The 59792-nt window shown below is 40.8% G+C and overlaps 2 protein-coding genes across 2 annotated transcripts; both read left to right on the top strand.

The window, feature by feature from the left end:
• The first annotated feature begins 1077 nt into the window (after positions 1 to 1077).
• Positions 1078 to 45918, top strand: LOC116373857 (zinc finger protein 721-like). The gene is made up of 10 exons (XM_031822150.1): positions 1078 to 1414; positions 1582 to 1759; positions 6715 to 7690; positions 15423 to 15447; positions 17007 to 17051; positions 17182 to 17359; positions 20094 to 20800; positions 31776 to 32588; positions 38925 to 38967; positions 44418 to 45918. Exons 1-10 carry the CDS (start codon positions 1256 to 1258, stop codon positions 45446 to 45448), a joined length of 4155 nt encoding a protein of 1384 aa, XP_031678010.1. The 5' UTR covers positions 1078 to 1255; the 3' UTR covers positions 45449 to 45918.
• Positions 45919 to 53415: 7497 nt separating this feature from the next.
• Positions 53416 to 58383, top strand: LOC116373866 (zinc finger protein 239-like). Its single transcript, XM_031822161.1, has 3 exons — positions 53416 to 53507; positions 53643 to 53820; positions 55767 to 58383. The coding sequence occupies exons 1-3, from the start codon at positions 53505 to 53507 to the stop codon at positions 56480 to 56482; spliced, it is 897 nt and encodes a 298-aa protein (XP_031678021.1). The 5' UTR covers positions 53416 to 53504; the 3' UTR covers positions 56483 to 58383.
• The last annotated feature ends 1409 nt before the right edge of the window (positions 58384 to 59792 follow it).

The raw sequence follows: 59792 nt of genomic DNA, 5'->3' as shown, positions 1-59792 counted from the left end.
ATTTGCATGTGATGCATTTGTTCTGTTGTTTACAGGATGATTTGTATCTTATAGAGCGTGGCTTTAAGGGAATAGTATGGTCACATGTAGATAAAAAAGAATGTGAAAAATTAACAGAGAAAATGTTTATCAACACACTACCTATTCATATAAGTATTTATTAATCATCTACATATTCATATTGAGCTTCTACGTCTGTGTACAGGAACGTATTATTTGTAAGACGTAAGAGAAAATATATCAGCTCATTGTTAAGTTATTATGACGTTCTTTCCAATAAGTATACTAACTGTTTCCAAATTGCGTTACCCACTCCAGCCAGCAGATGGCGATGAGCGTCTTTCAGGTGATGATTCTTCCGTGACGTATAATGGACTGGACGGACGCTTCTTCAGGAACAACAACGCGGCTACTCTTTCAACCACGTCGGTAGCTTGCTAGCCAACATAAAAGTGAAAGATTGACGCTTTAGACCATCTTAATGTACATAATCTAATCTCAGTGTTTTACACAGAGTTCTTTTCACGTATTAACTAGTTCATATTTGCAAACTTGTTAAAGATTGATGCTGAGCCTAGCACTAGGCTAGTCGCTAATGCTAGCTAACTATCTAGCTAACATCCCTGACCATGAGTTCATTAAACTACTCATCCCTGCTATAGAAGAGGAGGTCTGCTGTTTGCAGAAAGAAGCTCTGGCGCTGAACATTGAAGAAGAGGATGAGGTTACAGTGAAAGAAGAGAAAGAACCTTTTAGAATGAAAAAGGAGGAAGATGAGACTGTTATAGTGAAGGAAGAAGATGCTGTTATAGTGAAAGAACATTTCAGAATGAAAAAGGAGGAAGAGGAGGCTGTTATAGTGATAGAAGAGAAAGAACCGTTTAGAGAGGAAGAGGATGCTATCTCAATAAAGGTGAAGGAGGAGGAGACAGAATATCAGATTACCACCAGTGAGTACTGTCTTCAACAGGGACACAAACTATGCCGTTGTTGAACTAATGTGCGGTTTTAAAGTGTTATTCTACTGAAGTTCTACACTTGAATATGTTGTTCAGTACTGTAGGAATTGTTAAAGGGTCGATCTGCCATTGGTTCATATATTTTAGGGACTTTTAAATTCGATGTATTGAATTCTCCATGTGGTCTACATAAAAGTTCCCCTCATCTAGTATAACAGGCTTTTAAAATTCAATATTGAAGCATAATCTCTACTTAAAATATCAAAGGGACATATTCATGCCTCTTGTAAGACCCTATGATTTTATTAGACGGTTATAAGTTTACTACTCATTTTGATGTTCTCATTAACACAGGAGAGAGACATGACTATGGTGGATCCTCTGGGAAGAAGCATCAACAACATCCTGATGCTGACGAGGAAGAGAAGAGTCTCTCCAGATCAGAACACAAGATGGTACAGCTTGGTCTGGTCTAGCATGCAGCTTGGTCTGGTCTTGCTCTCTCTGGGTCTGGTCTAGCTCTCTCTGGGTCTGGGCTGGGTTTCTGTAAAGCACTTTATGACAACAGTGACATCAGCATCCATAATGATATGTGTCTGTGTCCCATCTTTATGGTTACCAGGACAACGCTAGCCCTTCCTCCCTCCTGGAGTCCCTGTGTCGTGCCTCTCCCGGTAGCGCCTTACTGCTGGGTATGAAGAGGTTGTCTGTGCTGCTGGTGGACTGCAGGAAAACAACAGGGCTGAGTGGAACTGTGAGAGGAGGAGAAGAGAAGAAAGGATCAGATTTGAAACATCAAAGTAAGTGCTGTAATTTAGTTTGAACAAATTAAATAGATCTGGTATCTGTTACCAGGACAACCAGCAGAGTTCTGTTAGTTGACATGAAGATGGACTGGTATCTGTTACCAGGACAACCAGCAGAGTTCTGTTAGTTGACAGGAAGATGGACTGGTATCTGTTATCAGGACAACCAGCAGAGTTCTGTTAGTTGACAGGAAGATAGACTGGTGTATATGGATGTTATGAATATCATAACACTGAAAAAGGATTCTGCCAATGAAAAGAGAGAAACCAATAGACCATATAAAACCTTGATGAAAGTTAGCTTTGGAGAGAAAGTTTCAAGATGATCCAATGTAAGGTGCTTTTTTTACAAAAACTATTCCTTAAAACATTATGGATGTTACAGTCAACCCCCCTATCTTTACAAGACTGTAGAACAGGCAAACTAAACTCAAGACTTTGGTAATTAATTAACTGGTACTGAAGAAAAGCTGTGATCAGGCTGCCCACTCAAACGAAAGCTTCAAACTGTAACCAGTGCTGGCGACCTGGTTCAGGTTATCTATCAACTTACCAGGGTAGTGACAAACAGTAGAGGAATGAAATCATCAACATGGTTTGATCATATCTTTACTAATGCTGCAGAAATGGGTTTTAAAGCAGTATCCAGATCCATCAGATGTAGTGATCACAATATAGGAGCCATGTCTAGGAAAACGACCGTTCCAACGGCTGGGACTAATATTGTGTATAAGAGGTCATACAATTTTATGTAGTGATTCCTATGTTATTGATGTAAATAATATTTGTTGGTCTGTGGTGTGTAATGATGAGCAACCAGACACTGCCCTTGACACATTTCAAACTGCTTATCCCAGTTACTAATAAGCAGCACCCATTAAGAAAATGACTGTAAAAACTGTTAAATCCACGTGGATTGATGAGGAATTACAAAATGGTATGATGAAGAGGTAGGCAAAAGAGATGGCATATAGGTCTGACTGAATAACTGATTGCAAATTGAGAAATCATTTGACTAAACTGAATAAAAAGAAGAAACTACACAATGAACCAAAGATAAATGACATGAAGAATGAAACTTATTGTAACGCTCAATGAGTGAATGGGTGTGGAGTCAGGCGCAGAGAGCAGAGGATATGGGGAAAAACACGCTTTAATGTCCAACCAAACAAGGTACAAATGGTAACACCAAACATAGGCGTAAATAAACTCCATTTAAGTCTTAACTCTGGTAAAATATCTGGACAGCGAAATAAAAACAACAGACACGAACACCTCTCACAAAACAGGAGACAAGCAAACAGAAGACAAGCCCACACAAACAGAAGACAAGCCCACACAAACAGAAGACAGGCCCACACAAACAGAAGACAAGCCCACACAAACAGAAGACAAGCCCACACAAACAGAAGACAGGCCCACACAAACAGAAGACAAGCCCACACAAACAGAAGACAAGCCCACACGAACAGAAGACAAGCCCACACAAACAGAAGACAAGCCCACACGAACAGAAGACAGCTCCACACAAACAGAAGTGTGCGAAGCGAACTTACCACCCTAACAACCAAACAATGAACAGGTGAAAACAATTAGACAAAACCAAACGAAAAAGGATCGGTGGCAGCTAGTAGACCGGCGACGACGACCGCCGAGCGCCACCCGAACGGGGAGGGGAGCCACCTTCGGTAATATTCGTGACACCTATTGCAAATTGAGATATGTGACTAAACTCAATATAAAGAAGAAACTACACTATGAAACAAAGATAAATGACATGAAGAATGATAGTAAAAATCTTTGGAGCATCTTCAATGAAATTTTGCGCAAATAAATAAATAAAATCAACAATGACAAGTCACTGGTGTCTGACAACGTGGATGGAAAATTGAGGACAATAGTGGCCGATATGGCCATTCCTATTGGCCTTTTCTTTAATTGAAGCCTACTAGAAAGTGTGTGCCCTCAGGCCTAGAGGGAAGCTAAAGTCATTCCACTACCCAAGAATAGTAAAGCTCCCTTTACTGGCTTAAATAGCTGACCAATCAGACTGTTACCAACCCTTACAATTTTTGAAAAAAAAATATTTGACCTGATACAATGCTATTTTACAGTAAACAAATATAGACTTTCAGCTTATAGGGAAGTTCATTCAACTAGCACAGCACTTACAAATGACTGATTGGCTGAGAGACATTGATGATAAAAATGGCTTTACACCCCCTGCTATATTGTGGATAAAGAGTTTTTCTTTTAAAATGTAACCTTTATTTAACTAGGCAAGTCAGTTATAAACAAATTATTTTTTTCAATGATGGCCTAGGACTGCCTTGTTCAGGGGCAGAACGACAGAGTTTTTTACCTTGTCAGCTCAGGGTTTCGATCCAGCAATCTTTCGGTTACTGGCCTACCGCTCTAACCACTAGGCTACCTGCCGCCCCAGAGCTACCTGTCTAACAGAACACAGAGAGTGTTCTTTAATGGAAGCCTGTACAACAAAATCAAGTTTGAATCAGGAATTCCCCAGGGCAGCTGTTTGGCACCTACTTTTTTCAATCTTTACCAACAACATACCAATGACATTTGAGTAAAGCCAGTGAGTCTATGTATGCGTTGACTCAACACTGTACATGTCAGCTACTACATCGACTGAAATGACTGCAACACTTAACATAGAGCTGCAGTTAGTTTCAGAATGGGTGTCAAGGAATAAGTTAGTCCTAAATATTTCTGATTACCTTAAAACCTCTTGGTGTTAGGGGGCAGTCTACATTTTTTGAGAAAAAAAACGTCCCCGTTTTAAACGGGATATTTTGTCAGGAAAAGATACTAGAATATGCATATAATTGACAGCTTTGGATAGAAAACACTCTAACGTTTCCAAAACTGTAAAGATATTGTCTGTGAGTATAACAGAACTGATGTTGCAGGCGAAAGCCTGAGAAAAATCCAATCCGGAAGTGCCCCAGGTTTTGAAAGCGCTGCGTTCCAATGACTCCCTATATGGCTTTGAATGTACCATCAACGAGCTTATGCTTTCTACGTATTCCCCAAGGTGTCTACAGCATTGTGACGTAGTTTTACGCATTTCTATTGAAGAATAGCCGTATGGGGGCACATTGCGTAAGTGGTCACATGGTGGCTCCGAGAGAGATTCTCGCGTAAAGTGCAGAGGTAGCCATTACTCCAATCGGTCCTTGAGAAAAAGGAATTGTCCCGACGGATATATTATCAAATAGATATTAGAAAAACACCTTGAGGATTGATTCTAAACAACGTTTGCTATGTTTTTGTCGATATTATGGAGCTAATTTGGAATATTTTTCGGTGTTGTGACCGCAATTTCCGGGCGATTTCTCAGCCAAACATGAAGAACAAACGGAGCTATTTCGCCTACAAAAATAATATTTTGGGAAAAAATGAACTTTGGCTGTCTACCTGGGAGTCTCGTGAGTGAAAACATCCGAAGTTCATCAAAGGTAAACGATTTAATTTGATTGCTTTTCTGATTTCCGTGACAAGTTTGCCTGCTGCTAGCAAGGCATAATGCTATGCTAGGCTATGATAAACTTACACAGATGCTTGTCTAGCGTTGGCTGTAAAGCATATTTTGAAAATCTGAGATGACAGGGTGATTAACAAAAGGCTAAGCTGTGTTCCAATATATTTCACTTGTGATTTTCATGAATAGGAATATTTTTTAGGAAGATTTATGTCTGTTGCGTTATGCTAATTAGTGTCAGATGATGATAACGGCCCCGTTCACGGGCTGGGTGTCACTACAGGTTAAGTTACATGGCCTACTATGCTAATTCTGTAGCGGTATTGTTAGAGAGGGCTAAAGAAATATTTTGTTGGTGCGCAAGGCAGGTATTAACCCTAGTTATTAAAGTTAGTTATTACCTATTATAACATTATTATTTTAAAATATTATTAAAACCGAAAGGATGAGAGTAGAATAGATAGAGTAGCGCTTCCAGACACATTCTAAACATGATGGAGTATTAAAGGAGGACTGTAGCAACTAATGATGAAACATTATGGAGTCTTAAAGGAGGACTGTAGCATCTCATTTTGAAACATTATGGAGTCTTAAAGGAGGACTGTAACATCTAATAATGAAACATTATGGAGTCTTAAAGGAGGACTGTAGCATCTAATGATGAAACATTATGGAGTCTTAAAGGAGGACTGTAGTATCTAATGATGAAACATTATGGAGCCTTAAGCTTTAATTTGTGGTATTGCACTTGTGAATGCATGAAAGTTAAATATTTCTAAAAATATATATATATTTTGCACTCTGCAATTTCACCGGACTTTTTTTTCAGCTCATGAAACATCCAACACTTTACATGTTGCGTTTATATTTTAGTTTTTTGTTGTTACTATCAGTTTTAGGAACATTTACCCAAAATATGACATCAGCGATAATCAAAATGTTGAAAATCTGTGAATGTCTAAATAAGAAATTGGTCCATTTAAACAGCAATATGTCGAACCCTTTCAACAACGGGGAGATGTTACTGATGTGCTTTGTATCTTCGACGTAAAAACAAGTTTTGGACTTCCACACAAAATGACTTCTTTAGTTATTTTATGTTTAAGGAAGTGTGTAGGTCACATTCTGTATCATACAGCTATGAAAGTTATATATTTAGAACCACCTGTTCAATTGGAATCCAGCGACGTCTGTGTCTTCAGTGTCTTCAGTGTCCTAGAACTGTCTATTTTTTTGTGTTCTGACTTGTAAAACAGGATGAATAAGTAATGTAAACATAGCAGTAATTACCAGGAAGCTCTACATTTGTTTTAAAATCACACTAAGATTGTTAAAACTGGCCTCGGGTTATTGAGAGATCTGATTTAGGATTTACCCTCGTAGCAAGGTTTTTTTATCATGTGGTTTCATTTGAGTCTCTATTTAAAAATAACACTATCTTTGGCAGGAGAAAGACCAGACTCAGAGGAACCAGAGCCAGGGACGTCCAAACCAGCAAGACGACACCAGTGCTCCCAGTGTGAAAAGAGTTTTAAACAGAAAGCACAACTGAAAAAACATAAGAGAATACACACAGGGGAGAAGCCTTACCACTGTTCCCAGTGTGGAAAGGGTTTCAACCAGTCAGGGACGCTGAAACAACATGAGAGAATACACACAGGAGAGAAGCCTTACCACTGCTCCCAATGTGGAAAGTGTTTCGGCCGTTCGGGGGAGCTGAAACTACACGAGAGAATACACACAGGAGAGAAGCCTTACCATTGCTCCCAGTGTGGACAGTGTTTCAACCAGAAAGCACACCTGAAACAACATGAGAGGATACACAAAGGGGAGAAGCCTTACCACTGTTCCCAGTGTGGAAAGGGTTTCAACCAGTCAGGGACGCTGAAACAACATGAGAGAATACACACAGGAGAGAAGCCTTACCACTGCTCCCAATGTGGGAAGTGTTTCGGCCGTTCGGGGGTGCTGAAACTACACGAGAGAATACACGCAGGAGAGAAGCCTTACCACTGCTCCCATTGTGGAAAGTGTTTCGTCCGTTTGGGGGAGCTGAAACAACACGAGAGAATACACGCAGGAGAGAAGCCTTACCACTGCTCCCATTGTGGAAAGTGTTTCGTCCGTTTGGGGGAGCTGAAACAACACGAGAGAATACACACAGGAGAGAAGCCTTACCACTGCTTCCAATGTGTAAGGTCTTTCAACCAGTTGGGGGCGCTGAAACAACATGAGAGAATACACACAGGAGAGAAGCCTTACCACTGCTCCCAATGTGGGAAGTGTTTCAACCATTCGGGGATGCTGAAACAACATGAGAGAATACACACAGGAGAGAAGCCTTACCACTGCTCCCAGTGTGGAAAGTGTTTCAACCGGAGAGGAAACCTGAAACAACATGAGAGAATACACACAGGAGAGAAGCCTTAACACTGCTCCCAGGGTGCAAACCATTTGCCCATCACAGTGCTCCCTTTGTCTTTTATTGTTGACTGACAATGTGTTTACCTGTCTTTACCATATGCAATTAAATGGTACAGGGTCTACTCAAACATATATTTGTTTGTTTTTATTAGAAAACATGAAGTGAATATGGAGTCTGTCAGTTTGAATATAAAGAAGATCAGGTTCCTTCTTTTAAACTGTCCTTTTTTTAAACTCTTTGTGTGTTTATCTGGGTGTGTCATTCCTCCAGCACTACAGATAATCAAGTGATATTTGGATGTGATGCATTAGTTCCATTGTTGACATTTGCATTGTTGGCCCACTGATGATTTAATGAAATGAAAATGTTCAGACTCTGTAATGGAAAATGTTAATTGTTTGTGTGTCCACATAACTGAGTATGTGACTAACCTTGTGAAACTGTCCTATTATATAAGCTCCTGTTCTTGGGAGTATCATCCTGTGTTGCAAACCAATTTGCACCTGTGTCCTTGTATGAATAAAGTCCCGCCCAGGAAAGGGAAACTATAAAGATATTTGCTCATCACCCAATGCTTCACGAATTCAGACTGTCTACACTGTGCTGTGTAACTCTGTTATTCTCTCTGAGCTCAGAAATAAAGAATCTTGGTTTGACTTGGACTCCAGCAGATCCTTATTTTATAATATCCACCACAACTCTCCCAAGGATTGCTGTTTATCATTGTCTCAAAGAAGAGTTCCTTGTTCCACTTTCCTGGGGGAATTTACAGGCCTCCCACTGATTGAATAAACATTGTATCCACAGGTAACATTTTGTGTTTCACCCAACCAGCAACCGATATCCAATGACTGGTAACATTTTGTGTTTCACCCAACCAGCAACCGAATTCCAATGACTGGTAACATTTTGTGTTTCACCCAACTTGCAACCTAAATCCAATGACAGGTGACATTTTGTGTAGATTTCATGTTAAATTCACGTTCAGGCATATCCTGTTTCCATCAGCCCGGTCATTACTTTTGAAATGGTTGGATCAATATCCACCTTCATGATGTGGATGAAGCCTGATTTGGAATGTCTGAGTAGTTCTATATGATGTCATAATACACCCCTCTGATAATCAAGTGATATTTGGAATGTCTGACTAGTTCTATCTGATGTCATAATACACCCCTTTGATAGTGATACATTTGCTACATTGTTTCCATGTCAGTTGGTTTCCCACTCTGATGATTTATATCTGACAGAGGGGCTTTAAATGAATAGTATGGTGACATCTTAGTGTGTCTTGAAGTAAATAGGATTATTAATCATAAACTCCTATAGCAACAATACACTGCAGCTTTGACATCAAGAAGAGAATGGGCTGATGGGTGGTGGTGCTACTCTATAGGTAAGGCTGTTCAATATGAATGTTCAATACACACAATAGGTTGATCAGTAGCCAGTTAGCTAGCTGTACAGTCCTATATGAATTTTCAATACACACAATACGTTGACTGGGGAGGTGATGTACCACAGTCAAAGTCCTGCAATAAGAGCTAAGAGACTAATATTTGTGTGAACTATACATAGTTGTGTTCTGTGGTTGTCACTGAGTTGGCTGATATCCCATTTTATGGGGTCACTCCACAGTTAAGGCTGTACAGTGCCTATACAAAGTCTACACTTTGCTCCTTTTATATTTCTTTTGATCCCGATAAACTCCCCAGTCCCTGCCAGTGACAAGCATACCCATAACATGATGCTGCCACCACAATACTTATTGTGTGGTTAATGTGTGGTCTATCTCCAGGTCATCAGACTGTTAAATAGTCACCTCTAGCCGCCTGCCCTGAACTTAGTCACTGTTACTAGCCGTCTACCACCCAGTACTCCACCCTGTATTCTAGCCAAGGCTCATCCTATATAACTACTACTGTACACACCTTTTATATTCATATACGGTCCATAATGTCTAGACACACCTTCATATACATTGTAAACCAACTGAATATATTTATATTCCAGACTCTGACATTCCTCGTTCTACCATTTCTATATTTGTAAATCCTTAAAAGAAATTGTAGGGAAAATCAGTAGGTCACACAAATGACTATTTCTAAACAAAGATAATAGACAAGTAGAATGGGGAGGTTTCTTAAACTATCTTTACTTACTCGGTGAAGAGACTCCAGGGACGGTGATGAAGGCTGTAGGAATGAAGATCAGACAGTGAAGAGACTCCAGGGACAATGATGAAGGCTGTAGGAATGAAGATCAGACAGTGAAGAGACTCCAGGGGCGGTGATGAAGATTAGACAGCAATACTGGTCCTGTGGTCAGGTGGGGGAGTGGTCGATCCAGACAATGATTGTGAGGAAGCATGCGGGGAACAGGCTCCTTTCTACTACCATTCTGGGGTCTGGATACATGTCAACAAAGACTACAACTGCTTCAAACAATGGGAGAGGCTACCATTGACCACCACACTTTCTTTCATAACCAGGAAGCCCATGTTGAGTCAGCAGTGTTCCCACTATGGAAGAGGGAGCATTCAGCATTCATCCAGTCTCTCAGAAAACCATGTTGAGCCATCAGTGTTCTCAACATGGAAGAGGGAGCAGGAAGCCGTCATCCAGGGACAAGGACAAAGGTGCAGCACTGGTGTTGGTAGCTGATGACAGAAGTGACAGCCTGGACACACAGCAAAGTTTGACGCGATCAGATTGATTCACAGTCAGTGTTGTTTAGCAGAGAATCAACCAGAGAATCAACCAGATTGATTCACAGTCAGTGTTGTTGAGCAGAGAATCAACCAGATTGTTGAAGTTATTCAGGTGAATAATACATTTGATTTGTTTAATTCTGTTTTATTCAATTAGAATAATTTACTCTGAATGAGAACAATCACATCTGTGAGCTTTATGCCGTCATCCAGTCTCTCACGCGATCAGTGTTGTTGAGCAGAGAATCAACCAGAGAATCAACCAGATTGATTCACAGTCAGTGTTGTTAAGCAGAGAATCAACCAGATTGATTCACAGTCAGTGTTGTTGAGCAAAGAATCAACCAGAGAATCAACCAGATTGATTCACTGTCAGTGTTGTTGAGCAAAGAATCAACCAGGTTGATTCACAGTCAGTGTTGTTGAGCAAAGAATCAACCAGAGAATCAACCAGATTGATTCACTGTCAGTGTTGTTGAGCAAAGAATCAACCAGATTGATTCACAGTCAGTGTTGTTGAGCAGAGAATCAACCAGAGAATCAACCAGATTGATTCACAGTCAGTGTTGTTGAGCAGAGAATCAACCAGAGAATCAACCAGATTGATTCACAGTCAGTGTTGTTGAGCAAAGAATCAACCAGATTGATTCACAGTCAGTGTTGTTGAGCAAAGAATCAACCAGAGAATCAACCAGATTGATTCACTGTCAGTGTTGTTGAGCAAAGAATCAACCAGATTGATTCACAGTCAGTGTTGTTGAGCAAAGAATCAACCAGAGAATCAACCAGATTGATTCACTGTCAGTGTTGTTGAGCAAAGAATCAACCAGATTGATTCACAGTCAGTGTTGTTGAGCAAAGAATCAACCAGAGAATCAACCAGATTGATTCACTGTCAGTGTTGTTGAGCAAAGAATCAACCAGATTGATTCACAGTCAATGTTGTTGAGCAGAGAATCAACCAGAGAATCAACCAGATTGATTCACAGTCAGTGTTGTTGAGCAGAGAATCAACCAGAGAATCAACCAGATTGATTCACAGTCAGTGTTGTTGAGCAGAGAATCAACCAGAGAATCAACCAGATTGATTCACAGTCAGTGTTGTTGAGCAGAGAATCAACCAGAGAATCAACCAGGTTGTTGAAGTTATTCAGGTGCATAATACATTTGATTTGTTTAATTCTGTTTTATTCAATTAGAATAATTTACTCTGAATGAGAACAATCACATCTGTGAGCTTTATGCATTATAACATCGATTGATGACGTTGACAGATTTGTAGTAAAACCAGGGTTGGAGTCAAATCCATTTAATTTCCAGTCAATTCAGAAAGTAAACCAAATTCCACATTTTCCTAATTGAAAACCATAGAAGGGAATTGGAATTTTCAGATTACTTCCTGAATTTACTGGAATATTCTAAAATTGATTAAATTGGGAGGTTTTCCTCATGAATCTGCACAACAACACCCTAAAATGACGAAGCAAAAACAGGATTAGAAATGTTTGCATATGCATTTTAAAATTAAAACTGAAATATCACATTTAAATAAGTATTCAGAACCTTAACTCAGTGCTTTGTTGAAGCACCTTTGGCAGTGATTATAGCCTCAAGCCACCTTGGGTATGACACTACAATCTTGGCACACCTGTATTTGTGGAGTTTCTCCCATTCTTCTCTGCAGATCCTCTCAAGATCTGTCAGGTTGGATGGAGAGCGTCGCTGTGCAGCTATTTTCAGGATTTCTTCAGAGTTGTTCAGTCGGGTTCAAATCCGGGCTCTGGCTGGGCCACACAAGAACAATCAGACTTGTCCCAAAGCCACTTCTATGTTGTCTTCGCTGTGTGCTTAGGGTCGTTGTCCTGTTGGAAGGTGAACCTTTGCCCCAGTCTGAGGTCCTGAGTGCTCTTGAGCAGATTTTCATCAATTATCTCTCTGTACTTTGCTCCGTTCATCTTTCCCTCGATCCTGACTAGTCTCCCAGTCCCTGCCGTTGAAACACATCCCCACACCATGATGCTGCCACCACCACACTTCACCGTAGGGATGGTGCCAGGTTTCCTCCAGACCTGACGCTTGGCATTCAGGCCAAAGAGTTTAATCTTGGTTTCATCAGATCAGAGACTCACGTCTGTAGCCATCAATTGCTTTGAAAGGCTGGTCATGGCTCACACCCCACCATTATCCAAGAAACCCTGGACCCACTCTAATTTGCATACCGCCCCAACAGATCCACAAATGATGCAATCTCTATTGCACTCAACACTGCCCTTTCACATCTGGACAAAAGGAATACCTATGTACAGTCGTGGCCAAACTTTTTGAGAATGATACAAATATTAACTTTCACAAAGTCTGCTGCCTCCGTTTGTATGACGGCAATTTGAAGATACTCCAGAATCTTATGAAGAGAGATCAGATGAATTGCAATTAATTGCAAAGTCCCTCTTTGCCATTCAAATGAACTGAATCCCCCAAAAACTTTTCCACTGCATTTCAGCCCTGCCACAAAAGGACCAGCTGACATCATGTCAGTGATTCTCTCGTTAACACAGGTGTGAGTGTTGACGAGGACAAAGCTGGAGATCACTCTGTCATGCTGATTGAGTTCGAATTTAGTATTTTGTATTTTATTTTTTACCTTTATTTAACTAGTTAAGAACAAATTCTTCCAGAATAACAGACTGGAAGCTTCAAAGGGAGGGTGGTGCTTGGAATCATTGTTCTTCCTCTGTCAACGATGGTTACCTGCAAGGAAACACGTGCCGTCATCATTGCTTTGCAGGCAAGGATATTGCGGCCAGTAAGATTTGACCTAAATCAACCATTTATCGGATCATCAAGAACTTCAAGGAGAGCGGTTCAATTGTTGTGAAGAATGCTTCAGGGTGCCCAAGAAAGTCCAGCAAGCTCCAGGACCGGCTCCTAAAGTTGATTCAGCTGCGGGATCGGGGCACTATCAGTACAGAGCTTGCTCAGGAATGGCAGCAGGCAGGTGTGAGGGCAGCAGGCAAGTGTGAGTGCATCTGCACGCACAGTGAGGCGAAGACTTTTGGAGGAAGGCCTGTTGTCAAGAAGGGCAGCAAAGAAGCCACTTCTCTCCAGGAAAAATATCAGGGACAGACTGATATTTTGCAAAAGGTACAGGGATTGGACTGCTGAGGACTGGGGTAAAGTCATTTTCTCTCATGAATCCCGTTTCCGATTGTTTGGGGCATCCGGAAAAAAGCTTGTCCGGAGAAGACAAGGTGAGCGCTACCATCAGTCCTGTGTCATGCCAACAGTAAAGCATCCTGAGACCATTCAAGTGTGGGGTTGCTTCTCAGCCAAGGGAGTGGGCCACTCACAATTTTTACTCAGAACACAGCCATGAATAAAGAATGGTACCAACACATCCTCCGAGAGCAACTTCTCTCAACTATCCAGGAACAGTTTGGTGATGAACAATGGCTTTTCCAGCATGATGGAGCACCTTGCCATAAGGCAAAAGTGATATCTAAGTAGCTCGGGGAACAAAACATCGATATTTTGGGTCCATCGTCAGGAATCTCCCCAGACCGTAATTGAGCATTGGTGTTCAATCCTCAAGAGGCGGGTGGACAAACGAAAACCCACAAATTCTGACAAACTCCAAGCATTGATTATGCAAGAATGGGCTGCCATCAGTCAGGATGTGGCCCATAAGTTAATTGACAGCATGCCAGGGTGGATTGCAGAGGTCTTGAAAAAGAAGGGTCAACACTGCAAATATTGACTCTTTGCATCAACTTCATGTAATTGTCAATCAAAAAAATAACTTAACTATTTTTTTACTTAACAAGTATTTTTCTTAACTGCATTGTTGGTGAAGGGCTTGTAAGTAAGCATTTCACTAAGGTCTACACCGGTTGTATTCGGCACGTGAATAATAATATTTAATTTGATTTTTATACTTTTCTAATAAAACACTTTTCAACCCATATGATCTATTACATAATAAAAGTCGTAATACAAATATCATGTCATAGTGAATTCATGACATGTGAACGAACAAGCCTTTTCATACTTTATAATATGGCTATACAGTGGGGAGAACAAGTATTTGACACACTGCCAATTTTGCAGGTTTTCCTACTTACAAAGCATGTAGAGGTCTGTAATTTTTATCATAGATACACTTCAACCGCGAGAGACAGAATCTAAAACAAAAATCCAGAAAATCACATTTAATGATTTTTAAGTAATTCGTTAGCATTTTATTGAGACCCAGAGTTACTTCTGCTGCAGAGGATACGTTCATTAGAGTTACCAGCCTCAGAAATTGCTGCCCAAATAAATGTTTCACAGAGTTGAACTAACAGACACATCTCAATATCAACTGTTCAGAGGAGACTGTGTTAATCAGGCCTTCATGGTCGAATTGCTGCAAAGAAACCACTACTCAAGGACAGCAAAAAGAAGAAGAGACTTGCTTGGGCCAAGAAACACGAGCAAACCTTCACATTGACCCTGTACTGGTACCTCCTATATATAGCCTCCACATTGACTCTGTACTGGTACCCCCTGTATATAGCCTTCACATTGACTCTGTACTGGTACCTCCTGTATACAGCCTCCACATTGACTCTCTGCCGGTACCTCCTGTATATAGCCTCCACATTGACACTCTACTGGTACCTCCTGTATATAGCCTCCACTATGACTCTCTGCCGGTACCTCCTGTATATAGCCTCCACATTGACACTCTACTGGTACCCCCTGTATATAGCCTCCACATTGACTCTGTACTGGTACGCCCTGTATATAGCCTCCACATTGACTCTGTACTGGTACCCCCTGTATATAGCCTCCACATTGACTCTGTACTGGTACGCCCTGTATATAGCCTCCACATTGACTCTGTACCGGTACTTCCTGTATATAACCTCCACATTGACTCTGTACTGGTACCCCCTGTATATAACCTCCACATTGACTCTGTACTGGTACCTCCTGTATATAGCCTCCACATTGACTCTGTACTGGTACCCCCTGTATACAGCCTCCACATTGACTCTGTAAACACGGTATAGTTTTTTATTGTGTAACTTTTTTTCTTACCTCTTATTTTTCTTAACTACATTGTTGGTTAAGGGCTTGTCAGTAAGAATTTCACGGTAATGTCTACACCTGTTGTAGCTTTGTAGCGTAGCTTTAAGGGAATAGTATGGTCACATCTAGATAAAAAATTAACAGAGTAAATGTGTATAAACACACTTCCTATTCATGGAAGTATTTATTCATCATCTACATATTCATATTACGCTTCTATGTCTGTGTACAGGAAAGTATTAGTTGTAAGACGTAAGAGAAAATATATCAGCTTATTGTTAAATAATTATGACGTTCTTTCCAATACAAAAAGTGTTGTAACTATTGTTTCCAAACTGCGTTACCCACTCCAGCCAGCAGATGGCGATGAGCGTCTTTCAGGTGATGCTTCTTGTGTGACGTATAATGGACTGGACGGGACGCTTCTTCAGGAACAACAACACGGATACTATTTCAACCACCTGGGTAGCTTGCTAGACAATGTTAAACTGAAATATTGACGTTTTAGGCCATGTTAATGTACATTAGCTAATCCCAGTGTATAAAACACATTTCAGTTGACGTTAACTTGAACCTAATTTGCTTGTTCAAGATTGTTAAAGATTGATACTGCGCCTAGCACTAGGCTATTCGCTAATGCTAGCTAGCTAGCTAACATCCCTGACCATGAGCTCATTAAACTACTCCTCCCCTGCTGAAGAAGAGGATGTCCGCTGTCCGGAGAAAGAAGCTCTGGCGCTGAACATTGTCGTGAAAGATGAAGAGGAGGATATTACAGTGAAAGGAGAGAAAGATGCTCTGCCGCTGAACATTGTCGTGAAAGACGAAGAGGAGGAGGATATTACAGTGAAAGGAGAGAAAGAACCTTTCAGAATGAAAAAGGAGGAAGAGGAGGCTGTTATAGGGAAAGAGGAGGCATACTCTTCCTCTCTAAAAGGTTCTATCTCAGTAACGGTGAAGGAGGAAGAGGATTTGGTAGTGAAAGAGGAGGAAACAGAATATCAGATTAACACCAGTGAGTACTGTCCTAAAAACAGGGGCACAAACTATGCAGTTGTTGAACTAATGTGTGGTTTTAAAGTGGCATTCTACTGAAGTTCTACACTTGAATATGTTGTTCAGTACTGTAGGAATTGTTAAAGGGTCAATCTGCCAATTAATGTGTGGTTTTTAAGGGGCATTCTACTGAAGTTAAGTTCACTTCAATGTGATGTTCAGTACTTATATAAATTGTTAAAGGGTCAATCTGCCATTGCTACATATATTTTTGGGACTTTTAAATTAGATTTAATTATATATAACAGGCTTTTAAAATGTAATAATGGAGCATAATTTATACTTAAAATATCAAAGGGACACAAAAGGCATCCAATTAATTTAGAGATATTAATGCCTCTGATAAGACCCTATGACTGTAATAGACAGTAATAATTGATAATGGTAATAAGTTCACCATCTGTTTGATGTTCTCGTTAACACAGGAGAGAGACATGACTATCGTGGATCCTCTGGGGAGCCTCAACAACATCCTGATGCTGACGAGACAGAGAAGAGTCTCTCCAGATCAGAACACCAGATGGTACAGCTTGGTCTGGTCTAGCATACAGCTTTCTCTATCGGGGGCTGGGTTTCTATAAGGCACTTTATGACAACAGTGACATCAGCATCCATAATGATATGTGTCTGTGTCCCCTCTTTATGGTTACCAGGACAGTGCTAGCCCTTCCCCCCTCCCAGAGTCCCTGTGTCGTGCCTCTCCCGGTAGCACCTTACTACTGGGTATGAAGAGGTTGTCTGTGCTGCTGGTGGACTGCAGGAAAACAACAGGGCTGAGTGGAACTGTGAGAGGAGGAGAAGAGAAGAAAGGATCAGATTTGACACATCAAAGTAAGTGCTGTAGTTTGAACAAATAAAATAGATCTGCCCATTGGTATCTGTTCCCAATAGGGCTGTCCCCGACTAAAACAAAAACAACTTTGCACACTCTTGGTATTCTCTCAACCAGCTTAACCTGGAATGCTTTTCCAATAGTCTTGAAGGAGTTCCCACATGCTGGGCACATGTTGGCTACTTTTCCGTCACTCTGCGGTTCCAACTCATCTCAATTCATCTCAATTTGGGTTGAGGTCGGGTGATTGTGAAGGCCAGGTCATCTGATGTAGCACTCCATCACTCTCCTTCTTGGTCAAATAGCACTTACACAGCCTGGTTGTGGTTGGGTCATTGTCCTGTTGAATGCTGATGCTGGTTAAGTGTGACTTGAATTCTAAATAAATCACAGTGTCACCAGCAAAGCACCATCACTCATGAATGCTCATCAATGCTTCCCGGTGGGAAACACACATGTGGAGATCATCCATTCACCTACTCTGCTTCTCACAGACATGTCGGTTGGAACCGGAAATCTCAAATTTGGACTCATCAGACCAAAGGACAGATTTCCACCGGTCCATTGCTCATGCTTCTTGATTCACACAGACTCCTCTGAACAGTTCATGTTGAGATGTGTCTCTTAATTGAACTCTGTAAATTCATTTATTTGGGCTGCATTTTCTGAGGGTCTGTTTTTTGCGACTGTACTTAAAGAAAGTTTCAATGTTCTTGAAATATTCGTTATTGACTGACCATGTCTTCAAGTAATGATGGGCTGTTGTTTCTCTTTGCTTATTTGAGCCATTTGGACTTGGTCTTTTACCAAATAGGGCTGTCTTCTGTATACCCCTTTAACTTGTCACAACGCAACTGATTGGCTCAAACGCACTAAGAAGGAAAAACACAAATTAATATTTAAACAATGCACACCTGTTAATTGAAATGCTTTCCAGATGACTACCTCATGAAGCTGGTTGAGAGAATGCCAAGAGTGTGCAAAGCTGTCAAGACAAAGGGTGGCTACTTTGAAGAATCTCAAATATAAAAAACTTTTTGATTTGTTTAACACTTTTTTAGTTTACTACATGATTCCATTTGTGTTATTTCATAGTTTTGATGTCTTCACTATTATTCTACAATGTAGAAAATAGTTTTGAAAAATAAAGAAAAACCCTTGAATGAGTCGGTGTGTCCAAACTTTTGACTGGTTCTCTTTACACAGTGGGTAGAACAAGTATTTGATACACTGCCGATTTTGCAGGTTTTCCTACTTACAAAGCATGTAGAGGTCTGTCATTTTTTATCATAGGTACACTTCAACTGTGAGAGACGGAATCTAAAACAAAAATTAAGGAAATCACATTGTATGATTTTTAAGTAATTAATTTGCATTTTATTGCATGACATAAGTATTTGATACATCAGAAAAGCAGAACTTAATATTTGGTACAGAAACCTTTGTTTGCAATTACAGAGATCATATGTTTTCTGTAGTTCTTGACCAGGTTTGCACACACTGCTGCAGGGATTTTGGCCCACTCCTCCATACAGACCTTCTCCAGATCCTTCAGGTTTTGGGGCTGTCGCTGGGCAATACCGACTTTCAGCTCCCTCCAAAGATTTTCTATTGGGTCCAGGTCTGGAGACTGGCTAGGCCACTCCAGGACCTTGAGATACTTCTTACGGAGCCACTCCTTAGTTCTGGGCGGATCCCTCACCTTCCTCGTGATCATTGATGCCTCACGAGGTGAGATCTTTCATGGAGCCCCAGACAGAGGGTGATTGACCGTCATCTTGAACTTCTTCCATTTTCTAATAATTGCGCCAACAGTTGTTGCCTTCTCACCAAGCCGCTTGCCTATTGTCCTGTAGCCCATCCCAGCCTTGTGTAGGTCTACAATTTTATCCCTGATGTCCTTACACAGCTATCTGGTCTTGGCCATTGTGGAGAGGTTGGAGTCTGTTTGATTGAGTGTGTGGACAGGTGTCTTTTATACAGGTAACAAGTTCAAACAGGTGCAGTTAATACAGGTAATGAGTGGAGAACAGGAGGGCTTCTTAAAGAAAAACTAACAGGTCTGTGAGAGCTGGAATTCTTACTGGTTGGTAGGTGATCAAATACGTATGTCATGCAATAAAATGCAAATTAATTACTTAAAAATCATACGATGTGATTTTCTGGATTTTTGTTTTAGATTCTATCTCTCACAGTTGAAGTGTACCTATGATAAGTGCGTAAGCCCACCCACTTGGGAGCCAGGCCCAGCGAATCAGAATTAGTTTTCCCCACAAAAGGGCTTTGTTACAGAGATAAACACTCCTCAGTTTCATCAGATGTCCGGGTGGCTGATCTCAGACGATGTGGAGGTCCTTGATCTGCGGTTGTGAGGCCTGTTGGACGGACTTCCAAATTCTCTAAAAAGACATTGGAGGCGGCTGATGGTAGAGAATGCAACATTCAATTCTCTGGTAGCAGCTCCAGTGGATATTCCTGCAGTCCCCAATCCATTTGCACACTCCCGCAAAACTTGAGACATCTGTGGCATTGTGTTGTGTGACAACTGTATATTTTAGAGTGGCTTTTTATTGTCCCCAGCACAAGGTACACCTGTACTGCTGTTTAATCAGCTTCTTGATATGCTGTCACGTGGATGGATTATCTTGGCAAAGCAATGTAAACAAATTTACACAAATTGGAGAGTGGAGATTTCATTCTGGTCTCTTTTTATATAAACACTGTCTTTGGCAGGAGGAAAACCAAACTTGGAGGAACCAAAGACCTCCACAACATCAAGACGACACCTCTGCTCCCAGATCAAGTTAGGAAGCCTGAAAAGACCTGAGAGGACACACACAGGAGAGAAGCCATACCATTGTGGCCAGTGTGGAAAGAGTTTTAGCCTGTTAGGAAGCCTGAAAGCTCATGAGCGAATACACTCAGGAGAGAAGCCATACAATTGCGGCCAGTGTGGAAATAGTTTTAGTCAGTTAGGAAACATGAAAAGACATGAGCGAATTCACACAGGGGAGATGCCATACCACTGCTCCCATTGCGGAAAGAGTTTTAACCATTTACTTAACATGAAAAGACATGAGAGGATACACACAGGAGTGAAGCCTCACCATTGCTCCCAGTGTGGAAAGAGTTTTATGCAGTTAGGTATCCTCGAAGATCATTTGCGAATACACACAGGGGAGAAGCCTTACTACTGCTCCCATTGTGGAAAGAGTTTTAACCATTTACTTAACATGAAAAGACATGAGAGGATACACACAGGAGTGAAGCCTCACCATTGCTCCCAGTGTGGAAAGAGTTTTATGCAGTTAGGTATCCTCAAAGATCATTTGCGAATACACACAGGGGAGAAGCCTTTCCTTTGCACTCAGTGTGGAAAGAGTTTTAGCCAGTCAGGAAACCTGAAAGTGCATGAGCGAATTCACACAAGGAAGAAATCTTACCACTGATCCCAGCGTGCAATGCGTTTTTACCCAATTAGGACACCTGAAAGAAGACATGAGACCGCACACGGGGGAGAAGCCTTACAAATGTTCAGACTGGGGGGAAGGCATTTTACTCATCAGTAGCGTAAAAAAAATGTGAGAATCCACACAGGAGAGAATGTTTACTTGTTTATATATAACTATTTCTGGATTTTTGTCTTCTCATTTTGTCTGTCATAGTTGTAGTGTACCTATGATGAAAATTACAGGCCTCTCTCATCTTTTTAAGTGGGAGAACTTGCACAATTGGTGGCTGACTAAATACTTTTTTGCCCCACTAAGTGTATGTAAACTTCCAACTTCAACTGTATATATTATTTGAAATGCTAATCCTTTGCACACGAATGCTCACTCATTCAGGATTAATTGCAGTCAATATATATTTACGCCGTTGTGATCTGTTGGAATCCGGTCCGTCTGCTGGAGAGTTCATCTGAGTCTCTCTCCTTCTGTTTCCCTGAAGTTCAAAGTCTTTCTTGGTTAGAATGGATACCTCAGATTACCATTCAGAAATGTTCTCATAGAATAGATGTTTCGGCGGTTGTCGTCATCCCAGGTTTACATCATTTCTAGCTGCCCCCACAGACCCACCAATGCTCTTACTCTGTTGGGATTGATAGTCTCAGAGTTGAACCATTTCCAGCCGTGTAGCCAATGCTCCACGTGGGATGGTTTTCTAGTCTTGGTCCTCAAATGTGCCACCTCAGCTTACACCAAGGTATGCGTTGTCTAAACTATTCGCAATCACAGCTCACGCTGTGATTGGTTTGCTCAGTCTGAAGAGGATTTTTTTTTAGGGGGGCTTTTATTCGAAACAATAGGATAGGCGGTTCCATGGCGCCAGATCATGTCTGTGCCCTCGGGGACGGACCAATGACTTAGTTACACTTTTAAAGGAATACAATTCTCTCACATTAAAGGTTTAACATCACATTACATCATTTCATATATAGTTGCATCTTTACTCATTCATTTTATACAAGAATTAGATGCAAACCCCATAATTGAGAAATGTACACATTGAGACATAGTTATGTGTGCTTCCTGTCCTCTCCGAGGTCACCAAATGAAACACACTCAACATAACTGTCACTTAAGTGTCCACAGACCCTTCCCACACTCTCAAAGGTGGACAAATAGTTTAATTTTGCCATTTTGGGGATTTAGGAGTTCGGCCACGTGAATTCCTTTGTTCACTCTGTGGTCTCTCTCTGTATGAAAAGGGGGAGAGAGTCTACGCCAGGTATTTACGACCTGAGATAACAGAACCTGGGTGTAGGAGAGGGGGAAGCCACAATCTATACCCAGAAAAGGCCACATCATGACAATATGGAGTATTTCAGTTTGAATATAATGTACATCAGTTTCCTTGTGTTCAAATGTAGGATAGATCAGATTCCATGTGTTTAAATGGTCCTTTTTTAAACTCTCTGTGTGTTTATCTGGGTGTGTCATTCCTCCAGCACTACAGATAATCAAGTGATATTTGGATGTGATGCATTAGTTCCATTGTTGACATTTGCATTGTAGCCCACTGATGATTTAATGAAATGAAAATGTTCAGACTCTGTAATGGAAAATGTTAATTGTTTGTGTGTCCACATAACTGAGTATGTGACTAACCTTGTGAAACTGTCCTATTATAAGCTCCTGTTCTTGGGAGTATCATCCTGTGTTGCAAACCAATTTACACCTGTGTCCTTGTATGAATAAAGTCCCGCCCAGGAACAGGAAACTATAAAGATATTTGCTAGTCACTCAATACTTCAGGAAATCAGACTGTCTACACTGCGCTGTGTAACTCTGTTATTCTCTCTGAGCTCAGAAATAAAGAATCTTGGTTTGACTTGGACTCCAGCAGATCCTTATTTTATAATATCCACCACAACTCTCCCAAGGATTGCTGTTTATCATTGTCTCAAAGAAGAGTTCCTCGTTCCACTTTCCTGAATTTACAGGCCTCCCACTGATTGAATAAACATTGTTTCCACAGGTAAAATTTTGTGTTTCACCCAACCAGCAACCGAAATCCAATGACTGGTAACATTTTGTGTTTCACCCAACTTGCAACCTAAATCCAATGACAGGTAACATTTTGTGTTTCACCCAACTTGCAACCTAAATCCAATGACTGGTGACATTTTGTGTTGATTTCATGTTAAATTAACTTTAGTTGACAAATCAAAGAAATGTAAATAGAAACTAGATTGCTACCTCATGATGGGTATAGGGACAATTAGAGTATCATGTAGTAGCCTAAACCTATTGCTGTTACATTGAACAGGGTGAGTGAAATATGAATGACAGTCGTCCAATATGCTGTAATAGAATTAAGGCCATGCTCATGAAAAAACAAATCGTCCTGCCTCATCTTAAACGGCACTAACCACCACTGTTTGGGTGGTGGACCACTCTTGGTACACATGGGAAACTGTTGAGCTGAAAAACCCAGCAGCGTTGCAGTTCTTGACACAAACCGGTGTGCCTGGCACCTACTACCATACCCCGTGCAAAGTAACTTAAATATTTTGTCTTCCCCATTAACTCTCTAAATGGCACACATGCACAATCCATGTCTCATGTCTCAAGGCTTAAAAATCCTTATTTAACCGGCCTCCTCCCTTCATCTACACAGATTGAAGTGGATTTAACTAGTGACATCAGTAAGGGATCATAGCTTTAGCCTGGATTCACCTAGTCTTTCTAAGTCATGGAAGTAGCAGCTGTTCTTAATGTTTTGTCTACCCAGTGTATAGCACTACAGATAACCAAGTGCTATTTGCATGTGATGCATTTGTTCTGTTGTTTACAGGATGATTTGTATCTTATAGAGCGTGGCTTTAAGGGAATAGTGTGGTCACATGTAGATAAAAAAGAATGTGAAAAATTGTAAAAAAATGTATATCAACACACTACCTATTCATATAATTATTTATTAATCATCTGCATTTTCATATTGAGCTTCTACGTCTGTGTACAGGAACGTATTATTTGGAAGAGAAAATATATCAACTTATTGTTAAATAATTATGATGTTCTTTCCAATACAAAAAGTGTAGTAACTATTGTTTCCAAACTGCGTTACCCACTCCAGTCAGCAGATGGCGATGAGCATCTTTCAGTTGACTCTTCTTGTGTGACGTATAAAGGACTGGACGGACGCTTCTTCAGGAACAACAAGGCGCCAACTCTTTCAACCACGTCGGTAGCTTGCTAGCCAACATACAACTGAAAGATTGACGTTTTAGACCGTGTTAATGTACATTATCTAATCTCAGGGTTTTAAACAAGTTTCGGTTGACGTATCAACTGGTTCAATTTGCAAACGTGTTAAAGATTGATACTGAGCCTAGCACTAGGCTAGACGCTAATGCTAGCTAGCTAGCTAACATCCCTGGCCATGAGCTCACTAAACTACTCCTCCCTTGCTAATGAAGAGGGGGTCGGCTGTATGGAGAAAGAATCATTCAGAATGAAAAGGGAGGAAGAGGAGGCTGTTATGGTGAAAGAAGAGAAAGAACCGTTTAGAGAGGAAGAGGATGCTATCTCAATAAAGGTGAAGGAGGAAGACGTTTTTGGAGTGAAAGAGGAAGAGACAGAATATCAGATTAACACCAGTGAGTACTGTCTTCAACAGGGACACAAACTATGCCGTTGTTGAACTAATGTGTGGTTTTAAAGTGGCATTCTACTGAAGTTCTACACTTGAATATGTTGTTCAGTACTGTAGGAATTGTTAAAGGGTCAATCTGCCATTGGTTCATATATTTGAGGGACTTTTCAATTCGATGTATTGAATTCTCCATGTGGCCTATATTAAAGTTCCCCTCATCTAATATAACAGGCTTTTAAAATTCTATATTGGTGCATATTTTCTACTTAAAATAACAAAGGCCACCCATTTTGTGGAACGACCCTTTTACATTTGCATCACAAACAATATTTTAGGAAATCATGATGAAAGTGGCCATTTTAGACATATGCATGCCTCTTGTAAGACTCTATGATTGCAATAGATGGTCATAAGTTTACCATCTTTTGATGCTCTCATTCACACAGGAGAGACACATGACTATCGTGGATCCTCTGGGAAGCCTCAACAACATCCTGATGCTGACGAGGAAGAGAAGAGTCTCTCCAGATCAGAACACCAGATGGTACAGCTTGGTCTGGTCTAGCATACAGCTTGGTCTGGTCTAGCATACAGCTTTCTCTATTGGGGTCTGGGCTGGGTTTCTGTAGAGCACTTCATGACAACAGTGACATCAGCATCCATAATGATGTGCGTCTGTGTCCCCTCTTTATGGTTACCAGGACAACGCTAGCCCTTCCACCCTCCCGGAGTCCCCGTGTCATGCCTCTCCTGTTAGCACCTTACTGCTGGGTATGAAGAGGTTGTCTGTGCTGCTGGTGGACTGCAGGAAAACAATGGGGCTGAGTGGAACTGTGGGAGGAGGAGAAGAGCAGAAAGGATCAGATTTGACTCAAAGTAAGTGCTGTAGTTCAGTTTGAACAAATAAATAGATCTATTCATTGGTATCTGTTACCAGGACAACCAGCACTGTTCTGTTCGTTGTCAGGAAGATAGACTGGTGGATATGGATGTTATGAATATCATAACACTGAAAAGGGATTCTGCCAATGAAAAGAGAGAAACCAATAGACCATATAAAACCTTGATGAAAGTTAGATTTAGAGGGAAAGTTTCAAGATGATCTGATGTAAGGTGCTTGTTTTACAAAAACGTTTCCATAAAACATGATGGATGTTACATTGCCTGTCCCAGTCAACCCCCCTCTCTTTACAAGACTGTAGAACAGGCAAACTAAACTCAAGACACTGTTAATTAATTAATACTGGAGGAAAGCTGTGATCAGGCTGCCTACTCAAGAGAAAGCTTCGAACTGTAACCAGTGCCTGCAACCTTGTTCAGGTTATCAATCAACCTACCAGGGTAATTACAAACAGTACAGAAATTGAATCAACATATTTTGATCATATCTTTACTATTGCTGCAGAAATTTGTTTGAAAGCAGTATCCAAATTCATCTGCTGTTGTGAACACAATATAGTAGTCATATCTAGGAAAACCAAAGTTCCAAAAGGCCGGGCCTAATGTTCTTTATAAGAGATCATACAATTGTTTGTGGTGATTCCTATGTTGTTGATGTTATTAGGTTCTTTTTTTCACAGTAAATAACTCACAAACTCTAGAGAAGCTTTATCCAAGTTGAATTACTCCCAAATGCTCTGTACATCTGTAATTCAGACAACCCAACATTTGTTCCATCCAGATATATATCCCACTTAAGACACTCCTCCTTCTCGCCAATCCTTACATCTTATGGTTCCACAGGAAGAGAGTAAAGAGGGTAACAGGATACCAGACCTTTATCTCCCTGATGAGAATCTGTCCTGACCTCAACCTCTCCTTCATCTAATCCACAGATGTTCGTCTGCCTCCCCTGTTTCACACTTTGCTCTCCTCTCGTCCACCCAACACATTCCAAAGCCACCTGTCTTTCTTCAGAGAACCATTAACTTCTGACATAACAGGCCGTCTCTTTCACTTCCTATCACTTCTTTAATGTCTCCATGTTCCAAGTTTTGCCGATTCCAACAATGGAAACAATATTTGTTGGTCCGTGGTGTGTAATGACGAGCAACCAGACGCTGCCCTTGACACGTTTATGAAATTGCTTATCCCAGTTACTAATAAGCATGCACCCATTAAGAAAATGACTATAAAAACTGTTAAATCCACATGGATTGATGAGGAATTTAAAAATGGTATGATGAAGAGGGAGGCAAAAGAGATGGCATATAGGTCTGGCTGAATAACTGATTGGCAAACCTATTGCAAATTGAGAAATCATGTGACTAAACTGAATAAAAATAAGAAACTACACTATGAAACAAAGATAAATGACATGAAGAATGATTGTAAAAAGCTTTGGAACACCTTCAATTAAATTTTGGGTAAAAAATCAACAATGTCATGGTGTCTGACTACGTGGATGGAAAATGATTGAGGATAATAGCGGCCGATATTGCCAGTTCTATTCGCATTATCTTCAATTTAAGCCCACTAGAAAGTGTGTTCCCTAGTGAGACAGCATAGGATAACACAGCATTATCGGCATAATTCATCGCTCAGCTTTGTCTCCTAAAACATGTTCTTTTCTCAAACTCAGAACCATAAACCAATCCTCCAGGCATATATCAAATCCATCCTATCTTGACAAGATCACAGAGACACACTGACTGGCACACAGACATTGTGGAGCCAAGAGATACACGCTTGACCTCTCCCCTCTCTCCGGCCCAAACAACTTAGTCTTGACATAGAACAGATACTGCAACCCCGCCACAGTATTATACAAAAATAACATTCTGATGAGAAGTAACTTACAAACATATGATGAATATAAAACATCTTACCTATGTTACCAACCAATTCTGATTATTCCCCAACACCTGTCTAACAGAACACAGTGTTCTTTAATGGAAGCCTGTACAACAAAATCAAGGTAGAATCAGGAATTCCCCAGGGCAGCTGTTTGGCACCTTCTTTTTTCAATCTTTACCAACAACATGCCAGTGACATTTAAGTAAAGCCAGTGTGTCTATGTATGCGGATGACTCAACACTGTACACGTCAGCTACTACAGCGACTGAAATGACTGCAACATTTAACACAGAGCTGCAGTTAGTTTGAGAATGGGTGGCAAGGAATAAGTTAGTCCTAAATATTTCTGATCACCTTAAGTTACATGGCCTACTACGCTAATTCTGTAGCGGTGGGGGGTAAATATGAAGATTTTGTTGGTGCGCCAGGCAGGTATTAACCCTAGTTATTAAAGTTAGTTATTACCTATTATAACATTGTTATTATTATTATTAAATATTATTAAATCCGAAAGGATGAGAGTAGAATAGATAGAGTAATGCTTCCAGACACATTCTAAACATGGTGGAGACTTCGAGGACTGTAGCATCTAATGATGAAGCATTATGGAGTCTTAAAGGAGGACTGTAGCATCTAATGATGAACCATTATGGAGTCTTAAAGGAGGACTGTAGCATCATGAGGTAGTCACCGGGAATTCATTTCAATTAACATGTGTGCCTTTTTTAGAAGTTAAGTTGTGGAATTTCTTTCCTTATAACCTGTTTGGGATAGGGGCAGTATTTTCACGTCCGGATGAAAAGCGTTCCCAAAGTAAACTACCTGCTACCTGCCCAGAAGCTAGGATATGCATATAATTGGTAGGTTTGGATAGAAAACACTCTAAAGTTTCTAAAACTGTTAAAATAATGTCTGTGTGTATATCATAACTTATTTGGCAGGTGAAACCCCGAGGACAAACCATCCAGGAGGAATTTTTTGTTGTTGAGGTGACTCTGTTTTCAAATGGTTTTGTGTGGCACTTGGTTGCAGTTCCTATTGCTTCCACTAGATGTCAACAGTCTTTAGAAATTGGTTGATGTTTTTCTTTAGAGAAATGAAGAAGTTCGGCTATTCAGAACGAGGGTCCAGCCTAGTGCTCTCTAATGTTTTGATGCGCGCTCCAGGTCACGCGCTTCACGTTGTTTTTATCCGGTATTAAACACAGTTTATCCCATCTTATATTTTCTCGATTATTTACGTTTTAAAATACCTAAAGTTGGATTAGGAAAGTTGTTTCAAATGTTTGGACAGCATTTCCAGGTATCGTATTAGATATTTTGTAGTCATGCTGGGCGAGTTGGAACCAGTGTTTTTTTTTTTTTATCAAACGCGCCAAATAAATTGACATTTTGGAGATATAACGACGGAATTAATCGAACAAAAGGACCATTTGTGATGTTTATGGGACATATTGGAGTGCCAAAAGAAGAAGCTCTTCAAAGGTAAGGCACGAATTATATCATTATTTCTGAGGTTTGTGTCGCGCCTGGCGGGTTGAAATATTATTGTCATGTGTTTGTTTGATGGGGTGCTGTCCTCAGATAATCGCATAGTTTGCTTTTGCCCTAAAAAATACTTTGCACTCTGCAATTTCACCGGATGTTGTCAACGTTCCGCTAGCAGGTTTTATTGTGTTTTAACCTTTTGGAACTACTCCTCCCGGATCCGGGAGAATTGTCATCAACTACACTAATTAGCATAACGCAACGGACAAAAAATCTTACTAGAAAATATTCATATTCATGAAATCACAAGTGAAATATAGTGAAACACAGCTTAGCCTTTTGTTAATCACCCTGTCATCTCAGATTTTGAAATTATGCTTTACAGCCAAAGCAAGACAAGCATTTGTGTAAGTTTATCGATAGCCTAGCATAGTATTATGTCCAGCTAGCAGCAGGGAGCTCTGTCATGAAAATCAGAAAAGCAATCAAATTAAATCGTTTACCTTTGATGAGCTTCGGATGTTTTCACCCACGAGACTCCCAGTGAGACAGCAAATGTTAATCTTGTTCCATAAAGATGATTTTTCACAGCCAAAATCCACCGGAAAATCCACCGGAAGTTGCGGTCACGACAACGCCGAAAAAATCTCCAAATTAGATCCATAATATCGACAGAAACATGGCAAACCTTTTTTATAATCAATCCTCGAGGTGTTTTTCAAATCTATTTGATAATATATCAACCGGGACAATTGGCTTTTCACTAGGAGCGAGAGGCACAATGGCCGCCTTTGTCTATTACGCACAAATCACTTTGAGAGCCACCACCTGACCACTGACGCAATATTGTCGTTCACGCTCATTTTTCTAAATAAAAGCCTGAAACCATGTCTAGTGACTGTAGACACATTAGGGAAGCTATAGAAAAAGGAATCTTATTGATATCCCTTTCAATGGTCAATAGGGATGCATAGGAACGCAGAGGTTTCAAAATGAGAGTCACTTCCTGATTGGATTTTTCTCAGGCTTTCGCCTCCAATATCAGTTCTGTTATATTCACATACAATATTTTTACAGTGTTGGAAACGTTTGTGTTTTCTATCCTAAGCTGTCAATTATATGCATATTCTAGCACCTGGTCCTGAGAAATAGCCCGTTTGAATGTTATTCTTCCAAAAATGAAAATAGTGCCCCCTAGTTTCAAGAGTTAATGTGCCATAACAAGTTTTAATGTGTTTGAACCAATCAGTTGTGTTGTGACAAGGTATGGGGGTATACAGAAGATAGCCCTATTGGTTTAAAGACGAAGTCCATATTATGTCAAGAACAGCTCAAATAAGCAAAGAGAAGCAACAGTCCATCATTACTTTAAGGACCACCACAAGAATGGAAGACCCAGAGTTACTTCTGATGCATAAGTTCATTAGAGTTACCAGCCTTAGAAATTGCAGCCCAAATAAATGCTTCACAAGTTCAAGCAACAGACGCATCTCAACATCCTCGGTTCAGAGGAGACTGCGTGAATCAGGCCTTCATGGTCGAATTGCTGCAAGGAAACCACTACTAAAGGACACCAATAAGAAGAAGAGACTTGCTTGGGCCAAGAAACATGAGCAATGGACATTAGACCGGTGGATATCTGTCCTCTGATGAGTCCAAATTTGAGTATTTGGTTCCGAGCGTCATGTCTTTGTGAGACGAGGAGTAGATGAACAGATTATCTCCGCATGTGTGGTTCCCACCGTGAAGCATGGAGGAGGAGATGTGATGGTGTGCGGGTGCTTTGCTATTGACAATGTCAGTGATTTATTTATTCAAGTCACACTTAACCAGCATGACTACCACAGCATTCTGCAGCGATATGCCATCCCATCTGGTTTGGGCTTAGTCCCATTGTCATTTGTTTTTCAACAGGACAATGACCCAACACACCTCCAGGCTGTGTAAGAGCTATTTGACCAAGATGGAGTGCTGCATCAGATGACCTGGCCTCGACCTCACCCAAATCGAAATAGTTTGGGATTAGTTGGATCGCAGAGTGAAGGAAAAGCAGCTTACAAGTTCTCAGCATATATGGGAACTCCTACAAGACTGTTGGAAAAGGATTCCAGGTGAAGCTGGTTGAGAGAAAGCAAAGGTGGCAACTTTTGAAGAATAAAATATATATTTAATTTTAACACTTGTGGTTACTACATGATTCCATGTGTTTTTTAATAATTTTGATGTCTTCTCCATTATTTTACAATGTAGAAAATAGTAAAAATAAAGAAAAACCCTTGAAAGAGAAGGTGAGTCCAAACTTTTGACTGGTACTGTACATTAAATTCCCTGACAACAGCTCCAGTGGACATTCCTGCAGTCAGCATGCCAATTGCCTGCTCCCTCAGGGATCTGTGGCATTGTTGTGTGACCAAACTGCACATTTTCGAGGAGCCTTTTATTACCCCCAGCACAGGATGCACCTGTGTAACAATCACGCTGTTCAATCAGCTTCTTGATATGCCACACCTGTCAGGTGGATGGATTATCACTAACGTTTATATTTTTGTTTATTGTTGTTACTATCAGTTTTAGGAACATTTACCCAAATATTTCACCTTATTTTTTACTTTACCCAAAATATGACATCGGCGATAATCAAAATGTTGAAAATCTGTGAACATCTAAATAAGAAATTGGTCCATTTAAACAGCATGTGTCGAACCCTTTCAACAACGGGGAGATGTTACTGATGTTCTTTGTATCTGCGACGTAAAAACAAGTTTTGGACTTCCACACAAAATTACTTCTTTAGTTATTTGATGTTTAAGGAAGTGTGTAGGTCACATTCTGTATCATACAGCTATGAATGTTATATATTTAGAACCACCTGTTCAATTGGAATCCAGCGACGTCTGTGTCTTCAGTGTCCTAGAACTGTCTAGGTTTTTGTGTTCTGACTTGTAAAACAGGATGAATGAAATAAGTTTGTAATAAGATTGTTAAAACTGACCTCAGGTTATTGAGAGATCTGATTTAGGATTTACCCTCGTAGCAAGGTTGTTTTATCATGTGGTTTCATCTGGGTCTCTATTTAAAAATAACACTGTCTTTGGCAGGAGAAAGACCAGACTCAGGGACGTCCAAACCAGCAAGACGACACCAGTGCTCCCACTGTGGAAAGAGTTTTAACCAGAAAGCACACCTGAAAGCTCATGAGAGAATACACACAGGGGAGAAGCCTTACCACTGCTCCCAGTGTGGACAGTGTTTCAACCAAAAAGCACACCTGAAACAACACAAGATAATACACACAGGGGAGAAGCCTTACCACTGCTCCCAGCGTGGAAAGTGTTTCAAACGGCCTTTTCATCTGAAACAGCATGAGAGAATACACACAGGAGAGAAGCCTTACCGCTCCTCACAGTGTGGAAAGTGTTTCAACCAGTCGGGGGAGCTGATACGACATGAGAGAGTACACACAGGAGAGAAGCCTTACCACTGCTCCCTATGTGGAAAGCGTTTCAACCAGTCGGGGGAACTGAAACAGCATGAGAGAATACACACAGGGGAGAAGCCTTACCACTGCTCTCAGTGTGGAAGGAGTTTTACCGGTTTAGGGATCCTGAGACACCACGAGAGAATACACACAGGAGAGAAGCCTTTCCACTGCTCCCAATGTGGAAAGCGCTTCAACCATTTGGGGGAACTGAAACAGCATGAGAGAATACACACAGGGGAAAAGCCTTACCACTGCTCCCAGTGTGGAAAGTGTTTCGGCCTTTCAGGGACGCTGACACGACATGAGAGAATACACACAGTGCAGAAGCCTTACCACTCCTCCCAGGGTGCAAAGCTTTTGCCCATTTAGGAAGCCTGAAAGAACACATTAGACTGCACACAGAGGAGAAGGCTTAGAAAAGCTCAGACTGTGGGAAAACATATTACTCATAACAGTCACTTAAACGTCATTAGTGAATCCACACAGGAAAGAGAAATTACTTCTCTTAGCGTGTATATTGATATACATCACATTGACTTAAAATTCATCAGAGAACATACACAGTGCTCCCGTTGTCTTATATTGTTGACTGACAATGTGTTTACCTGTCTTTACCAGATGAAATGAAATGGTACAGGGTATACTCAAACATATATTTGTTTGTTTTTATTAGAAAATATGAATTGAATATGGAGTCTGTCAGTTTGAATATAAAGAAGATCAGGTTCCTTCTTTTAAACTGTCCTTTTTTAAAACTCTGTGTGTGTTTATCTGGGTGTGTCATTCCTCCAGCACTACAGATAATCAAGTGATATTTGGATGTGATGCATTAGTTCCATTGTTGACATCTGCATTGCTGATGATTTAATGAAATGAAAATGTTCAGACTCTGTAATGGAAAATGTTAATTGTTTGTGTGTCCACAACTGAGTATGTGACTAACCTTGTGAAACTGTCCTATTATAATCTTCTGTTCTTGGGAGTATCATCCTGTGTTGCAAACCAATTTACACCTGTGTCCTTGTATGAATAAAGTCCCTCCCAGGAACAGGAAACTATAAAGATATTTGCTAATCACTCAATACTTCAGGAAATCAGACTGTCTACACTGCGCTGTGTAACTCTGTTATTCTCTCTGAGCTCAGAAATAAAGAATCTTGGTTTGACTTGGACTCCAGCAGATCCTTATTTTATAATATCCACCACAACTCTCCCAAGGATTGCTGTTTATCATTGTCTCAAAGAAGAGTTCCTCGTTCCACTTTCCTGGGGGAATTTACAAGCCTCCCTCTGATTGAATAAACATTGTTTCCACAGGTAACATTTTGTGTTTCACCCAACCAGCAACCGATATCCAATGACAGGTAACATTTTGTGTCTCACCCAACTTGCGACCTAAATCCAATGACTGGTAACATTTTGTGTTTCACCCAACTTGCGACCTAAATCCAATGACGGGTAACATTTTGTGTTTCACCCAACTTGCAACCTAAATCCAATGACTGGTGACATTTTGTGTTGATTTCATGTTAAATTCACATTAGTTGACGAATCAAAGAAATGTAAATAGAAACTAGATGTTGAACTGATGTCTGTGCCCAGTGGGCTGGTTTGAATAAGCAGCAGGTGTTGGATTCGTGACAAGTTAACCCACTTTCATAGGCTGTCATTGTAAATAAGAATTTGTTCTGACTTACCTAGATAAAAAAAAATAAAAAAAGGTGAGAATGCTATTCATTGACTACAGCTCTGCTTTCAACACCATAGTGCCCTCAAAGCTCATCTCTAAGCTTAGGAACCTGGTAACTGGATCCTGGACTTCCTGACGGGCCACCCCCAGGTGGTAGGAGTAAGTAACAACACATCTGCCACGCTGATCCTAATCACGGGGGGCCCCTCAGGGGTGCATGCTCAGCCCCCTCCTGTACTCCCTGTTCACTCATGACTGCATGGCCAGACACGACTCCCAAACCATCATTAAGTTAGCTGATGACACAACAGTGTCATGATCAACAGGCCTGATCACTGACAACAACAACAAGAAAGCCTACAGGGAGAAGGTCAGAGACCTGGTCGTGTGGTGCCAGGACAGCAACCATTCCCTCAATGTGATCAAGATAAAGAAGATGATTGTGGACTAAAGGAAAAGGAGGACCAAGCACGCCCCATTCTCATCGACGGAGCTGTAGTGGAGCAGGTTGAGAGTTTCAAGTTCCTTGGTGTCCGCATCAACAACAAACTATCATGGTCCAACCCCCACCCCTTTACGCTGCTGCTACTCTCTGTTTATTATCTATGCGTAGTCACTTTAACTCTACCTACATGTGCATATTGCCTCATTTACCTTGACTAACTGGTGCCCCGGCACATTGACTCTGTACTGGTACCCCCTGTATATAGCCTCCACATTGACTCTGTACTGGTACCCCCTGTATATAGCCTCCACATTGACACTGTACTGGTACCCCCTGTATATAGCCTCCACATTGACTCTGTACTGTTACCCCCTGTATATAGCCTCCACATTAACTCTGTACTGGTACCCCCTGTATATAGCCTCCACATTAACTCTGTACTGGTATCTCCTGTATATAGCCTCCACATTAACTCTGTACTGGTACCTCCTGTATATAGCCTACACATTAACCCCGTACTGGTATCTCCTGTATATAGCCTACACATTAACTCTGTACTGGTATCTCCTGTATATAGCCTCCACATTGACTCTGTACTGGTTTAAATAATGCAAAAACAAAGTGTCGGAGAAGTAAATAAATGGCAATATGTGCCATGTAAAAAAGCTAACGTTTGAGTTCCTTACTCAGAACATGAGAATATCTGAAAGCTGGTGGTTCCTTTTAACATGAGACTTCAATATTCCAAGGTAAGAGGTTTTAGGTTGTAGTTAATATAGTATTTATAGAACTATTTCTCTCTATACCATTTGTATTTCATATACCTTTGACTATTGGATGTTCTTATAGGCACTCTAGTATTGCCAGTGTAACAGTATAGCTTCCGTCCCTCTCCTCGCCCCTACCTGGGCTTGAACCAGGAACACATCGACAACAGCCACACTCGAAGCAGCATTACCCATCGCTCCACAAAAGCCGCAGGCCCTTGCAGAGCAAGGGGAACAACTACTCCAAGTCTCAGAGCGAGTAACGTTTGAAACGCTATTAGCGTGCGCCCGCTAACTAGCTAGCCATTTCACATTGGTTACACCAGCCATTAGGCTGATAGGCATGAAGTCATAAACAGCGCTGTGCTTGCGAAGAGCTGCTGGTAAAACGCACGAAAGTGCTGTTTGAATGAATGCTTACGAGCTTGCTGCTGCCTACAATCGCTCAGTCAGACTGCTCTATCAGATCATAGACTTAATTATAACATAACACACAGAAATACGAGCCTTTGGTCATTAATATGGTCGAATACGGAAACTATCATTTCGAAAACAAAACGTTTATTATTTCAGTGAAATACGGAACCGTTCGGTATTTTATCTAAAGGGTGGCATCCCTAAGTCTAAATATACTTGTTAAATTGCACAACCTTCAATGTTATGTCATAATTACTTAAAGTCCTGGCAAATTAGTTCGCAATGAGCCAGGCTGCCCAAACTGTTGCATATACCCTGACTCTCGCAAGAGAAGTGACACAATTTCACCTGGTTAATATTGCCTGCTAAACTGGATTGCTTCTAGCTAAATATGCAGGTTTAAAAATATATACTTCTGTGTATTGATTTTAAGAAAGGCATTGGTGATATGGTTAGGTACACATTGGAGCAACGATATGCATCGCATCGACAGGACATGCTAGATAAACTAGTAATATCATCACCCATGTGTAGTTATAACTAGTGATTATGATTGATTGATTGTTTTTATAAGAAGTTTAATGCTAGCTAGCAACTTCTACTACATTCGTGTAACAGGCAGGATCCTCGTGGAGTGTAATGAGGCAGGTGGTTAGAGCGTTGGACGAGTTAACTGTAAGGTTGCAAGTTTGGATCCCCCGAGCTGACAAGGTGAAATTCTAGCGTTCTACCCCTGGACAAGGCAGTTAACCCACCGTTCCTAGGCCGTCATTGAAAATAAGAATGTGTTCTTAACTGACTTGCCTAGTTAAATAAAGATTAAATAAAGTTGAAACTTGAAATCGGCCCTAATTAATCGGCCTACGTCTAATATGAAGTATGTCAGTTTCAATGTTACGGTCTTTGATTCAATTATATGTTTGAAACTCAGGCTGTGTGTGTTTATCTGCGTCATTCCTTGATCATTCCTTGTGGTCCTGTAGCTCAGTTGGTGGAGTATAGTGCTTGTTAAACCAGGGTAGTGGCTTTGATTCCTGGGACCATCCATATGTTAATTGTTTGCAAACATGACTGCAAATCCCTTTGGATAAAAGTGTCTGCTAAATGGCAGATATATCCACTGCTTATACCAAACATTTCGAACACCTTCCTAATATGAAGTTGGACCCTCCTCTTTCTCCCTCAGATTAGCCTCAATTCGTCGGGGCATGGACTCTACAAGGTGTCGAAAGCTTTCCACAGGGATGCTGGCCCATGTTGACTCCAATGCTTCCCACAAAAGTTGGCTGGATGTCCTTTGGGTGCAGGGGAGGCTCCTCAGAGGAGGAAGGGGATGCTCCTCAGAGGAGGAAGGGGAGGCTCCTGAGAGGAGGAAGGGGAGCTTCCTCAGAGGAGAAAGGGGAGGCTCCTCAGAGGAGGAAGTGGAGGCTGCTGAGAGGAGGAAGGGGAGGCTCCTCAGAGGAGGAAGGGGAGGCTCCTCAGAGGAAGAAGGGGATGCTCCTCAGAGGAGGAAGGGGAGGCTCCTGAGAGGAGGAAGGGGAGCTTCCTCAGAGGAGAAAGGGGAGGCTCCTCAGAGGAGGAAGTGGAGGCTCCTGAGAGGAGGAAGGGGAGGACCCTCCTCAGTGATTTTCATAAAAATAAAAATGATAAAACATGTAAAAAAGTTTAATCCTTTTTAGATATTAGAAATTACGGTACGTTCTTTCCAATACAAAAGTGTAGTGTAATGTATTGTTTCCAAACTGCGTTACCCACTCCAGACAGCAGATGGCGACGAGCGTCTTTCAGGTGATGATTCTCCGTGACGTATAATGGACTGGACGGACGCTTCTTCAGGAACAACAACGCGGCTACTCTTTCAACCACCTCGGTAGCTTGCTAGCCAACATAAAAGTGAAAGATTGACGCTTTTGACCATCTTAATGTACATTATATAATCTCAGTGTTTTAAACACAGTTCTGTTGACGTATTAACTGGTTAACTGTAACCTAATTTGCAAACTTGTTAAAGATTGATGCTGAGCCTAGCACTAGGCTATTCGCTAATGCTAACTCGCTAGCTAACATTAAAGTACTCATCCCCTGCTATAGAAGAGGAGGTCTGCTGTTTGCAGAAAGAAGCTCTGGCAATGAACATTGAAGAAGAGGATGAGGTTACAGTGAAAGAAGAGAAAGAACCTTTTAGAATGAAAAAGGAGGAAGAGGAGATTGTTATAGTGAAGAAAGAAGATGCTGTTATAGTGAAAGAACATTTCAGAATGAAAAAGGAGGAAGAGGAGACTGTTATAGTGAAAGAAGAAGATGCTGTTATGGTGAAAGAACATTTCAGAATGAAAAAGGAGGAAGAGGAGACTGTTATAGTGAAAGAACCTTTTAGAATGAAAAAGGAGGAAGAGGAGACTGTTATAGTGAAGGAAGAAGATGCTGTTATAGTGAAAGAACATTTCAGAATGAAAAAGGAGGAAGAGGAGGCTGTTATAGTGATAGAAGAGAATGAACCTTTTAGAGAGGAAGAGGATGCTGTCTCAATAAAGGTGAAGGAGGAAGACATTTTGGGAGTGAAAGAGGAGGAGACAGAATATCCGATTACCATCAGTGAGTACTGTCTTAAAAACAGGGGCACAAACTATGCAGTTGTTGAACTAATGTGTGGTCTTTAAGGGGCATTCTACTGAAGTACTACCCTTGAATATGTTGTTCAGTACTGTAGGAATGGTTAAAGGGTCAATCTGCCATTGGTTCATATATTTTCGGGACTTTTCAATTAGATGTATTGAATTCTCCATGTTGTCTATATTAAAGTTCCCCTCATCTAGTATAACAGGCTTTTAAAATTCAATATTGAAGCATATGTTCTACTTAAAATATCAAAGGGAGTTTACTACTCATTTTGATGTTCTCGTTCACACAGGAGAGAGACATGACTATGGTGGATCCTCTGGGGAGCCTCAACAACATCCTGATGCTGACGAGGCAGAGAAGAGTCTCTCCAGATCAGAACACCAGATGGTACAGCTTGGTCTGGTCTAGCATACAGCTTGGTCTGGTCTAGCATACAGCTTGGTCTGGTCTAGCATACAGCTTGGTCTGGTCTAGCATACAGCTTGGTCTGGTCTAGCATACAGCTTGGTCTGGTCTAGCATACAGCTTGCTCTCTCTGGGCTGGGTTTCTGTAAAGCACTTCATGACAACAGTGGCATCAGCATCCATAATGATGTGCGTCTGTGTCCCCTCTTTATGGTTACCAGGACAACGCTAGCCCTTCCTCCCTCCCGGAGTCCCTGTGTCGTGCCTCTCCTGGTAGCACCTTACTGCTGGGTATGAAGAGGTTGTCTGTGCTGCTGGTGGACTGCAGGAAAACAACAGGGCTGAGTGGAACTGTGAGAGGAGGAGAAGAGAAGAAAGGATCAGATTTGACACATCAAAGTAAGTGCTGTAGTTTAGTTGGAACAAATACAATAGATCTGCCCACTGGTATCTGTTACCAGGACAACCAGCAGAGTTCTGTTAGTTGACAGGAAGATAGACTCGTGTATATGGATGTTATGAATATCATAACACTGAAAAAGGATTCTGCCAATGAAAAGAGAGAAACCAATTGACCATATAAAACCTTGATGAAAGTTAGCTTTGGAGAGAAAGTTTCAATGATCCGATGTAATGTGCTTGTTTTACAAAAACTTTTCCTTAAAACATTATGGGTGTTACATTGCCTGTCCCAGTCAACCCCCCTATCTTTACAAGACTGTAGAACAGGCAAACTAAACTCAAGACTTTGGTAATTAATTAACTGGTACTGAAGAAAAGCTGTGATCAGGCTGCCCACTCAAACAAAAGCTTCAAACTGTAACCAGTGCTGGCAACCTTGTTCAGGTTATCAATCAACCTACCAGGGTAGTGACAAACAGTAGAGGAATGAAATCATCAACATGGTTTGATCATATCTTTACTAATGCTGCAGAAATGGGTTTTAAAGCAGTATCCAGATCCATCAGATGTAGTGATCACAATATAGGAGCCATGTCCAGGAAAACCACCGTTCCAACGGCTGGGACTAATATTGTGTATACAATTTTATGTAGTGAGTCCTATGTTATTGATGTAAATAATATTTGTTGGTCTGTGGTGTGTAATGATGAGCAACCAGACACTGCCCTTGACACATTTGAAGCTGCTTATCCCAGTTACTAATAAGCAGCACCCATTAAGAAAATGACTGTAAAAACTGTTAAATCCACGTGAATTGATGAGGAATTTAAAAAATGGTATGATGAAGAGGGAGGCAAAAGAGATGGCATATAGGTCTGGCTGAATAACTGATTGGCAAACGTATTGCAAATTGAGAAATAATTTGACTAAACTGAATAAAAAGAAGAAACTACACAATGAACCAAAGATAAATGACATGAAGAATGAAACTTATTGTAACGCTCAATGAGTGAATGGGTGTGGAGTCAGGCGCAGAGAGCAGAGGATATGGGGAAAAACACGCTTTAATGTCCAACCAAACAAGGTACAAATGGTAACACCAAACATAGGCGTAAATAAACTCCATTTAAGTCTTAACTCTGGTAAAATATCTGGACAGCGAAATAAAAACAACAGACACGAACACCTCTCACAAAACAGGAGACAAGCAAACAGAAGACAAGCCCACACAAACAGAAGACAGCTCCACACAAACAGAAGTGGGCGAAACGAACTTACCACCCTAACAACCAAACAATGAACAGGTGAAAACAATTAGACAAAACCAAACGAAAAAGGATCGGTGGCAGCTAGTAGACCGGCGACGACGACCGCCGAGCGCCACCCGAACGGGGAGGGGAGCCACCTTCGGTAATATTCGTGACACCTATTGCAAATTGAGGTATGTGACTAAACTCAATATAAAGAAGAAACTACACTATGAAACAAAGATAAATGACATGAAGAATGATAGTAAAAATCTTTGGAGCATCTTCAATGAACTTTTGCGCAAATAAAATCAACAATGACAAGTCACTGGTGTCTGACAACGTGGATGGAAAATTGAGGACAATAGTGGCCGATATTGCCATTCCTATTTGCCTTGTCTTTAATTTAAGCCTACTAGAAAGTGTGTGCCCTCAGGCCTGGAGGGAAGCTAAAGTCATTCCACTACCCAAGAATAGTAAAGCTCCCTTTACTGGCTTAAATAGCCGACCAATCAGCCTGTTACCAACCCTTACAATTTTGGAAAAAAAATATTTTACCAGATACAATGCTATTTTACAGTAAACAAATATAGACTTTCAGCTTATAGGGAAGTTCATTCAACTAGCACAGCACTTACAAATGACTGATTGGCTGAGAGACATTGATGATAAAAATGGCTTTACACCCCCTGCTATATTGTGGATAAAGAGTTTTTCTTTTAAAATGTAACCTTTATTTAACTAGGCAAGTCAGTTATAAACAAATTCTTTTTTTCAATGATGGCCTAGGACTGCCTTGTTCAGGGGCAGAACGACAGAGTTTTTTACCTTGTCAGCTCAGGGTTTCGATCCAGCAATCTTTCGGTTACTGGCCTACCGCTCTAACCACTAGGCTACCTGCCGCCCCAGAGCTACCTGTCTAACAGAACACAGAGAGTGTTCTTTAATGGAAACCTGTACAACAAAATCAAGTTTGAATCAGGAATTCCCCAGGGCAGCTGTTTGGCACCTACTTTTTTCAATCTTTACCAACAACATGCCAATGACATTTGAGTAAAACCAGTGAGTCTATGTATGCGTTGACTCAACACTGTACATGTCAGCTACTACATCGACTGAAATGACTGCAACACTTAACATGGAGCTGCAGTTAGTTTCAGAATGGGTGTCAAGGAATAAGTTAGTCCTAAATATTTCTGATTACCTTAAAACCTCTTGGTGTTAGGGGGCAGTCTACATTTTTTGAGAAAAAAAACGTCCCCGTTTTAAACGGGATATTTTGTCAGGAAAAGATACTAGAATATGCATATAATTGACAGCTTTGGATAGAAAACACTCTAACGTTTCCAAAACTGTAAAGATATTGTCTGTGAGTATAACAGAACTGATGTTGCAGGCGAAAGCCTGAGAAAAATCCAATCCGGAAGTGCCCCAGGTTTTGAAAGCGCTGCGTTCCAATGACTCCCTATATGGCTTTGAATGTACCATCAACGAGCTTATGCTTTCTACGTATTCCCCAAGGTGTCTACAGCATTGTGACGTAGTTTTACGCATTTCTATTGAAGAATAGCCGTATGGGGGCACATTGCGTAAGTGGTCACATGGTGGCTCCGAGAGAGATTCTCGCGTAAAGTGCAGAGGTAGCCATTACTCCAATCGGTCCTTGAGAAAAAGGAATTGTCCCGACGGATATATTATCAAATAGATATTAGAAAAACACCTTGAGGATTGATTCTAAACAACGTTTGCCATGTTTTTGTCGATATTATGGAGCTAATTTGGAATATTTTTCGGAGTTGGGACCGCAATTTCCGGGCGATTTCTCAGCCAAACACGAAGAACAAACGGAGCTATTTCGCCTACAAAAATAATATTTTGGGAAAAAATGAACTTTGGCTGTCTACCTGGGAGTGATGAAACATTATGGAGTCTTAAAGGAGGACTGTAGCATCTAATGATGAAACATTATGGAGTCTTAAAGGAGGACTGTAGTATCTAATGATGAAACATTATGGAGCCTTAAGCTTTAATTTGTGGTATTGCACTTGTGAATGCATGAAAGTGAAATATTTCAACAACAAAAAATATTATATTTTATATATATTTTGCACTCTGCAATTTCACCGGATTTTGTTGAAATGTTCCGCTAGCGGAATCCCTAGCCATAACAGGTTTTAATGTGTTTGAGCCAATCAGTTGTGTTGTGACAAGGTAGGGGTGGTATACAGAAGATAGCCCTATTGGGTAAAAGACGAAGTCCATATTATGTCAATAGCAGCTCAAATAAGCAAAGAGAAACAACAGTCCATTACTTTAAGGACCACCACAAGAATGGAAGATCCAGAGTTACTTCTGATGCATAAGTTCATTAGAGTTACCAGCCTTAGAAATTGCAGCCCACATAAATGCTTCACAAAGTTCAAGTAACAGACACATCTCAACATCATCGGTTCAGAGGAGACTGCGTGAATCAGGCATTCATGGTCGAATTGCTGCAAGGAAACCACTACTAAAGGACACCAATAAGAAGAAGAGACTTGCTTGGGCCAAGAAACACGAGCAATGGACATTAGACCGGTGGATATCTGTCCTTGGGTCTGATGAGTCCAAGTTTGAGTATTTGGTTCCGAACGTGTCTTTGTGAGACGAGGAGTAGATGAACAGATTATCTCCGCATTTGTGGTTCCCACCGTGAAGCATGGAGGAGGAGATGTGATGGTGTGCGGGTGCTTTGCTGTTGACAATGTCAGTGATTTATTTATTCAAGTCACACTTAACCAGCATGACTACCACAGCATTCTGCAGGGATATGCCATCCCATCTGGTTTGGGCTTAGTTCCACTGTCATTTGTTTTTCAACAGGACAATGACCCAACACACCTCCAGGCTGTGGAAGAGCTATTTGACCAAGAAGGAGAGTGATGGACTGCTGCATCAGATGACCTGGCCTACACAATCCCCTGACCTCAACCAAATCGAGATGGTTTGGGATGAGTTGGATCGCAGAGTGAAGGAAAAGCAGCCTACAAGTTCTCATCATATGAGGGAACTCATAAAAGGATTCCAGGTGAAACTGGTTGAGAGAAAGCAAGGGTGGCAACTTTTGAAGAATAAAATATATATTTTGATTTAACACTTGTGATTACTACATGATTCCATGTGTTTTTTTAATCATTTTGATGTCTTCTCTATTATTCTACTATGTACAAAATAGTAAAAATAAAGAAAAACCCTTGAATGAGGAGGTGAGTCCAAACTTTTGACTGGTACTGTACATTAAATTCCCTGACAACAGCTCCAGTGGACATTCCTGCAGTCAGCATGCCAATTGCCCGCTCCCTCAGAGATCTGTGGCATTGTTGTGTGACCAAACTGCACATTTTCGAGTAGCCTTTTATTATCCCCAGCACAAGGTACACCTGTGTAATTACTAAGCTGTTCAATCAGCTTCTTGATATGCCACACCTGTCAGGTGGATGGATTATCTTGGCAAATAATACATTTTGGCTGACAGGGATGTAAAAAATTCTGCAAACTTTTTTTTCAGCTCATGAAACATCCGACACTTTACCTTTTGCGTTTATATTTTTGTATAATGTAGTTCCTATCAGTTTTAGGAACATTTACCCAAATATTTCACCTTATTTTTTACCCAAAATATGACATCAGCGATAATCAAAATGTTGAAAATCTGTGAATGTCTAAATAAGAAATTGGTCCATTTTAACAGCAATGTGTCGAACCCTTTCAACAACGGGGAGATGTTACTGATGTGCTTTGTATCTTCAACGTAAAAACAAGTTTTGGACTTCCACACAAAATTACTTCTTTAGTTATTTTATGTTTAAGGAAGTGTGTAGGTCACATTCTGTATCATACAGCTATGAATGTTATATATTTAGAACCACCTGTTCAATTGGAATCCAGCGACGTCTGTGTCTTCAGTGTCCTAGAACTGTCCAGGTTTTTGTGTTCTGACTTGTAAAATAGGATGAATAAAATAAGTAATGTAAACATATCAGTAATTACCAGGAAGCTCTACATTTGTTTTAAAATCACACTAAGATTGTTAAAACTGGCCTCGGGTTATTGAGAGATCTGATTTAGGATTTACCCTCGTAGCAAGGTTGTTTTATCATGTGGTTTCATTCGGGTCTCTATTTTAAAATAACACTGTCTTTGTGTTATTTTGGCAACCAGTCAGTTTGGCAGGAGAAAGGCCAGACTCGGAGGAACCAGAGCCAGGGACGTCCAAACTAGCAAGACGACACCACTGCTCCCACTGTGGAAAGAGTTGTAACCGGTTATGGGACCTGAAACAGCATGAGACAATGCACACAGGGGAGAAGCCTTACCACTGTTCCCAGTGTGGAAAGAGTTTTCACCAGAAAGCACACCTGAAAGCACACGAGAGAATACACACAGGAGAGAAGCCTTACCACTGCTCCCAATGTGGAAAGTGTTTCAACCAGTCAGGGGGGCTGAAACTACATGAGAGAATACACACAGGAGAGAAGCCTTACCAATGCTCCCAATGTGGAAAGTGTTTTGTCCGTTCGGGGGAGCTGAAACAACATGAGAGAATACACACGGGAGAGAAGCCTTACCACTGCTCCCAATGCGGAAAGTGTTTCGTCCGTTCGGGGGGGCTGAAACTACATGAGAGAATCCACACAGGGGAGAAGCCTTACCACTGCTCCCAGTGTGGAAAGTGTTTTGTCTGTTCGGGGGAGCTGAAACAACACGATAGAATACACATGGGAGAGAAGCCTTATCACTGCTCCCAATGTGGAAAGTGTTTTGTCCGTTCGGGGCAGCTGAAACTACATGAGAGAATCCACACAGGGGAGAAGCCTTACCATTGCTCCCAGTGTGAAAAGAGTTTCAGCCGGAAAGCATTCCTGAACCAACACGAGATAATCCACACAGGGGAGAAGCCTTACCACTGCTCCCAGTGTGGAAAGTGTTTCAACCAGTCGGGGAAGCTGAAACAACATGAGAGAATACACACAGGAGAGAAGCCTTACCACTGCTCCCAGTGTGGAAAGAGTTTCAACCGGAAAGCAAACCTGAAACGGCACGAGAGAATACATACAGGAGAGAAGCCTTACCACTGCTCCCAATGTGGAAAGTGTTTCATCCGGTCAGGGGAGCTGAAACAACATGAGAGAATACACACAGGGCAGAAGCCTTACCTCTCCTCCCAGGGTGCAAAGCTTTTGCCCATTTAGGAAGCCTGAAAGAACACATTAGACTGCACACATAGGAGAAGGCTTAGAAAAGCTCAGACTGTGGGATAACATATTACTCATAACAGTCATTTAAACATCATTAGAGAATCCACACAGGAAAGAGAAATTACTTCTCTTAGCGTGTATATTGATATACATCACATTGACTTAAAATTCATCAGAGAACATACACAGTGCTCCCGTTGTCTTATATTGTTGACTGACAATGTGTTTACCTGTCTTTACCAGATGAAATGAAATGGTACAGGGTATACTCAAACATATATTTGTTTGTTTTTATTAGAAAACATGAATTGACTATGGAGTCTGTCAGTTTGAATATAAAGAAGATCAGGTTCCTTCTTTTAAACTGTCCTTTTTTAAACTCTATGTGTGTTTATCTGGGTGTGTCATTCCTCCAGCACTACAGATAATCAAGTGATATTTGGATGTGATGCATTTGTTCCATTGTTGACATTTGCATTGTTGGCCCACTGATGATTTAATGACATGAAAATGTTCAGACTCTGTAATGGAAAATGTTAGGAAATGTTAGTTGTATGTGTGTCCACATAGTATGTGACTAACCTTGTGAAACTCCTATTATAATCTCCTGTTTTTAGGACTATCATTCTGTGTTGCAAATCAATTTACACCTGTGTCCTTGTATGAATAATGTCCCTCCCAGGAACAGGAAACTATAAAGATATGTGCTCATCACCCAATGCTTCAGGAATTCAGACTGTCTACACTGCACTGTGTAACTCTGTTATTCTCTCTGAGCTCAGAAATAAAGAATCTTGGTTTGACTTGGACTCCAGCAGATCCTTATTTTATAATATCCACCACAACTCTCCCACGGATTGCTATTTATCATTGTCTCAATGAAGAATTGTTTGTTTTACTTTCCTGGGGGCATTTACAAGCCTCCCACTGGTTGAATAAAGGTTTTTTCCCGTTTTTTTCTGGAGGGAAGATCAGGTTAATATTGCGGAAAGAATGTTGCTTCCAATGTAATTGTCTGCATCATTTCCAATCCCCCATATTTTTGGGTAAATATATATATCCATACATGCATGCATATATATACACATATATACATACACATACCTGTATAGACATACTTTTTAAAGAATATACCTTTATTATTATTCCCCGCAAACCCTTCCGCCGATCCCCCAATTGGAGTAAACTAATAAACACTTCTGCTTCTACCTTCAATCCATACATCTTATACACACTCTACAGACACAGTGTACTTTACAATAGTTCTCTCTTGTTTGTTCTTAGTCCTTCCTCTATTTCTGATGTCCATCCAGTTTGATTTCTATTTGTAACTGTGCTATTTCACACAAGCTCCGAACCTTTATACATTCTACAGATCCCTTATGCCCTACATTGTTTATCTTGTTATTAGTCCCACCCTTCAGCTCCACTCAACCCCTCCCATCTGTCTCTCAACATCCATTTCGGATTTCTACTTGCCATATATTTTTCAACTGTGCTGTGATGCTTCACAAAATAATTGAACCTTCCTATTCTCATAGCTTCTACAGATTGTAAATTAAAAATAAACATTTTTGCTAAAATAATGATTATATTATTGATTGATTGACTATGGCTTTTCAAATCACCCAGTATTGCTATCTGTAGTGTTAGTTCTAGGCAAATGTTGCAATTCTTCAGCCATTCCTGGACCTGTGACCAAAAATGAGCTACATATGGACAATACCAAAATAAATGATCTAATGACTCTGCCTCCTCACAGCAGAATCTGCAGAGCTGGGAAGATTGTATCCCCCATATATATATATAACATTCTATTAGTTGCAAGAATTTTGTATCGTAATTTATATTGAAAAATGTGAAGTTTTGAATCCGGTGTTGTTTTGTGTATCAATTCATAAACCATGTGCCATGGAATGGGTACATCGAACATCTCTTCACAACCATTTTGCAATTTATATGGCACAGCTGTCAGTTTTTTGGTCCTTAAATGAAATTGGTGAATGTTTTTATTTATCACACTTTTCTTTAACCATTTATGTTCTTTAATACAGGGCCGACATACAAGCTCCTTACTTTTATCCCCTTCTACTTGCCTCTTCCATTTTTGTGGTAATGCTGCAATTAATTGGTTGTAATTTTGGGTAGAGCAGACATGTCCATATGTCTGTGTTAGCTGCATGTGTGACATAACTCCCCCAGTCCTATTTATGATGTCATTCACTAAATTGATACCTTTTTTTTTAAATGTCTTCGATAAAAACAGTTTTTTTAATCAATTAGTATATTTGAATTTAACCACAATATTTGTTATACTATTTATTTGTTGAATAAACGTTGTTACCCGATTGATGAGATTATTATGGGTGAGAGCAATTAATATTTTATTTGTCAAATGGCAACCAAGCATCGGTCATCATGTCACCAGAATAAGACCCTCAAAATGTATTGGAAAGGAGCATCAAGCTCATCACATGTAGTTTCACCACCCTGTGAAGTTCATAACTTATTTCATCTGTAGCCTAATAAACTACATGGGTTCCCGAATCGTAGTGGGGGAACCACACAACATATCATCACGTTACTCCAAGTTAACTAAGATGTGATGGTTATTATAAAAATATTTGCGCATAAAGGAGTTTCCACAGCCATTTCTCGCTTTCAACATTTTTACTGACACAAAAAGACAAACAAATTGTCAAACGAAGTAACAAAATGTCGCCATGTACAAGCATATCCTGTTTCCATCAGCCGGGTCATTACTTTTGAAATGGTTGGATCAATATCCACCTTCATGATGTGGATGAAGCCTGATTTGGAATGTCTGAGTAGTTCTATATGATGTCATAATACACCCCTCTGATTGTGATACATTTGCTCCATTGTTTCCATGTCAGTTGGTTTCCCACTCTGATGATTTATATCTGACAGAGGGGCTTTAAATGAATAGTATGGTGACATCTTAGTGTGTCTTGAAATAGGATTATTAATCATAAACTCCTACTGCAACAATACACTGCAGCTTTGACATCAAGAAGAGAATGGGCTGATGGGTGGTGGTGCTACTCTATAGGTAAGGCTGTCCAATATGAATGTTCAATACACACAATAAACAAATTGTATATATTTATATTCCAGACTCTGACATTCCTCGTTCTACCATTTCAATAATTCTAAATCCTTAAAATAAATTGTAGGGAAAATAAGTAGGTCACACAAATGACTATTTCTAAACAAAGATAATAGACAAGTAGAATGGGAGAGGTTTCTTATACTATCTATACTTACTCAGTGAAGAGACTCCGGGGACGGTGATGAAGGCTGTAGGAATGAAGATCAGACAGTGAAGAGACTCCAGGGACGGTGATGAAGGCTGTAGGAATGAAGATCAGACAGTGAAGAGACTCCAGGGACGGAGATGAAGGCTGTAGGAATGAAGATCAGACAGTGAAGAGACTCCAGGGACAGTGATGAAGGCTGTAGGAATGAAGATCAGACAGCAATTCTGGTCCTGTGGTCAGGTGGGGGAGTGGTCGATCCAGACAATGATTGTGAGGAAGCATGCGGGGAACAGGCTCCTTTCTACTACTATTCTGGGGTCTGGATACATGCCAACAAAGACTACAACTGCTTCAAACAATGGGAGAGGCTACCATTGACCACCACACTTTCTTTCATAACCAGGAAGCCCATGTTGAGCCATCAGTGTTCTCACTATGGAAGAGGGAGCAGGAAGACGTCATCCAGGGACAAGGACAAAGGTGCAGCACTGGTGTTAGTAGCTGATGACAGAAGTGACAGCCTGGACACAAAACAAAGTTTGGCGCGATCAGTGTTGTTGAGCAGAGAATCAACCAGATTGATTCACAGTCAGTGTTGTTGAGCAGAGAATCAACCAGATTGATTCACAGTCAGTGTTGTTGAGCAGAGAATCAACCAGAGAATCAACCAGGTTGTTGAAGTTATTCAGGTGAATAATACATTTGATTTGTTTAATTCTGTTTTATTCAATTAGAATAATTTACTCTGAATGAGAACAATCACATCTGTGAGCTTTATGCATTATAACATCGATTGATGACGTTGACAGATTTGTAGTAAAACCAGGGTTGGAGTAAAATCCATTTAATTTCCAGTCAATTCAGAAAGTAAACCAAATTCCACATTTTCCTAATTGAAAACCATAGAAGAGAATTGGAATTTTCAGTTTACTTCCTGAATTTACTGGAATATTCTAAAATGTATTAAATTGGGAGGTTTTCCTCATGAATCTGCACAACAACACCCTATAATGACGAAGCAAAAACAGGATTTTAGAAATGTTTGCAAATGCATTTAAATATTAAAACTGAAATATCACATTTAAATAAGTATTCAGAACCTTAACTCAGTGCTTTGTTGAAGCACTTTTGGCAGTGATTATAGCCTCAAGCCGCCTTGGGTATGACACTACAATCTTGGCACCCCTGTATTTGTGGAGTTTCTCCCATTCTTCTCTGCAGATCCTCTCAAGATCTGTCAGGTTGGATGGAGAGCGTCACTGCGCAGCAATTTTCAGGATTTCTTCAGTTGTTCGATCTGGTTCAAATCCGGGCTCTGGCTGGGCCACTCATGGACATTCAGAGACTTGTCCCAAAGCCACTTCTATGTTGTCTTCGCTGTGTGCTTAGGGGCGTTGTCCTGTTGGAAGGTGAACCTTTGCCCCAGTCTGAGGTCCTGAGTGCTCTTGAGCAGGTTTTCATCAATTATCTCTCTGTACTTTGGTCCGTTCATCTTTCCCTCGATCCTGACTAGTCTCCCAGTCCCTGCCGCTGAAAAACATCCCCACACCATGATGCTGCCACCACCACGCTTCACCGTAGGGATGGTGTCAGGTTTCCTCCAGACCTGACGCTTGGCATTCAGGCCAAAGTGTTTAATCTTGGTTTCATCAGATCAGAGAATCTTGTTTCTCATGGTCTGAGAGTCCTTTAGGTGCCTTTTGGCAAACTCCAAACAGACTTTCATGTGCCTTTTACTGAGAAGTGGCTTCCGTCTGGCCACTCTACCAAAAAGGCCAAATTTGTGGAGTGCAGCAGAGATGGTTGTCCTTCTGGAAGGTTCTCCCATCTCCACAGAGGAAGTCTTGAGCTCTGTCAGAGTGACCATCGGGTTCTCAGTAACGTCCCCGACCAAGGCCCTTCTCCCCCAATTGTTCAGTTTGGCTGGGCGGCCAGCACTAGGAAGTCTTGGCGGTTCCAAACTTCCAAACTTTCCATTTAAGAATGATGGCGGCCACTGTGTTCTTTAGGACCTTCAATGCTGCAGAAATGCTTTGGTCCACTTCCCCAGATCCGTGACACAATCCTGTCACGAAAGGATTATATCACAACAAATAAAGGCTACTTAAAGTTCATGAGAGAACACGCATATGCTCGTACACTTGTCTCATGTTTACAAAAATAGAATTGTACTTTTGGTCATTAAGCCTCATTAAATCAAACTGTATAAAGCTGTATGTATTTTATTTCAACACCTGCTCCTGATCTGTACCTCAGTACATTGACTCTGTACTGGTACCTCCTGTATATAGCCTCCACATTGACTCTGTACTGGTACCTCCTGTATATAGCCTCCACATTGACTCTGTACTGGTACCTCCTGTATATAGCCTCCACATTGACTCTGTACTGGTACCTCCTGTATATAACCTCCACATTGACTCTGTACTGGTACCCCCTGTATATAGCCTCCACATTGACTCTGTACTGGTACCCCCTGTATATAGCCTCCACATTGACTCTGTACTGGTACCCCCTGTATATAGCCTCCACATTGTCTCTGTACTGGTACCTCCTGTATATAGCCTCAACATTGACTATGTACGGGTACCTCCTGTGTATAGCCTCCACTGTGACTCTCTGTCGGTACCCCCTGTATATAGCCTCCACATTGACTATATACTGGTACCTCCTGTATATAGCCTCCACTATGACTTTCTGCCGGTACCCCCTGTATATAGCCTCCACATTGTCTCTGTACTGGTACCCCCTGTATATAGCCTCCACATTGACTCTGTACCGGTACCTCCTGTATATAGTCTCCACATTGACTCTGTACTGGTACACCCTGTATATAGCCTCCACATTGACTCTGTACCGGTGTCCCCTGTATACAGCCTCCACATTGACTCTGTACTGGTACCTCCTGTATATAGCCTCCACATTGACTCTGTACTGGTACCCCCCTGTATATAGTCTCCACATTGACTCTGTACTGGTACCTCCTGTATATAGCCTCAACATTGACTATGTACTGGTACCTCCTGTATATAGCCTCCACTGTGACTCTCTGTCGGTACCCCCTGTATATAGCCTCCACATTGACTATATACTGGTACCTCCTGTATATAGCCTCCACTATGACTTTCTGCCGGTACCCCCTGTATATAGCCTCCACATTGACTCTGTACTGGTACCCCCTGTATATAGCCTCCACATTGACTCTGTACTGGTACCCCCTGTATATAACCTTCACATTGACTCTGTACTGGTACCCCCTGTATATAGCCTCCACATTGACTCTGTACTGGTACCCCCTGTATACAGCCTCCACATTGACTCTGTAAACACGGTATAGTTTTTTTATTGTGTAACTTTTTTTCTTACCTCTTATTTTTCTTAACTACATTGTTGGTTAAGGGCTTGTCAGTAAGAATTTCATGGTAATGTCTACACCTGTTGTAGCTTTGTAGCGTAGCTTTAAGGGAATAGTATGGTCACATCTAGATAAAAAATTTACAGAGTAAATGTGTATAAACACACTTCCTATTCATGTAAGTATTTATTCATCATCTACATATTCATATTACGCTTCTACGTCTGTGTACGGGAAAGTATTAGTTGTAAGACGTAAGAGAAAATATATCAGCTTATTGTTAAATAATTATGACGTTCTTTCCAATACAAAAAGTGTTGTAACTATTGTTTCCACACTGCGTTACCCACTCCAGCCAGCAGATGGCGATGTGCGTCTTTCAGGTGATGCTTCTTGTGTGACGTATAATGGACTGGACGGGACGCTTCTTCAGGAACAACAACACGGATACTATTTCAGCCACCTGGGTAGCTTGCTAGACAAGGTAAAACTGAAAGATTGACGTTTTAGGCCATGTTAATGTACATTAGCTAATCGCAGTGTATAAAACACATTTCAGTTGACGTTAACTTGAACCTAATTTGCTTGTTCAAGTTGCAAATTTGTTAAAGATTGATACTGAGCCTAGCACTAGGCTATTCGCTAATGCTAACTAGCTAGCTAACATCCCTGACCATGAGCTCATTAAACTACTCATCCCCTGCTGAAGAAGAGGATGTCTGCTGTCCGGAGAAAGACGCTCTGGCGCTGAACATTGTCGTGAAAGATGAAGAGGAGGATATTACAGTGAAAGGAGAGAAAGAACCTTTCAGAATGAAAAAGGAGGAAGAGGAGGCTGTTATTGGGAAAGAAGAGAAAGTATCCTCTTCCTCTCTAAAAGGTTCTATCTCAGTGAAGGAGGAAGACGTTTTGGGAGTGAAAGAGGAGGAGACAGAATATCAGATTAACACCAGTGAGTACTGTCTTAAACAGGGACACAAACTATGCAGTTGTTGAACTAATGTGTGGTTTTTAAGGGGCATTCTACTGAAGTTCTTCACTTCAATATGATGTTCAGTACTATATAAATTGTTAAAGGGTCAATCTGCCATTGCTACATATATTCTTGGGACTTTTAAATGAGATTTAATTATATATAACAGGCTTTCAAAATGTAATAATGGAGCATAATTTATACTTAAAATATCAAAGGGACACAAAAGGCACCCAATTAATTTAGAGATATTAATGCCTCTGATAAGACCCTATGACTGTAATAGACAATAATAATTGATGATGGTAATAAGTTCACCATCTGTTTGATGTTCTCGTTCAAACAGGAGAGAGACATGACTATCGTGGATCCTCTGGGGAGCCTCAACAACATCCTGATGCTGACGAGACAGAGAAGAGTCTCTCCAGATCAGAACACCAGATGGTACAGCTTGGTCTGGTCTAGCATACAGCTTGCTCTATCTGGGTCTGGGCTGGGTTTCTGTAAGGCACTTTATGACAACAGTGACATCAGAATCCATAATGATATGTGTCTGTGTCCCCTCTTTATGGTTACCAGGACAATGCTAGCCCTTCCGCCCTCCAGGAGTCCCTGTGTCGTGCCTCTCCCGGTAGCACGTTACTGCTGGGTATGAAGAGGTTGTCTGTGCTGCTGGTGGACTGCAGGAAAACAACAGGGCTGAGTGGAACTGTGAGAGGAGGAGAAGAGAAGAAAGGATCAGATTTGACACATCAAAGTAAGTGCTGTAGTTTGAACAAATAAAATAGATCTGCCCGTTGGTATCTGTTCCCAATAGGGCTGTCCCCGACTAAAACAAAAACAACTCTGCACACTCTTGGTATTCTCTCAACCAGCTTAACCTGGAATGCTTTTCCAACAGTCTTGAAGGAGTTCCCACATGCTGGGCACATGTTGGCTACTTTTCCGTCACTCTGCGGTCCAACTCATCTCAATTCATCTCAATTTGGGTTGAGGTCGGGTGATTGTGAAGGCCAGGTCATCTGATGTAGCACTCCATCACTCTCCTTCTTGGTCAAATAGCACTTACACAGCCTGGTTGTGGTTGGGTCATTGTCCTGTTGGAAAACAAATGATAGTCCCACTAACCACAAACCAGATGGGATGGTGTATCGCTGCAGAATGCTGTGGTAGCGATGCTGGTTAAGTGTGACTTGAATTCTAAATAAATCACAGTGTCACCAGCAAAGCACCATCACTCATGAATGCTCATCAATGCTTCCCGGTGGGAAACACACATGTGGAGATCATCCGTTCACCTACTCTGCGTCTCACAGACATGTCGGTTGGAACCGGAAATCTCAAATTTGGACTCATCAGACCAAAGGACAGATTTCCACCGGTCCATTGCTCATGCTTCTTGATTCACACAGTCTCCTCTGAACAGTTGATGTTGAGATGTGTCTCTTAATTGAACTCTGTAAATCATTTATTTGGGCTGCATTTTCTGAGGGTCTTCCTTTCCTGTGGAGGTCCTCATGAGAGCCAGTTTCATCGTAGCTTTTGATGTTTTTTGCAACTGTACTTAAAGAAAGTTTCAATGTTGAAATATTCAGTATTGACTGACCATGTCTTCAAGTAATGATGGACTGTTGTTTCTCTTTGCTTATTTGAGCCATTTGGACTTGGTCTTTTACCAAATAGGGCTGTCTTCTGTATACCCCTTTAACTTGTCACAACGCAACTGATTGGCTCAAACGCACTAAGAAGGAAAAACACAAATGAATATTTAAACAATGCACACCTGTTAATTGAAATGCTTTCCAGATGACTACCTCATGAAGCTGGTTGAGAGAATGCCAAGAGTGTGCAAAGCTGTCAAGACAAAGGGTGGCTACTTTGAAGAATCTCAAATATAAAATAACATTTTGATTTGTTTAACACTTTTTTAGTTTACTACATGATTCCATTTGTGTTATTTCATAGTTTTGATGTCTTCACTATTATTCTACAATGTAGAAAATAGTTTTAAAAAATAAAGAAAAACCCTTAAATGAGTCGGTGTGTCCAAACTTTTGACTGGTTCTCTTTACACAGTGCAATAAAATGCAAATTAATTACTTAAAAATCATACGATGTGATTTTCTGGATTTTTGTTTTAGATTCTGTCTCTCACAGTTGAAGTGTACCAATGATAAGTGCGTAAGCCCACCCACTTGGGAGCCAGGCCCAGCGAATCAGAATTTGTTTTCCCCACAAAAGGGCTTTGTTACAGAGATAAACACTCCTCAGTTTCATCAGATGTCCGGGTGGCTGATCTCAGACGTTGTGGAGGTCCTTGATCTGCGGTTGTGAGGCCTGTTGGACGGACTTCCAAATTCTCTAAAAAGACATTGGAGGCGGCTGATGGTAGAGAATGCAACATTCAATTCTCTGGTAGCAGCTCCAGTGGATATTCCTGCAGTCCCCAATCCATTTGCACACTCCCGCAAAACTTGAGACATCAGTGGCATTGTGTTGTGTGACAACTGTATATTTTAGAGTGGCTTTTTATTGTCCCCAGCACAAGGTACACCTGTGTAATGCTGTTTAATCAGCTTCTTGATATGCTACACCTGTCACGTGGATGGATTATCTTGGCAAAGCAATGTAAACAAATTTACACAAATTGGAGAGTGGAGATTTCATTCTGGTCTCTTTTTATATAAACACTGTCTTTGGCAGGAGGAAAACCAAACTTGGAGGAACCAAAGACCTCCACAACATCAAGACGACACCTCTGCTCCCAGATCAAGTTAGGAAGCCTGAAAAGACCTGAGAGGACACACACAGGAGAGAAGCCATACCATTGCGGCCAGTGTGGAAAGAGTTTTAGCCTGTTAGGAAGCCTGAAAGCTCATGAGCGAATACACTCAGGAGAGAAGCCATACCATTGCGGCCAGTGTGGAAATAGTTTTAGCCAGTTAGGAAACATGAAAAGACATGAGCGAATTCACACAGGGGAGATGCCATACCACTGCTCCCATTGCGGAAAGAGTTTTAACCATTTACTTAACATGAAAAGACATGAGAGGATACACACAGGAGTGAAGCCTCACCATTGCTCCCAGTGTGGAAAGAGTTTTATGCAGTTAGGTATCCTCGAAGATCATTTGCGAATACACACAGGGGAGAAGCCTTACTACTGCTCCCATTGTGGAAAGAGTTTTAACCATTTACTTAACATGAAAAGACATGAGAGGATACACACAGGAGTGAAGCCTCACCATTGCTCCCAGTGTGGAAAGAGTTTTATGCAGTTAGGTATCCTCAAAGATCATTTGAGAATACACACAGGGGAGAAGCCTTTCCTTTGCACTCAGTGTGGAAAGAGTTTTAGCCAGTCAGGAAACCTGAAAGTGCATGAGCGAATTCACACAAGGAAGAAATCTTACCACTGATCCCAGCGTGCAATGCGTTTTTACCCAATTAGGACACCTGAAAGAAGACATGAGACCGCACACGGGGGAGAAGCTTTACAAATGTTCAGACTGGGGGGAAGGCATTTTACTCATCAGTAGCGTAAAAAAAACGTGAGAATCCACACAGGAGAGAATGTTTACTTGTTTATATATAACTATTTCTGGATTTTATTTTCTATTTCTTCTCATTTTGTCTGTCATAGTTGTAGTGTACCTATGATGAAAATTACAGGCCTCTCTCATCTTTTTAAGTGGGAGAACTTGCACAATTGGTGGATGACTAAATACTTTTTTGCCCCACTAAGTGTATGTAAACTTCCAACTTCAACTGTATATATTATTTGAAATGCTAATCCTTTGCACACGAATGCTCACTCATTCAGGATTAATTGCAGTCAATATATATTTACGCCGTTGTGATCTGTTGGAATCCGGTCCGTCTGCTGGAGAGTTCATCTGAGTCTCTCTCCTTCTGTTTCCCTGAAGTTCAAAGTCTTTCTTGGTTAGAATGGATACCTCAGATTACCATTCAGAAATGTTCTCATAGAATAGATGTTTCGGCGGTTGTCGTCATCCCAGGTTTATATCATTTCTAGCTGCCCCCACAGACCCACCAATGCTCTTACTCTGTTGGGATTGATAGTCTCAGAGTTGAACCATTTCCAGCCGTGTAGCCAATGCTCCACGTGGGATGGTTTTCTAGTCTTGGTCCTCAAATGTGCCACCTCAGCTTACACCAAGGTATGCGTTGTCTAAACTATTCGCAATCACAGCTCACGCTGATTGGTTTGCTCAGTCTGAAGAGGATTTTTTTTTAGGGGGGCTTTTATTCGAAACAATAGGATAGGCGGTTCCATGACGCCAGATCATGTCTGTGCCCTCGAGGACGGACCAATGACTTAGTTACACTTTTTTAAAGGAATACAATTCTCTCACATTAAAGGTTTAACATCACATTACATCATTTCATATATAGTTGCATCTTTACTCATTCATTTTATACAAGAATTAGATGCAAACCCCATAATTGAGAAATGTACACATTGAGACATAGTTATGTGTGTTTCCTGTCCTCTCCGAGGTCACCAAATGAAACACACTCAACATAATTGTCCCTTAAGTGTCCACAGACCCTTCCCACACTCTCAAAGGTGGACAAATAGTTTAATTTAGCCATTTTGGGGATTTAGGAGTTCGGCCACGTGAATTCCTTTGTTCACTCTGTGGTCTCTCTCTGTATGAAAAGGGGGAGAGAGTCTACGCCAGGTATTTACGACCTGAGATAACAGAACCTGGGTGTAGGAGAGGGGGAAGCCACAATCTATACCCAGAAAAGGCCACATCATGACAATATGGAGTATTTCAGTTTGAATATAATGTACATCAGTTTCCTTGTGTTCAAATGTAGGATAGATCAGATTCCATGTGTTTTAAATTATCCTTTTTTTAAACTCTTTGTGTGTGTTTATCTGGGTGTGTCATTCCTCCAGCACTACAGATAATCAAGTGATATTTGGATGTGATGCATTAGTTCCATTGTTGACATTTGCATTGTTGGCCCACTGATGATTTAATGAAATGAAAATGTTCAGACTCTGTAATGGAAAATGTTAATTGTTTGTGTGTCCACATAACTGAGTATGTGACTAACCTTGTGAAACTGTCCTATTATAAGCTCCTGTTCTTGGGAGTATCATCCTGTGTTGCAAACCAATTTACACCTGTGTCCTTGTATGAATAAAGTCCCACCCAGGAACAGGAAACTATAAAGGTATGTGCTAATCACTCAATGCTTCAGGAATTCAGACTGTCTACACTGCGCTGTGTAACTCTGTTATTCTCTCTGAGCTCAGAAATAAAGAATCTTGGTTTGACTTGGACTCCAGCAGATCCTTATTTTATAATATCCACCACAACTCTCCCACAGATTGCTCTTTATCATTGTCTCAATGAAGTGTTCCTCTTTCGACTTTCCTGGGGGCAATTACAAACCTCCCACTGGTTGAATAAACGTTGTTACCCGATTGATGAGATTATTATGGGTGAGAACAATTATTTTATTTGTCAAATGGCAACCAAGCATCAGTCATCATGTCACCAGGTTAAGACCCTCAAAATCTATTGGAATTGAGCATCAAGCTCATCACATGTAGTTTCACTACCCTGTGAAGTTCATAACTTATTTCATCTGTAGCCTAATAAACTACATGGTTTTCCAAGTTTTAGAGGGAGGACCACACAACATATCATCACGTGACTCCAACTAAGATATGATGGTTATTTGTTGAAGGAATTAAATTGCTCAATGTTTTAATACCCAATTAAAATTAAACACTCTGTCAATTCATATGGAATTGTAATTCCCTTAATGATAGACAGAGCCCAGTCTTAAAATCAGACAGCAGAGTTTATTCAAGAGAGTACTGAGTACATACACATTTTACCACAGGTTATAAACTGAAAATGACGTCAGCGTTTTCTAATTGTTCCGTCTCTTCTTGACACTGGTAGAAAGGCTCTATAGTTCTCAAGCCTTGCCTCCTCGCCTAGAGCCAAGGTCAGCTAGTGTAGATAAGCATTCTAGTCAGTTTGGAGATATAGTTCATTCATTTGTACCAAGGAACAGACCGTCATTGTTCTAAACTCTTGACCACATTCACACACACATTATTTTCAGTACTGGGATCAAGAAAGAAAACTCATATATATTAGTATATTAGTATTAGTACATATACAGTAACATAATAGGATTCGGATTAGTACATATACAGTAACCCACTAGTATTCTGATTAGTCAGTCCTGATTGAAATGTGTACATAATTAGTCATCATTGATAAAAAATTCCCTTAACATCATTATATAAATATTTGTACATAAAGGAGTTTCCATCGCCATTTCTCACTAAAATGTTTTTACTGACACAAAAAGACCCAACCATGTCAAACGAAGTAACATATCGTCTGTCAGCATTTATAAAAATATTCAGACATATCCTGTTTCTGTCAGCCCGGTCATTACTTTTGAAATGGTTGGATCAATATCCACCTTCCTGATATGGATGAAGCCTGATTTGGAATGTCTGAGTAGTTCTATATGATGTCATAATACACCCCTCTGATAATCAAGTGATATTTGGAATTTCTGAGTAGTTCTATCTGATGTCATAATACACCCCTCTGATTGTGATACATTTGCTCCATTGTTTCCATGTCAGTTGGTTTCCCACTCTGATGATTTATATCTGACAGAGGGGCTTTAAATCAATAGTATGGTGACATCTTAGTGTGT

This window comes from Oncorhynchus kisutch, unplaced genomic scaffold, assembly GCF_002021735.2.
Source record: "Oncorhynchus kisutch isolate 150728-3 unplaced genomic scaffold, Okis_V2 scaffold4077, whole genome shotgun sequence".
NCBI lineage: Eukaryota > Metazoa > Chordata > Actinopteri > Salmoniformes > Salmonidae > Oncorhynchus > Oncorhynchus kisutch.
The sequence above is the reverse complement of the archived record's forward strand: the minus strand, read 5'-3'. Positions and strand labels throughout refer to the sequence as shown.

Bases quoted from the DNA above. Each gene is read 5' to 3' on its own strand.
- LOC116373866 (XM_031822161.1), top strand. The intron at 53,821-55,766 runs GTAAGTGCTGTA...TGTCTTTGGCAG, and splicing joins ATCAGATTTGACACATCAAA to GAGGAAAACCAAACTTGGAG.
- LOC116373857 (XM_031822150.1), top strand. From the start codon at position 1,256: ATGATTTTATTAGACGGTTATAAGTTTACTACTCATTTTGATGTTCTC. The intron at 1,415-1,581 runs GTACAGCTTGGT...TATGGTTACCAG, and splicing joins CCAGATCAGAACACAAGATG to GACAACGCTAGCCCTTCCTC. The intron at 38,968-44,417 runs GTAAGTGCTGTA...TTTGGCAACCAG, and splicing joins ATCAGATTTGACACATCAAA to TCAGTTTGGCAGGAGAAAGG.